This window comes from Pinus tabuliformis, chromosome 6 (assembly GCF_031772625.1).
Source record: "Pinus tabuliformis cultivar Carrire ecotype Pingquan chromosome 6, CPIR1, whole genome shotgun sequence".
In the NCBI taxonomy this organism is placed as follows: domain Eukaryota; kingdom Viridiplantae; phylum Streptophyta; class Pinopsida; order Pinales; family Pinaceae; genus Pinus; species Pinus tabuliformis.
This window is the reverse complement of record NC_142292.1, coordinates 1,058,929,590-1,059,001,678: the sequence shown is the minus strand read 5'-3', so window position 1 is coordinate 1,059,001,678 and position 72,089 is coordinate 1,058,929,590. Positions and strand designations below refer to the sequence as shown.

The window sequence follows — 72,089 nt, the reverse complement described above, 5'->3', positions numbered from 1 at the left end:
GTATGCAAGTTAAAGAAGTCTTTGTATGGGTTAAAACAGTCACCAAGGATGTGGTATCAGAAATTTGATACATTTATACAGGGACTTGGCTTCACCAGAAGCAAAGCAGATCACTGTGTGTATTTTAAAGTAATTGGTGACCGTGTTATTTATCTAGTCTTGTATGTGGATGATATGTTGCTGGTTGGAAATGACAAAGAAATTATCCAGGATTTGAAGACCCATTTGTCCTCCAAATTCGACATGAAAGATCTTGGTGCTGCAAACTATATTTTGGGCATGGAAATTAAAAGAGATCGGACAAAGAGGAAGCTCTGGTTAAACCAGAGGAAGTATTTCGAGACAATATTGCAGAGGTTTAATATGCAGGATAGTAAATCAGTGAAGGTTCCTATTCTTGTAAGTCTAAAGTTATCTGTTGAACAGTGTCCCAAGACACAAGAAGAGGAAGAGGACATGTCTCGTGTTCCATATGCAAGTGCAGTCGGTAGCCTGATGTATGCGATGGTATGTACTAGACTAGACATTGCACATGTAGTGGGAGTATTGAGCAGGTTTATGTCAAAACCGGGAAAGGAGCGCTGGACAACAGTGAAGCGGGTTTTCAAGTATTTGCGTGGCACTAGTGATTATGGTTTGTGCTACCAAGGAAGACCAGGGTTGGACAGATTTTTGGATATACGTGGCTTTGTTAATGCAGACTGGGCTGGAGATCTGGATCAGATAAGATCTACAAGTGGGTATGTGTTTAACCTATTTGGAGGTGCAGTCACTTGGATGAATAAGAAAAAATCTGTAGTGGCACTATCAACTACAGAGGCAGAATACATGGCAGCCACTCATGCAAGCAAGGAAGCAGTTTGGTTGCAGAGATTGTGTTCAAGTATGGAGTTAGTACAAGGAGCTATAAGGATAGATTGTGACAGCCAAAGTGAAATATTCTTGGCAAAGAACCGTGCTTACCATTCAAAGATAAAGCACATTGATTTTCAGTATCACTTTGTGAGGGATATGATAGAAGACAAAAAGGTGTTTCTGGTAAAGGTGGACACTTTGAAGAATACTGCAGATGCATTGACAAAATCTGTGAGCTCTGAGAATTTCTCTTGGTGTAGAGAAACAATGGGCGTTGCAAGGCTAGATAAATGACTAAGCTCTCTTGTGGCCCCCTATGGAAAGAAAACAACAAGTGGGAGAATGTTGGGTTGTGTTATATTCTTTCTATGACTAGCCCACGTAGTTAACTGGGGGTTAGGAGGGGGGCGGAGCCCTCTCTTCGTTGTACAGATTGTGTACTGGGGGGAGTCACAGGGGGTTTGAGAGGTGCAGGTAACCCCACTCTATGGGGTCCGACGGACCTACCTATGGTTTTGTGCATGATTTCCGCACATGGTTTTAGACGTGATAGTTTTTGGTCCATGGTATTGGATGCTTCGGCATGTATAAATATGTATTTTAACATTGAAAGGAACATAATGAAAAATCAAGTTGGTAGTCCTGGTTTTGGGATCTAGGGGAAAATCTTTGTGTATATGTGTTTTATGTGTTATGCTCTCACATTGTTTATTTTCTGTGTTTTAGAATTCGTATACAGGTAATTTTTGTACGGGGTTAAAACCTACAAGTATTTGCAACATTATGTAAACTAAAAGGAGATCTTATGTGCATGTGTAAAATGTTGATTACATCTTTTTATGGACCAAATATAAGAGAAACAAATGGGATTACATTGATGCATGAGAGGTTTTAAATATTTCTTATGGAAGAGTTTTAACCTTTTTTTTCATTGATAATTATAAATAAAAGTTGAATTAATAAATATTTTATGATTAAGAATTAAATGATAAATTGTGTAATGGTGATTACGAGACATTTATTTGACTTTCTAATAGACTTGATGATGCATTTTTCTTTCGTATTTAGATTTTGTAAACTAAATATAAATTTTATGTATTTATAAGTAAACTATTTAAAGTAGACATGTCTTTATCATTGTAAACATGATGTATTAGCTAGGAAAAATGTGGGAACAAGAATTTTAGTGACTATCTCGTGATAAATATGTGGAAACAATAAAAATTCTAGAGTTCTTCATTAAGAAATAATCAAATATATTATTTTTCAAAAAGTTAAATCCAACATAATATAATTTTTGTATTATTTAAGTCATATTTATTATTACAAAAAAAAAAAAAAATTAAACCACAATAGAAAATAAAGAACTAAATTAGCACCAAAATGCTATATCCTTATTACTGGAAAAAAGTTCAATTGTCTCTTTAAAGCAGAACTTCCAATACAACAAATCCCCAACTACAAGTAACTTCACAAGCCTTATTTTACATTTCTTACTTGTCATTAGAGAGAGAAATTTCAAATATAAATTGGTAAAAGTTGCTATAAATATTAAATTTAAATTTCTTGAAACTCTCATAACTTTAGTGATAAATTAAATTTTATTAAAACAGTGTTTTTTTTTGTAAGTCAATATTGTATTAATGTCAGAAAAAGTAGTACATAGAGTCCTTCCCAAAACAGGTAGTCTCACCCCAACTGGGTTTGTTGATAAAAAAATTCACCAAATGACAAAAATACAGAAAGGTAGCTAAGGACATCATCCATAAATGATTGGGCCAAAGGCACCAAAACACAACTAAAACGTAAAAAACACCAGAAATCATACTAGTCGTCTGACATAATGGATGCAGGGTTATACGGGGCCGTTCCAAGAGGTGGAGGAGGGTGGAAGTCACACTGAACGTGTCCTTCATAGTGCGCAATCCATGTCTCCAACTTTTCTAATTTATCCGTGAGTTGGTTTTCCCCCCACCAGACCACAACCAGTATTTCTGAAGTTGACTTTGAAATTAATGCAGTCACTCCAAAGAGGTGATCTGCACCGCATGCTCTTCACGTCGAAATCGTTCTGCAACATCCACCTTGTCCATCAAAATGGCAATGAGAGTGTGGTATTTCTCCAGGCAGTAGTGTTGGAGACCTTGCCCCTCTTGAGCCTCGGGTGTAGTCGGCCCATGCTTCGCCCTGCCACCATGGGTGTCGCCGCCCCTACGAGTCTGCCCATGGACATACGACCCTTCACCTCTGCTCACCCCCTACTTGCCACCTCTACGGCCTCCTCTCACACCTACATTTCCTTTCCATGCACACCCAACCATTTTTCCACCCCGAGAGGGTGTCACTGTGACCAGAGCCTGGTTTGTCACCACTTTAGAACCAAGGACAACAGGGGAGTAAGAGAAGTCCCTTTGCACTAACAGTTTCGTAGCTTCCCATGGCAGAGGTACTCCTTGAATATGCACCAAAAAACAAACTTTCCACCTAAACTAACACTCCCCGCAAACAAAAGACCCGAGAAACACCACCCACAATAACATGAATTCACCAAGATGGTTCCTTCTACCCATGAAGGACCACCCCCACCAAATAATCCTAACACCTCCACCTTCCAGAATACCACCAATGATGGAGCACCACCCAGGGATAGGTGAGTTGTTTCCATCCTGAGATGAGCACAAAATCGGCCACCACCTACTAAATTCAACAGCCAGAAACCATAAGCGAACCCATCAGGCCCCGTCGCACCAGATTTCACTATTAGAGTAGGGGCACTTGGGCTTCCTCCTTTGGCTACGGGGTTTCCTTACCAACGAGCTCCACCACCCTGTAAGAATGAGGTAGAACAGGTTACCTCCAAACCGCAAGGAGTTTTTCTTCTATGTCCAGTGTTTTGTTTCGTCACCAATAACCAGGTTTCCCAGCTACAAGGACCAAACGAGCCTACTACCCCTGTATATCTACACAACGAGCAACCACACTCGGTTTCCAATGAGCATCGACCTTTGGCGCTTCCTCCTCCTTCCCAGCAGCCACCACAACTCCCAACACCATATTTGAATGCAAAGACGAATGTCCGGTGCATTCATCGTGCAGTGCCTTAACACTCCACAGAGGTTGAATAATTGCTCACACGAATGGCTGACATTAAGATGATACCCCTCCTATTGCATGCGAAGATGTGAAGGGATCAGGAGGCACGTCCCTCCCATCGTATCCACTTGTTTTCACACATAGGAGGCAACCTCCACGTGCTACCCTGATCACACCCCCATCAGGGAATTAAAACATAAATTTTTAAGTTATATTAAATGTAAATTAATTATAACAAATTTTGAATTAAATTTTTTAAATTTAACAATAGATTGAATTTTATAAACTAGTATAGATCCATCTTAATAACGGATCTATCAAGAGCTAAGATGGATCGAATGTCATTATATGAAAATATCTTTTTAGAACCCAAAACTTGAAAAAATATGTACATATCAAAAGATTTGATCTCTTTTAGTGTTTCATAAATCTGTGATTATGATGGACCTATAGTAATTTTTTACCTCTACATATAGACCATGCGTAATTTTTTATTTGTTTAAATTGCATTTTTGATTAATTTATTATTATTAATATTTTATATTAAAAATTTGATGAGTTACACATTTTTGTCTTATTAAGAACTAACTAAATTATTTTAGCTTTATTATTTTTTCCTTAGTGAGTATTGAAATATTTTACAAATTAGGTTAGAATGAATATGTATGAACTATCTAAGCAATATAAAAATATTTACGATAATTTTACAATTATTGTTTCAACTATATTAAAATTTGTAATTTATAAAGTTATCTTTGCATTTTTTTTAAAGTAAGTATTTTTGCATGTAATTTCATATATGAAATTTTGATATAAGTTCACCAATACATAATATATAATAAATATCATTTCATAAAATTAAACATCGTGATGATAATAACCATCTAACAAACATAAACATCATCTAAAATACACATTCAAATTTGCTAACATCATCTAATTATATACACCACATATAAACATCATTAACTAGCACATAAATTTAATAATCTAACAGGGCATCATCATCGTGATCACGTCTAACAAAGCACAAACATTATAATCTAACATCATGTCATATTCCCACTTAGCAACATTGCTAAAGGAAATATCAATTTTTGATTAGTTTTGAATTAATTCGCATTAGCACTTAGGAAGTGTCGGTTTAGAGGCCCCACATGTATTTTTGATCAAATGTGAGCACAAACATTAGAGGATGGAGGAGAAAATTGAGCCACTAGTGGTATGTGGGAGCCACTCATAGAGAATTGCGGCCCACATGGGAAACACATTCTCATTGGAGCGAAGTTGGTGGGGCAAAAGTCGAGCTGGGCCCACATGGGAATTTTGGAGGCTCTTTGACAAAAAGAGCAAGAGGCACTCATTTTGGTCATCCGTGAATATTTGAGAAATTTTCTTTGACAGAGCATGCTTGAGCTAAAGCCAAGTCAACAAGTGTTGTTTAGCACACAAGTGTTTTTAAGTAGAAATCTCAACCCTTGCTTCAATGGACTTCAAGTGCCATCCCAACGAGGGAGTCTCATCTATTCCAATTCATACCAGTAGCAAGGAATGCAAGTTTGTGGAGAGGTACAACAACAACAAGGCAAGGATAGCGTAGTTCTTGGAGGAGGCACGCTTGAAGGTTGAGGAGTGAGGTGAGTTTTGGGCTGAAACTTGAGGAGGATTCCAGGAAATTTTGTTGGAGATTGTAGCTATTTTGGGGGTTTTTGGCAGCAAGTTTTACAAGAGGGTTGAATTACCTAGCAACAGAGCCATTGAGGGAATATAGGACCAAAATTCCAAGGTCAACCATTGGCCAATTCCTTCGTGGGTTATCTTGGGTATCTCATGGAGAGCCCGAGGTTGATTTCTCGGAATTTTATAAGCACCGGAGGAGGCCCTAACAATCATTCTACATAGATAACAACTCATTCTCTGGGCATTTGAGCATAGAGCCATAGAGAACCAGCTAGCACAATTGGAGGAGATCCCACACTCATCACTTGGGCTTAGTTAGCTTGCCTCGGGTAAGCTGAGGTGCCTAATTTCCAAGAACCTATTGTACTTCATTATTTATCAATAAAATGGCTCAGTAGAGAATTTTTTGGCTCTAAATTGGTGTTCTGATGTTTGAGTAATTTTATGTGTGTTTATGTCAATACATGCTTTGATTGTTTACTATGAAATTTCCTTAGGGATATTACAACGGTATCAGAGCTCATAGTCTTGGCTCAGCCTGTGGGGAACAACATCAGTCTATGACACCAGAGGACTAATAAAATGTAACCTATAGGAGAGAAAGGTACAAAAGCATAGAGAGGCAACTACAAATCACCCTAGATCCAGAGGTACTGAACTAGAGGTCGAAAGGCCAAACATGGGGGATAATGTGGGAGACACGGGGAGCAAACAAGAGGCATTTTCCCAATATCTTCTCAAGGCCGCACAAAATTTGTCCAGGGGTATTGAGGAGCTAAGACAACAAAACTGTAGGAAAAACAAGGGAAAAGAGATTCAAGGGGAATTCTATATTGGTGAGGGGCTCCAGTGCTTTGCATCACCAAGGGGGTCATGGCCCCAATACACCCCTGATTCCCAATAGACCACCCAGGTCCATCATTCCTACATTTATAACATCTGGGCTGGAGGGCCACAAGGGAAAGAGGAGATGCCCATGGGGGATTACTTTATAGAGTATCAATCATATGGGTTTGACTTTAGAGAGACCATTACCTTCAGGGAATTTTGTCAGCTAAAAGGTAATAACAAGGGGAAATGACAAGGTGGAGGAAGTTACACTCATGGCACCGATCTACAGTGCACCATGTGGAGATTGTTCCTCCCAACTTTCGATGGGGCTTCCAAGAGTTCAGCAAGAGCGTGGGTGGAGAAGCTAGATGTCTATTTCTAGCTCAATCAGATGATGGAAGGAGAGGTAATTAAAATTACCACTTTACATTTGGAGGGAGAATCCCATGACTGGTGGTTCCATGGGTTAACCACGATGAGGCATGTCAGAGTGGCAACCTATGACAAGTTCACTAGGAGGGTGTTGAAGCATTTCGAGAGGAGAGACCCAAAGGAGAATTTTGGGGATATGACAAAGCTCAAACAAACGTGAAGTGTTGAGACCTACATTTCTGCATTTTTGAGGTTGTAAGTGATGGTGTCTGATCTATCCAAGGCTGAGAGGTTATTCATGTTTATAGAGGGGCTAGTAGAGCCAGTTATGGGACTAGTGAGGTCTAAAAAGCCCACTACCTTGCAAGATGTAGTGGGGAGAGCCTGAGATTTGCAGGATGCCCTACCTAGGGCTAGAGCATTGTTTCCACATATAAAGGGATTCCAGCAAAAGGGAAGAGACCGAAGGCCTCCACCACCGAGAGCTAACCAAGGGCGACGGTAGCTAGATGAGGAGACCAGGAGGGACCTTCGGAGGAGGAAATTGTGTTTCACCTATTAGGAACCATGGGAACCAGGTCATAGATGTATAGCAAGCATTTCCCATTACATTAAGGTCTTTTCGGATAGTGACATAGAGGATGAGCTAGAGTTAGAAGTTGGTGGAGATGATAGCGCAAAACATGTGGAGAGGGGACCACCACCACCACCACCCGGGGGAGATTCTTTCGCAACAACAAGAGGGGTACTTGCATCTTTGTGAGAGGTGCCTAAGTTTTTGACCTTGAGAATCAAGGGAACGGTGCAGGGGTATCATGTTTCAATTTTGGCGGACAGTGGGGCTACCCACAACTTCATCGATGCACAAATGGTTCAGAGGAGGGGCATCACAACCGAGGAGTTCGAGGAATTTTTGGTTCTTGTGCCAAGAGATAGGACCATGTAGTGCACTCGCTATGTTCTCACCTTGACAATCGCCATGGGTAACTATTCAGTGACATGCCACTTTTTTGTGGTAGATGTACTTGACACCAACATGGTGATGGGTGTCTAATGGATCTATTCACTTAGCTGAGTCATTACAAATTGGAGAAAGCTGGAGATGGAGTTCACAGGGCCGGATGGAAAATTGGTTTTGCTGAGGGGTATGCACTCTTACCCTCAACATACTTTTTTTGCCCATAGGATGGAGGCTAATCTGAGGCATGGCGATATTGAGTGGGTTATGGAGTTGAGGATTTCTGAGGTTAAGGATCAGCCCAAGCCACCACAGCCAGACATACAGGCTATTTTGTACAAGTACCCGATGGTGTTTGGAGACATACTTCCCGGGCAACCTCGTGATCAAGGTTTTGAGCATACCATTGAGTTGGAGCCATGGGTAGAGGCAGTGATCACTACACCATACAAACATCCCAAGGCATACATGGATGATACTGAGAGGACCATCCATGAGTTGTTGGCACTTGGGCACATCAGGCCTAGCTCCAACCCTTTTGCTTCATCAATTTGTGTGGTGAAGAAGAAGGATGGGTCCTTACGCATGTGCATAGATTACCAGGCCCTCAACAAGAAGACTATGAAGTACCGCTACCCCATCCCACATGGAGTTGATAGATGAGCTGAGGGGGCCGAGTTCTTCTCGAAGATTGAATTGCACTCGGGGTACCACCAGATCAGGGTGAGGGACCAGGATGTCCCTAAGACGACTTTCAGGTGACACTATGGGCACTTTGAGTTCTTGCTTATTCCCTTCAGGCTTACCAATGCACCAACCACCTTCTAGTCATGCATGAACCATGTATTTTGTGGGCAGCTGAGGAAGTTCGTGTTGGTGTTATTCGATGGCATATCGATCTACAACTGGACCTGGGAGGAGCACTTGCAGCATGTTGATACGATGTTGCTTATTCTGGAGGAGCAGTAGTTCTATGCTAAGTTTTCCAAGTACGAGTTTGACTTGACATATATTCTCCATCTAGGGCACATTAAATGGGAGGATGGCGTGAGAGTTCATGAGGAGAAGATCAGGGCCATCCGAAATTAGCCAGAGCCCCAGAATGTGACATAGTTGAGGGGTTTTGTGGGAATTTGCACCTACTATCGAAAGTTTGTGAAGGGCTTCTCACAACTAGCAGCTCCTCTCACCGATTTGATGAATAAGGGGAGTTTGAGTGGATAGATGGGGCCAAGAGGATTTTGAGCACCTCAAACAGGTCATGAGCAGTTTCCCGGTGTTGGCACTCCCAGATTTCACACAACCCTTTATGCTTGAGTGTGATGCATCATGGGAGGGTGTCAAATTTGTTTTGATGCAAGGGGGATACCCAATAGCTCTCGAGAAACGAAAGATACTGCCCCACGAGAAAATGTACTCCATATATGATAAGGAGATGCTAACCATCATGCATGCGCTAGCCAAGTTCAGGAAATATTTGGTGGAAAACAGGTTCAGGGTCAAGACAGACCACAACAGTCTCAAATTATTCTTGGAGCAGAAGTAGTTGTAGGATAGATAGTAGAAGTGGGTGTCCAAACTCCATGCATATGACTTCGATGTTGAGTATATCAAAGGGAAGCACAAAGTGGTAGCTGATGCATTGTCCAGGAGGCCAATTACACTTTCATTTATGAGCATCGCATTAGATTGGCGGGCACAGTTTCTGGTAGAGTATTCCAAGGATCATTTTGCATGTGAGGTCCTTGATGATGCAGTGGTGGATAACTAGTATCGGGTGATGAACGAGGTGATCTACTTCCAAAACCAGATTTATTTAATACCTAACTCCCAGTTGAGGGAGAGATCCTGTAGACAGGCCATGACTCTCCATTATCAGGGCATCACGAGTTTACCAAGACTTATAGGACCATTAGAGATATTTTTACATGGAAGGGCCTCATGGATGATATTTTGAGGCATGTTCGAGAGTGTGACACAAGCCAAAGGAACAAGGGTGAGAAGGCACACCATGGTTGGCTACTACAACCTCTTCTTATTCCTGAGGGGAAGTGGGAGAGTGTGTCAATGTAATTTATCATCAAGTTGCCAACAACATAGGGAAAGGATTGCATATACATGGTGGTGGACTGATTGACAAAGTTTGCACACTTTTTTGCCATTTCAGTGCAGTCCTCGGCCTCACAGGTGGCTGAATTATTTTTCAGGGGCGTATTTCGACTTCATGGTCTTCCAAAGACCATAGTCAGGGATCAGGACAATAGGTTCATGGGAGGATTTTCGTAGGAGTTGTTTCGACTAGTGGGCACAAATCTCACTCTGACACTAGTTATCATCACCAAACGGATGGGCGGACGAATATTTTTAACAAATGGTTGTAGTTTTACTTGTGTAACTATGTGATGGGACAACAACGTGCATGGATATGATGGCTACACTTAGGCGAGTACTGCTATAACACCACGTACCACATGTCCATATGTATTCCCCCATTCAGAGCCTTGTACGGTTAAGATGCATTATCTTTTGCTGACATGATGTTTAGAGATAGAAAGGCCCTCCAAGGCCAAGGATTGGATACAAGAGAGCCAAGATATATTGAGGGCTCTCAAGGATAACTTCCAGATTGCGCAGAACCAACAGAAACTCTATGCAGACAGGGGCCGCGCAGAGAGGCAGTTTGAGGTAGGGGACTTAGTCTTCTTGAGGCTCCAGTGATATAGGAATTCATCACTCAAGAAGAAGGGGGTGTAGAAGCTCAAGCCTCACTTCTATGGGCCGTACAGAGTCATTAGGAGGGTAGGGGAGGTAGAATATGAGCTGGAACTACCCGTGGGGATCCAAGTACATAAACATTTTCATGTGTCTTTCCTAAAAAGGGCACTAGGACAATAGGTTACAACGACTACAAAGGTACCACCTATGGATGATGAGGGGCACCTATTTCTGGAGCTAAAGGCTATTTTGGACACCCGTGAGAGGCACTTGTGGAACAAGTGGTGAGCCTTGGTATTGCACCAAGAGTGTTGCAACTCCCAAAGGCTCCTCAACTCTATTTATCAACCCGGGTTTCATACAAACTTCGAGGTAATATTACTATATACACAGTAGATGGAATTCTACTCATGCCACCCTCAACTAGGTCATTTGATCATTAGGGATCTGAGACCATTCTTCTACTGAACTAGGGGAGCTTAACTACTGAAAGCATAATTAAAAAGATAGTCCTGGTGCAAAAAAAGTAAATTATTTTCAAATCTAACTTGTAAATGTTGTCAACTTGTAAATGCTACTGAATCAATCCATGATAGAACACAAGAATTATGCTACATGCAGAAAGGAAACTACACTAATTGCAATCAACCACTAGCTATCAAATTCACTTGAAAACATAAGATTATTCTACCAACTCACAACTCAATAATTCATTCATCATTTATCTATTTCACACTTGTAAATTAAGTAATGCCCTAATTTCCAAATCTGTGATGAAGAAACTAATGCTATTTTCTCTTGCAGTAAAGGAAAATTAATGGAGGGAATGACCTAGGTGGTACCTTTGATCATGGAGTCCAATTTGGGGGGTTAACCTACTCCTAAACTAAGCTACACTTGCATTACAGGTCAAAACAAGGGCAAAACAGGTTGTTACAGACATGCTACAGGAAGTCTTGAAATGATACAGGAAGGGTGTCGAGAGGGTTTGGAAGGTAAGAATGATGGATTCAAGGGATGGCAAGATGGATGAAGATTGTGGTGGATGGGTGGAAGGTGACCAACACCCCTAGCCAAGCTCAACACTTCAAGAAGGCTAGTTTTGGACTAGGAGGTTGCTCATAGTGACCTAAAAACAGAGATCAAGAACATCAATTGGCATTCATCAAAGAGAGTGGAGAAGTCTTGGATGGAGATGGTGAATAGATCCCTTTCCTTCAGGTCCAACCGTCCTCTAACATCACATGCACATTTTCTTCTTTTCATTTACAAAATTTTACAACCAATGGTGGAAAAGATTAGTTGAATTTGGAAACTATCTACTGGTGCTAAGAACTCTGATCTATGCAATGAATTAACTTCTAAGCTAAAAAATCATGTGTAAAGAAAGATAACAAGCGTAGACTTTTCCAAGAAACCATAAGCAGGAAATCAAATAATGTTTTTGGGTTGTGATGGTGGAGTCCTCTAATCACGCTCCCATGGGAGAGATGAGATAGAGGCCACAATCACAAAATTTTTGAGGAACTATATTCTACCAAGATGTAGAAATTAATAAAACATTATAAGCTAAAATAAATATCAATACATAAGAGGGAACTAAGATATTGAGGTTGGGCCCAAACCCAAGAGCTTCAGCCCTCTGGACTAACTCAATGATGGATCAACAAGAAACTTCTCATTATCATTACAAAAATGTCAAATACATCACATAATAATAAAAAATAACAGCCACAAGTGCTTGAGCTCAATAGCCTCTTAGCAACAACCAAACTTTGAATCCCAATGAGTTCCTTGACATGTTTATTTATAAAAAAGAGTAACTACCAACAAATCCCTAGAAAATAAAGATGTTTGCCTCCCAAACTCGAGAAAGGTGGATCAATATCTTCCTTCAACTGCATTGGCTTGGTTGCCAATGACCTCGTCCTACTTGGTTGCCAATGACATCGAGTTGATGAGAGATAAAGTGGTGATATTTGAATGACTGAAGGAGTTAAGGAGGTGGACAATCTCCTAGAATCTCTTTGTGGTGTCTACTTTGAGCTCCTGCATTCAAATTATCTCAAAATTGCTTCAATTCCTACATTTAAAACATATTAGGCCACATGACATAGAAACACATCTTTTACCCCTCACACTAAGCATAATATAACAAAATTTGTAAATAAATGTGAGAAATAGATAATTTTAAATTTGGAAGATGGAATTGTGACCCTTATGATATACCTATTGATGAGCCTCATCATCACCCCCTACTGAAATTGTTTCTCATCCTCTGAGAAACTCAATCATCTATGTCCATGTCTTTCATGGCCCTAGTGGCCTCTCTGACATCCCAAGGTTCTGTAGATGGCGTGTCTTCTTGAGGATATAATCATGCATGCTTCTCTATGTCTATCCATTGCTTCCTTTCCTCTTCTTCATTCCTTACTTCATGTACACCCAACAACAAAGGTGGATTGAGCTTGAGTCCAATCCAGTTGACTTTTAATCTTTGCATGAGCCTTTTGTACATGGGTGTCCTTTCCAATGCATTCCTCAACTTTTTAGGAGAGTGTTACTCCCTGATCTGGAGACTGTGGGGTAAGGCATTCCATCTTCTCTCGCATGCTTGCTAGATTTTTGTCCCTAACAGCCTGAGTGTGTCTTCAAAATGTGAGATGGCCTGTTCTTCGGTGGCAAAGTATCTAGTTTATAGATCAACATCATTGGAGATGATGTTGTGATTACTAATTACAACCATTGCGCTTATCTACTCTACCATGATATATAATGTTTCTTTTTCTTCCCTTGCCATTAATTTCTTTACCTCCTCAACTCTGGCCTCCTCATGAGTCATCCAATATGCAAGGGTCATCAGTTGCAGGTCCACCAACTTTGCATTGGGATCCCAAACATTCATATCATTCAAAGTTAGGTTATGCATGTAGAACTCAACCAATTTGGCTCTGTCTTCTATGCTACTTTGGTCACACAATTCAATGAATTGTTTGTAGTCCTCAAATGGCATGGATCCATGTTGTGCTAAGGTATTGATTTGGAATTGCATCCACTACTATTTGAGAAAGAGTGCATAAGACTTGCATGGTTGTCTTCACTATAGTGCCTCCATGGAGAGGCTTGCCATTATGGTCATTTCGGTTTCCTTCTCTTGTAATTTCTTCCTCAACCATCTATTTCTTTCCTGCAGCTATTCTCTCATCATGGACTCTTTCTCCCTTAACTCAATTAACTACTTGCCCATTTCAAGGAGCTTCTCATCCATGAGGCCCATGTCTTCCACCTTTTGGGATTTAGCAATCTGCATCCATATGTGGGTTCTTCCTCTTTCTTCTTCAAGTTCAAAGAAAAGTGGGATTGCAAATTTTTGGGGAATAACTCTCCCTCCTTCAATAAATTTATAATAGGAGCTCAAACTAGGTTGTGGACTAAGCTCCTGTAGCTCTGGGAATTCCTTCTCAAATGTTTTTGGGGAATCTGCCCCCTCCTGTAACTGTTGTGTTTCCTTCTTCCCCTTATGTTGCTCATTCTTCTCTTCCTATAGCACATTTTGTTCTTCCTGTAGCACCTTTTGTTCTTCTTGTAGCACACTCTATTTTTCCTATAGCTTCCTTTTTTCTTTATGTTGGAGTGTGGTAGGTGCCTTGGGCTATCTAAAGGATGTTGATCTAGTGGTGGGCCTCCTTATATATGCTATAGGAGTCTTTGATATGGTTTTTGGGGAGGTGACCTCCTCTACTTTCCTTTCAACGGGCCCTACCTTCTCTTTTTTACGTGGGGACTCTTCAATTGTGATAAGGTCCTTTATGGGGGTTTAAGGTCTTCATTGCTTAATCCTAGTGCTTTTCCTGGTTTTAAAGTAGAGGGGAGTTTTCCTTTGCCTTTTATTTTTGGGTTTGACTTGTGTGCTCAAGGTAGCTAAGGTGGCGGCTACCTCTTTTTCACTTGGTCCTGGAGAAAAACTTGTTTTCTCTGGGGATAACCCTTCTTCTCTAGATGCAGTTATTTTCCCAGGGCTTGGTTTTTCCTATTGCTCCTCTCCTTCTTCTTCATATTTCTCTTTCTCTACTTCTACCTCTGGGTCTTCCTTTGTTTTCTTTGCCTCTGTTGCTCTTTCCTCTTCTGCCTCTACCTCTGTCTCTCTTCCCACTTCTGCCTCTACCTCTGTCTCTCTTTCCTCTTCTTCCTCTACCTCTATCTGTCTTTCCTCTTCTGCCTTTGCCTCTGTCTCTCTTTCCTCTTCTTCCTCTGCCTCTTCTTCTTCTTCTTCTTTCCCCTCTCTTCCTCCAACATTAGAGGTTGTGGTCTCATCTGGCGTGAGGGTTTGAGTGTCAATGAAGTTCTCTCTATCCATATCCATGAATTTGGACCAAAGGACTGGGATCCTTAGTTTATTTAAAGTATCTACCACTATCAATTTGATGAGGCCATGATGGCCTAGGTGTTGGTGCTTGCCCTCTCTCACCTTTAGGCTTCTCTTGATCTACATGGTATCCATTTACAAAGCAAAGGTATGCAACATTTCACTTTTAAAGTCCTCCAACATGTTTCCAATTTCATTCTTGATGGATGTTGTGGAGGGAGAGTAATTGCCCAAAGCTTGATTAGCCCTACCCTTCTTCCTAGCAGCCCTATAATGGTTTTTGAACATTGTTTTGATGTCTTCATAGGGTAACTAATAGATGTATCCCCCACACAACATGTTGGTGGTTTCTAGCATGTCCCCTCTGATTCCTCAAAGAAGGACTAACTTGAGTGATTTAGGATCAAGGGTGCATCTGGCCCTCCTATAACTGAGCTGGAATCTTTCCTTATAGTCTTCTAGGGATTCACGAGATCCAAGAGTCATTCTAAACATTTCCTCTTTGGTTCCTTTGGACCTAAAATACCCCCTTTACTTGTTGTTAAAGGCTTGCCTCATCTGAGCCTAGGTAGTGATGATATCCCTAGGTAGACCCATAAACCAGCGCAAGGTTGCATCCTTAAGGGTAGATGGGAATAGCTTCAGCTTCTGGTCATCAGAAGTATAGTCATAAGTTCTACAGACAACGACAAACTCAAACATAAAAGTATTATGGTCCTCAGAGGTTAATCCATGGAAGTGAGGAAGGGAAGTAGGGCTTGTATTCTTCATTCTATCACCTCCATTAGTTTCTCTGATAGAGAAAACCTCCTCATTCGTGTTTTAAGCCATGGTGTGGGTATGTGGAATGGGTTCTTCTTCTTCCCCAATAGGTTCTTCAAAGATATCAAGTTGTTCACCTAAGGGGTCTTCTAACTCCCATGTATCTAGAGAGGGAAGTTGACAGTCACCGAAGAAGAGTGAAGGTTGATTGTTTGATTGTGTGGGGTGGTTGGAAAGAATTTTCCTAGAGTGTCTCTACTCCTACGAGGCATGAAAGAAATTTTTATTTTATTTTATATGATTTTTTAAAAACTGAATGAAAAAAAAGAAATAAAAGCATAAATAACATCTACCTAGACACTTCCCCGACAATGACGCGAAAAAGTGGTGAGCCCTAGTATTTCACCAAGAGTGTTGCAACTCCTAGAGGCTCCTCAACTCTATTTATCAACCCGGGGTTCATAAAAAATTTGAGGCGATAGTTCGATATACACAGTAGATGGAATTATACTCATTCCACCCTCAACTAGGTCATTTGATCATTAGTTATCCAAGACCATTCTTCTACTGAACTAGGGGAGATTAACTATTGAAAGCATAATTCAAAATCTAGTCCTAGTGCAGCAAAAGTAAATGCTTTTCAACTCTAACTTGTAAATGTTTTCAACTTGTAAATTATATTGAATCAATCCATGAAAGAATACAAGAATTATCCTACCTACAGAAAGGAAACTACACTAATTGCAATCAACCATATAGCTATCAAATTCACTTGAAAAAAGAAGATTATTCTACCAACTCACAACTCAAGAATTCATGCATCACTTATCTATTTCACACTTACAAATTAAGTAATGCCCTAATTTCCAAATATGTGATGAAGAAACTAATGCTATTTTCTCTTGCAGTAAAGGAAAAGGAATGGAGGGAATGGCCTAGGTGGTACCTCTGATCATGGAGTCCAAGTTGGGGGGTTAACCTACTCCTAAACTAAGATACACTAGCATTACATGTCAAAACAAGGGAAAAATAGGTTGCGACGGGTGTGCTACAGGAAGTTGCTACATGATTCCTATATTGCTACAGGAACTACTGAAATGCTATAGGAAGGGTGTTGAGAGGGTTTGGAAGGTAATAATGATGGATTCAAGGGAGAACAAGATGGATGAAGGTTGTGGTGGACGGGTGAAAGGTGACCAACACCCCTAGCCAAGCTCAACACTTCAGGAAGGCCAGTTTTAGACTAGGAGGATGCTCATGTTGACCTAAAAACAAAGATCAAGAACATTGGTTGGCATTCATCAAAAGGGAGTGGAGATGTCCTATATGGATATCGTGAAGAGATCTCTTACCTGTAGGTCCAATAATCATGCAACATCACATGCACCTGTTCTTTTCATTTACAAAATATTACAACCAATGGTGGAAAAGATGAGTTGAATTTGGAAACTATCTACCTGATGCTAAGAACTATGATCTACGCAATGGATTAACTTCTAAGCTACAACAATCATATGTAAAGCAAGATAACAAATGTAGACTTTTGAATGCACGAGTTTGGGAATATGGCACGGTCGCTCTACTCTGAAACCCTGGCTGAGAAGGGTTAGGGAACTCCCTTTCCTTTTGCTGCAGAACAAATTTTGTTTCTCTTGCTTTCTACCGCACCGAGAACACTGCTACAGTTGACAGCCTTCCATTGTGGCCTTACTTCCTGCGCTGTCATCCTGCTACCCTATATTCTCATGTTGTCGTTGTTGGTTGTCTATAGAGTGTCAGCGATGGATGTCGATGTGGTTGACTATTCGGAGGATCCAAACCCCGAAGGGTCCATCTAGACTAGCCCTAAGTCTACGTCGGTGAGGACGAATAACGAAACACCGGGCACGGTTTCTCCATCGCTGTAGGATTACTCTCACAACCATTACAACCTCGGACCCTCCTCACACCCTATTCTGTCCACCAATTTCTCCATAGGTTCGTCGAGACTCGACTACCCTCCCCTCTCGCCGGCAACCCTAAACTACCTTGTCTCTTGCATTCCCTCATCCCCTACCTTTCACTCCGTGCCTTCGGACATTCCCCATCTGACTACCCCCTCCTCTAACCCTAATGCGGCCAGACAGACCTCTGTTTTTTCTACTTCCTCTCAAGCGGTTGCCCATCATCTTCCATCTCATTCCTTGGCTACTCCAATCCTCTCATCATCTCCATCTGGGTGTTTCGATTCTCCATAAGTCAATCCCCAAACCGGCACCCCCTTATCTTGGCGACATACTTTGGGTTCACAAGACCCTCTACAGGAACATCCTACAGCTCCATGGACTGGGTAAAAACAAAAGTGTGTTAAGGAATCTCACAAGCAATTGGAGCTCAACTTTAGGGTGGATGTGCATATGGCGGAGGTGGTGCACACAGCTAATTTGGTGTTGGTTGGTAAGGTTCGAGCGCGTGACTAAGCCGCCAACAGACTTCGCCAATGGGTCATGGATATTTGGGGGCATATCCTTACGGAGCTCCCATCTATAACCACCTTGGCTCGAGGATGGTTCGCGGTGAATTTTACAAGGGAGGATCAGACAACATGGGTTTTTTCGCGATTTGGCATATTGAGATGGCACCAGTCCTGCTAAAGAGATGGAACCCTCTATTTTATCTTGAGCACGAACAGGTGGGAGCAGGACCAATTTGGGTCAGGTTACCAGGTCTACCCCTTCACTTTTTCTCTGAAGATGTTTTTACATGCATCGGAAATGCACTTAGAACATATCTGGAATATGATAAGTCCTATGAATCTTCAGGCAACAACTCTATGGCGCACATTCTGGTTTATTTGGATATTAGGGAAGGGTTGGAGGCTCAGATCACTGCACTGGAGAATATTCACATGAATTTAGCTCCTAGATTATGAAGGCATTCCCTTTCGATTCAGAAGGTGTCATAAGGTGGGGCATCTATTCAAAGATTTCCCATTGGTTAAACCTGTCGGATCCTCTTCCAAAGCTCCGAATGCAGCGATCATGGGAGAACCTAAAATGCATAAGTGTCGATTTCACGATCTCAGGGGCCGAGTCTCACTGGCTGCGAAGAAGCTCAAATCCTTGTTTCGAATGCTCCCAAACCTCCTTCGCCACCCATGACGAGATCCAGGGCTGTTGTCGCGGCTACTCCATCATTGGGTACTTCTTCTCCCCTCTGCTCTGCATCTCCTTTTATTTACATTGTTTCTGTTATACATCATCGTGTTGCATTTACATCCATTCCTGACATTTGATCATCCCCATGGTCATGCCCGTTGGACTAGAATCCTCAGATTATCGCCACCACTCTTCCTTCCATTCCTGATCTACCCTCCGCCCTCCCCCCGGAGGTTCCTACCTCTCCATGCCTCTCACACTCTTACAATCTCCGATCACGAGCATCTCTCCCACCCGATCTATCTGGGATCGGGCTGATCTCCCCTCCTAAATCCTCCAAGTCCACCAGAGGTAGACATTCCTTCATCTCCAAGGTGATCAAACAAGTTTGGGTGGAAGTTGTTATGGGTAGGCAAACCACACTCGACAAGGTTCTTAGATCATCGAACACCCTTAATCGGTTTCTATCATGACATGGTTATCCTTCAATTGCAAGGGCCTAACAAGCCCTGCCAAAAAATATGCCCTTAGGCAGTTGTTGGAATCTGAGACCATTGACATCCTTTATCTGCAAGAAACTCTGGCCAATTCAGACCAGATCATCCCTGTTCTACAATCCCTGAAGCCAGGCTGGACCTTCCATGCTCATGATGCCATCAGAAAATTTGGTGGTATTGCTTTAGGTATTAATTCGTGCACCATTGAGATTATATCCACATGGGGAGGAGCTGGATTTATTGGAATGGACATCTTATCCTCTGAATTAGGATTGGAGGTCAAAATTTTAAATATATATGCCCCCTACCTCAATCGAGCTGATTTCTGGTCTCATCTACTTAATTTATCCCTTGTCAATTATAACAATCTTATCATAGGAGGATATTTGAATTACTCCATTGGATTCAGGGAATCTTGGGTAGTAATTCTCATATTGATCCACTTTTGGACACCATGACTCAACTAATGGAGTAGCAACATCTGATCGATGTCCCTATGCACAAACTGTTGCCCACTTGGCATAACAGAAGGACTGGAGATGCTTCTTTAGCCAGACGATTGGATCATTTTCTCATTAAATAACATTTGATTTAGGCCCTTCCTAATTATCGTCAATGGGTTGGTATGGGAGGAATCTCAGACCACTCCCCTATCTACCTTGAGCTCTCTGGGCCCTTCCCTAAGCCTAGGGCTCCATTCAAATTCATCTCCACTTGGTTACTGGATCCGGACTACATCAAGCTGATCACGGATTTCTGGCACTCCCACCCTCCTTCTAGGGGGAATTCTATAGCTGAGGGCTTCTATCAGAATTTACTCGAGATCAAAAGCCTCACTATCAAATGGGCCAAGGAAAAAAGAGACAGTGACAAAGCAACCCTCACTACCATTGAACATCAGATGAAGGACCTACTGGATGAGCATGGCAGGGGATTTATATCGGAGGCTGCAAAATCTCACCTCAATGGATTAGAGTCACACAGAGCCAAGATTCTAAAAGACCGTGAGGAAACTTGGTGTCTCAAGAGTAGGGCTATTTGGTTAAAGGATAGAGACGATAATACCAAATTTTTCCACAATTTTGCCAAAGGACGGAGGGCCAGCAATATTATTTGGAACATGCCCACTAACGATGGAAAGTCTGCCGCCTCCTTTAACCAACTATCCCACCTAGGGAATTCACACTTTAGGAAGATTTTCAAGTCCCCCCCTCGGGCTTCCTTAGCTGAAATTATTCGCATAGCGGGGTTATTCCCCCAATATGTGGATCAAGAAGACTCAGAGGATCTTGTCAAGATTGTTTCCATGGGCGAATTAGAGGGAAACATAAAATGGTTTAAGAAAGATAAGAGCCCTGGGCTAGACAGGTGGACAATTGAATTATGTATTTCCTTTTTTGATATCATTGGACAGGATCTAATCAACCTAGTGGAGGAATGTAGAATTTCAGGTCGCATGTACGAGGCCATCAACTCCACCTTCATTGCCCTTATTCCCAAGGTGGACTTGCCCAACTGTTTTGATGACTTTAGACCCATCTCTCTCTGCAACTACCTATACAAAATCATTTCTAATATTATCACTAACCCTCTCAAGCCCATCATGTCTAATCATATTCTTCCTGAGCAATTTGCCTTCATACACAATCGTCAAATTCATGAGGCTCTAGGCACTACTCAAGAGGCCCTCCACTCTATCAAGTTGAAGAAGCTCAAAGGAGCCAATCTAAAGATTGACTTATCTAAGGCATTTGATAGGGTTAGTTGGCTATACATCAGAATGCTCCTCACTCACTTGGGTTTCCCATCTTCATTTATCACCTGGACCATGAGTTGCATCACAACTGCATCTTTCAGCGTTCTCATAAATGGCTCTGCCTCCTATTTATTTCATGTAGAACTGATCCGGATTTAAACAAGAACGCAACAAATTACAAAAATAACCATAAATACGGATATGCAATGTAAATAATAGTTAATTCCATTAATGTAAAATACTGAAATATGCTTACAAACAGCAATGGAAATAAACCAGCTAGGGCGATGGTAGCTTATCTCTAAGAAGAGATGTGGCAGCTACATGCCTCTGAACTCCATTACAATGAAGCTCGAAGGCCTATTTATTGTTGAGAAACAATGGAAAACCCTTCACATCCCAAAACCTAACCCTAGAAGATGAAACACCAAATAGTGGGCCCCATTTTGGGTAAGTTGGTACATCAACTTCCCGGGGTCATAACTTTGGCACCCGATCTTCGTTTGACACGTACAATAGCTCGTTAGAAAGATCTATTCGAGCACTACAACTTTGGGAAGAGCAACATCAATCCATAGACCCATGTTGCTCCCAGATTTTCCAAAAAACGTCGTTTAGGGCCTCAAAATGGCTCCGGAAGTTCAAGACCCGAAAAACTACTAAAAATAGTAAATTGTGCTACAATTAAGGAAACTGAAAGACACAGTTGTGGGGGTCCAAATGGGATAGGTGGGTGGCCACCAACATCCACTTGGATCATTCCTCCACCCTTAGGAAGCAATGGTCCCCATTGCGTTGAGTTCCTCCATCTGCTGAACTTGTTCCCGGGTGAGCTGTTCTGCAATCACGAATGTGTCTAGTAATGGTGGGAAGCATGGTCGAGGGCAGTACACATTGAACACTTGGTGCAGGCGAAGGAATGGAGGAATGTTGTGCTCCAAAGCATTATTTTCCACAACCTTGGTAATGGTGTAAGGACCATGTCGGCATGGTCGGAGCTACTGATGGGCTCTTGTAAGGCGTTCTTTCTGCAGATGCAACCAAACTTTGTTGCCCACCTGAAGTTTATGTGGTACCCCGGTGGGTGAGGAGAAGTTGTTCCTGTGTTCTGTCATGAGTGTATCCCTTTGTTGGTGCTTCTGCGTGGAGGAACCCTTCGCGGGGGTCATGGATGTAGCAACGATCTTCCCCTTACTTTGGGAGCAAACCAAACAGAAAATAAATTTCCTAATCTGGGAGATGAGTTCGCTGCCTTTCTTGGCAGTGATCAAAGAGGTGGCAGTAGGTGGGGCTACCTTCAGTATCCTGTATAATGAATTACACAAAGAAATAATGATAGCACGAGGCCTTGACTCATACATAGCATGTCGCCTCCATAAGTATGGCTGGCCTAATAGTACATCACAAACATCCAGAGGTGTAACATCACATAATACCTCGTCTGTGAAGGGCTTGATGCTATAGGGAACGCGGCACTGCTGGCGAACTTTGAGATCTCGTCCTTCATGAAGCCACCCGATACTGTACGACTGCGGGTGTTGTGTAGTTGGTAGGCCCAACCACTTCACGACCTCTGCTGAAATGAGGTTCTTTTGGCTGCCACTGTCGACAATGAATTGCAGTGGCGAACCCTTCACCCACATTTGTGAGTGGAAAAGATGCTCCCCCTCCTCTCGGTCTTCGAGCTCATTCTTCTGGATCTTGGCGGTGGCAACAGTGACGTTGGGCTCCGCATCAATGATCTCCTTACCTTTGCCATTCCCCTTGTCGGGTTCTGACTCAGGGTCGGAACATGCATCTGATTCTAAAGATTTCAACTCGGCCACCAACGACTGCTTGGTCCGACACTCACTTGTGTTATGAGTGGGACTCTTGTGGAACTCACACCACTTTCCTGTGTCCTTCTTCGACTTCGTGGTGTTGTTCTTTTCTTGCGGCTTCAATGGGTTGTCTTGGGTCACCCCGCCTTGGCTTTGTCCTTTGGTCTTCAGATTTGCAGATCCAAAGTCTCGCTTCTTCTGTTTGAACTTTTGCTCAATTTTGACAGCGTATCGGTACGTCGTGCCGAGCGAGGAGATGTTCAGGAACTCCATCTCTTCCTGGATGTATCTGTGTAGGCAGCCGCGGTATTTGAGTACCAAATGCAACTCAAAGTCCTTGATACCCAACTGTGTGTGAAGGGTATGAAAAATGTTTGTGAACTTTGGCACATCTTGGTCCCTTCCCTGCCGCAGTGTGGTCCATTTGATGTATTTTTCCTCATAGCTTTTGACAGGGTAGTACTGCTCCTTGGCGGCATCCCAAAATGAATCCCAAGTGGGTGCGGCTGAAAATAGTGAGCCCATACTGTCATTCTTCTGCTCACAATAGGTTTCCCACCAATCCTTGACGTGGGGGGCTGCTTTTAGAAGAGTGAAAACAATCTTTTCCCGACTCGAAAATTCATGAATAGAAAAATACCATCTAGCAGATTTAACCATTTATCTACGGCATCTGCATCTATCTGACCCTCGAAGATGGGGATTTCAAAATTAACTTGTACCTTAAACGGTGTGGCATTTCCAGAGTAGCTGTTGGGAGCTGATGCGTCGCCTATGGGTAGCCGCTGAAGGATCTACGCAAAGCTATCCATCATCGCGTTCCTTTGCCGCTCGAGGGCTTCTTCGAGCAATATTTTGATAGGATCTCCTGCCCCCTCATCTTTCTTTTCATCCGCCATGGGAGGCCGTCGGGATTTGCGAGGCTGGTCTTGCAAAGGTTCGACCAGTTCAATCCCTAACTCCTTATATCTCGACCTCGTTGGGGAGATGGATAGAAAAACAGAGAAAAAGCAGACCGCTCTGATACCATTGATCCAGATTTAAATAGGAATGCAAAAAATTATAGAAATAACCATAAATACAGATATGCAGTGGAAATAATACTTCATTTCATTAATGTAAAATACTGAAATACGGTTACATACAGTAATGGAAATAAACCAGCTAGGGCGATGGTAGCTCATCTCTGAAAAGAGATGTGGCGGCTACATGCCTCTGAACTCCGTTACAATACGCTCGAAGGCCTATTTATTGTTGAGAAACAATGGAAAATCCTTCACATCCCAATACCTAACCCTAGAAGATGAAACGCCAAATTGTGGGCCCCATTTTGGGTAAGTTGGTACATCAACTTCCTAGGGCCGTAACTTTGGCACCTGATCTTTGTTTGACGCGTACAATAGCTCGTTAGAAAGATCTATCCGAGCACTACAACTTTAGAAAGAGAAAAATTGGTCCATGGACCCATGTTGCTCCCAAATTTCCCAAAAAACATCGTTTAGGGATCAAAACAGCTCTGGAAGTTCAAGACCCGAAAAAACTACTAAAAATAGTAAATTGTGCTACAATTAAGGAAATTGAAAAACTGAAAGAGACAGTTGTGGGGGTCCAAATGGGATAGGTGGGTGGCCACCAACATCCACCTGGATCAAGAACGTGGGCTAAGGTGAGGATTCCCTCTGTCCCCTCTCCTTTTTCTACTTGTTATGGAAGGGCTTAGTTGACTCATACACCAGGCCAGAAGGGAGGGAAGGATTCTAGGTCTTAAGATCACTGATCAATGTATCATTACCCACCTCCTCTTTGTGGATGATGTGATTATATTTTTGAATGGAGGTATCCAAGACTCCATTGCTTTCCATGATATCTTGTTACTTTTTACAGTTGCTACAGCTATGGATCCCAACAGGATGAAATCCACTATCACTTTCTCTACTTTATCAATTTAGGAAATTCAGACAACCTCTCAAAATTTTCCTTACCAGTGGCTACAATTGGAGGCTAGACTTAAATATCTAGGCTTTCGGATTAAACCCCTTGGGTACAAGATCACTGATTGGACATGGATGGTAGCCAAGATAGAAAGGAGGTTGCACAATTGGAACCATAGATTCCTATCAAGGGCAAGGAGACTGGTACTCATCAAATCGGTTCTGGAGGCAACGTCAGTGTACTGGATGTCATTAGCATGGATCCCTAAGGGCATCCTAGCTCAGATTCAAAAATTATGTTGCAGATTCCTTTGGAATGGACATAAGGAAGGGAAACCTTTTGCATGGGTGGGATGGACCCAAATTGCACTACCAAAGAAGTGGGGGGGTTGGGGATTAAAAGATCTATCAGCTTTTGCCCATGCACTTGCTGCTAAAATGGGTTGGCTTATTCTCACATCTAACAGTCTATGGACAGAGGTAGTGCATTACAAATACATCTAGCCATTACAAATCATGGACTGGATCCGGCTTCCCACTTGGCATAAATCGGGCATTTCATCAATTTGGAGAGTTGTTCTCCATGCTCTACCCATTGTCAGAAATGGTTTAATTTGGCGCATCAGTGATGGTCATTTGGTAAGGATTGGCATTGATCCATGGACTGGCAGTGGCAATTTGTATCAGCTCCCCCATGATCTCATTCAACACCTCAAACAAAATGAGATACACAGGCTTGCAGACATAGAGAACTCCACCATCTTCGCACAAGCATGGAAATCAGCTGGGGATTTAGGCATCCCAGCTCTATGGCATCAGGCATGGGATGAATACTTAAAGGCTCTGTTAGAATCCCATGTTCGCATCAAAGAAGGGGCAGATGAACTTATTTGGGCACATGATGGGCATGGAATATATACTCCAAAATATGGTTACCCTATCATTCAAGCTGCACTTACACCACCTGTACTCACTGATTGGTGGCATCATATATGGAAGCTCAAAGCCCCACCTCGTACCAGACTACTCATGTGGAACATATTGAAGAAAAAAACACCTACTGGTACCAATCTCATGCACAGGTCATATCATGGTCCCTCCAGATGTGTATTATGCAAATAGGCAAAAGAATCAAATGACCATCTATTCCTCCAATGCGGCTCGGTTATTGAATTATGGACTCAGGTCCTCTCATCCCTATCTATAAATGCTCGATGGGCCAGGAACAACATTGTGGATGCTTGGAACCAATGGAGATCGGGGACCTCAAACAAAAAGCATCATTGTATTCCTTTGATTATTTGCTGGTCTATCTGGCTGAACCGGAATGGATTTATTTTCAGAGACAAGGCTATAAACTGGCCCATTTCCATCTGCATACCATGACATTCCGGATGAAGATAACACACCCCCTGTCCGAACAGTGACTGCCGAAGTCATAAATCACAGTATATCATGGGCCTATTTTGATGGAGTTGCTCAGGAACAGGGATGTGGAGGGGGAATTTTGCTACACAAATCCGAAAATCACACCTTCCGCATACAAATGGGTCTAGGGTTAGGCACAAATAATTTCGTTGAACTAATCACTCTCCGTCACCTGCTCCACTTTGCACTTGCACATGACTGCAAACATCTACAAATATTTGGGGATTCAAAAATCATCATAAACTGGTTCAATAATGCATCCATTTGTCATATGCATTCACTCAGAAATATATTGGATGAGGCATTGCTTTTCAAATCACAATTTGAATATATTTCTTGTCAACATATTTACAGGGAGCACAATCAGGCTGTTGACCAACTATCCAAGGAGGTGATGGTCTATCCCAGGGGCATCTGGCTCATAAAGGAATAACAGGGGGATGAACACTTCCAGTACTACCATCAACCGTACATAGATCAACACTATGAGAGGGCCAACATGCCGTAATTTTGTAGTAAAATTTTGACACAATTTTTTGATATAGACCTATCATGTATATATTATTACATCACTAATTACAGACCACCCAATAAGGGTTATTTGTACACAACTTATTTTGATGGCCACTGGCCCAAGATTTGCATATGCCACTCAGGATTCTAGAACATGTAATTTTATTTACTAATAGAAAATTGCGATTTTTCCCCGGGGAAAAAAAACAAATGTAGACTTTTCCAAAAAATCACATAAATAGTCAATGTTAAATTTTCTTAGGGAAACATTGTTATTTTCCATGATAGTTGCATTTCATCATTAATACATTAAGTTCACCCCATATCATCATTACATTATTCATATCTACACCATTATACATCAACATATGCAATTACATAGAAAGAAACAATATCACCATCATCATTAATGTAGCGGAACATAAAAGGAACAGTAGAAGAAAGTATGCACACATATAGAGACACCAAGATTGGTCTGAGACCAGGGCAAAACCCACTATGGGGAAAACCCTTGCAAATCTTCTTCTTCTTAGATCGTCATCAAATGATGCAGCAAATAGATTACAATGATCCATAACTTTATCTATACAGAAAAACAATAATGATATCTATGAAACAAATCTAATCATGATAGGAATCAGAACCCTCATATTTATGTCAACTGATGTATATTGTTGTCACTATGTCAAACACTGTTGAGAACTACTGTCACTGTGTCGAACACTGCTAAGAACTATTGTCACTGTCAATGAGCCAAATACATATGTTTGCAGTGGATACTAACAAATCAGATCATAGATTCGTATAAAAGTAGAGAGAAAATCAGATCTACCATATCACTAAAGTCAACTAAATCCAAGATGTCAAATCTTCGATCTGAACTCTGGTCGCCCTCATCACAATTGTCTGTGTGGGACCGAAACTCCTTGGTCGCTCTCTCGATCATTGTATGCGAGTGACTGTGAATGCAGGTTCGCTCTTAGTAGGACTTTATGCATGCGACTATGGAACAATGTAGCTAAAACCTAGAGTCACTCCCTTACTGTTGTTGTGCGAGTGACCGAGATGTCCTGGTCGCTCTCAGGACCACTCTGTGCGAGCGACCCGGGACCACTACCTCCATATTTATCTTTGAACCCATAGTCACTCCCATAAGCCTCTGTGCCAATGACTATAGGTCTTTGGTCACTGTCATAGGCTTGTGTGCCAACGACCAGGGACCAGAATACCATGTTCTATGCCAGCAACCGTGATCTAGAAGACCTTAACCCAGAGCGAACCTTTCACCTATGATTTCAGACCCTTGAGCGAACTCCTTCCATCGAACCTGTGCAAACCAAGAAAAAAGAGGAGAAGATGTTTCCAAATGATCTTGACGTATCTTATATTTATAGTTTTTCTTGAGGTTCACTTGGATTTAAGGCTGACCCAAGAAGTTACTCATGGGGTTAGGGCCAACCCAATCCATAATACATGTATGAATAAATTAATTCATAACTCAACTTTTTCTTAGCCAAACTGGGTGATATTTAGGTCGATTTTGGTCCTCTCAAAAAGAGGAATCTAATGCAATCATTATATTGGTCATTTGATCTGTCCAAGGTGGAATTTTATTTCATTTTCAAAAATTAACACTCCCTCTCAACTAGGGAGAATTCCACCTATCCATTGAACAATATATCATCATGGATCATATATGTCATGTAGTCATCATGCCATGTCCATTTCAAGTGTCTCATCATAAAAAATCGTCATTGTACATCTCAATCTATCCTTTTCTTATTCTTTCTTATCTCTTCATTGTTCTTGCTCATATGCTAAACATTCTCGGACCTAGAAGAAGAAGAATTTTCTACCAAAGGGGAGCTCAAGATACCTCCTTTTATCCATCACGATGCTATCTGGAATCTTTGCTACCGGGTTGCTACTCAGAATATCATCATTGATTGTCATCAGAGAGCATATCATCAAGGATCACATCTCAACCTAGAACCACGTCAGGGAGAAATAACTTCCACCCATACCGAGCAATAGGATAACTCATCACACAAGGGAGTACACCCTTGACCCTAGAACTTCATCAGGGAGATTACCCTCAACCCAAAATCATATCGTGTTATCTCAACCCATCCTATTTCCTATTGATCTTCCCATCAATGACCTAGAATATTCATGTGGTAGAACACCTGCATCATAATTGACTTGGGTTGTACACCCCAAGTACACTCTCAACTTGTTGGCCAAAACGAGGAGTGATATTCCCATCAAGATGGCTTGCTTGAGGGTATGATGGCAACTGGGTTATACTCTGCAAAGACCAAGAGGGGAGCAACATTATTTGACCCTATAAAGATAGGGGAGCAAAATTATTCTACCCTAGGTAACAGATAGGGTAACGCCCTATTGTCCAAAGTTCCCTCAACCCCGGGAGCCCTCTATCTCAATTCCTCACCCTGGGAGGTCGAGTAGGGTAGGAAGAGTTTTCTCAGTGTCCTCGATCAACGCTGCTCTCATCATCAACTTGTATCAATAGTAGTTGTTTCCTGTTCATATAGAACATCAAATCAAATATCGTGTCAAATCATATATAATCATATGAATCACAAAAGGATACCATAATCATCCTCCCTCTCAAGGAGGTGTCAACCACAATCCTGAGCTTGTTTCGAACAACTGAACTATCTCAATATATGAGAGTATCTCAATCCAAACTATAAATATGGGACTTACTGCCAATCACATCATCACAATGTATCCATGTCATATTCAAATCATGCTCAAAAAAATCTCTAAGGAGCTTCTATATCCTGCCTCACAGTTAGCCATGCTAGCAACATCATGATAAACCTCGATCATGCTATGGAATTTTCATCCAAGATATCATGGAAGATCAAATATTAAAGCAACATCCAAATGTGCTTATCAACAATAATCTCAAATATCAGCAATACATTTATGCAGATACATATCATAGGAGAAATACCTCATTCTCAAAATAGAATACCTCATTCAAATATTTCAAAGCATGCTCGGTGGAAACTCTATGTGAGTGAAGCAACTCACTTATGAATTCATTAAGGTTCTATGCACATAGTACATATACAGATGGATGTTCAAAACGTAACATCAATGCTTCAATCGTCGGATGCCATGTCAAGTTCAACAACATCTTGAACTTCAAATCAGAGTATCCAAGGATTTTGAAAATCATTTTCCAATAGCTTTGCAATATGAAATTTCTTTCCCAAATTTTGGAAATGCCATGATACATCATTTCGGAATTCATAAGACATCTCCCTCTGATTTAGATCATTAGAGGCTTATCACCTGTCACAAGTAGATCATCAAGATATAAAACCAAAACCATAATCAATATCAAAGCCATACCTTGGAACTCATCATCTTGTCTTCATCAGATAATTGTCACATCTCGACATATCTGGATTGCAATGCTCTAAGCATAATGCCTTGCTAATCCAACATAATCATCCTTACATAACTCAATGTTGTACCATCAATGACAAAGTCAACTCATCAAAGTTTAGAATCCAGATCACGACCATTATCAAAGTCATCATTATCATAGTATTAATACTTTCAACCAGGAGACAGGTGGAGCTCATATCAAATCATGACTTCATCATGCCAACAAGTCATGCATTATCAATCCGAACTTGATTAAGTCATTCTCATAATCATAATACAAGTAATCCCATCACTAGGTGAAAATGCATACATCAAGGATAAGTCATGCAAGTTCCATTTTTCATACCAAATCACAACTACAATTACTTCAACCATTGTGCTAAGAACAAGAAGGCCAATTTCCACATAAGTCATCATGCCCACATAATATCGACATCAAGGCAAATCAACAATCGTCAAATAATATCACTAGACATCAGGTCAAGTCCAAATGTTATCATAGAGAGATCTATTGTCAAAGCACATCTCAATCATCAATTCAAAGTTATTGTCAAGCATCATGACAAAACACTTTTCATATATACCAGTCATTCCAAATCATCCTAACCTCTTGTAGCACAAACATAGTGACATATCTATATGTATGTCCCATTCAGCTGCAAACACACGTTCAATATGCATGTTCATGTTATGGAAAACATTCAAGCTTTTCCTGCTAGTAGATCTTGTTGTTATTTGCAATACATATGTGGTGCTGACATCTTTCAGATGACCATCTGATTTCATACACAATACTTCATTATATGATCAACAATTTAACTCAACAAATTCAGAAACCAGTTAACAGTGGCATAAAATGTCAAGGACATCACGATTCAAAGTTCAGACAGCTTCAGAAAGCTTCAGATTATGGTCAACAACAGTCAAACCTCTGGTCGCTCTCTTCATGTTAGCATGGGAGCAACTTTAGCTACCTAGACGATGTCTAGGCCTTAGCATGAGTGCTTCCAGGGACAAAATATCCTAGATCTGTGACTGCGTCTAGAGCTGAAACCCTAATTTCTGTACGGGCTTCAAATTTAAGACTCTGTTGCAGATCAATGCACATAAATCATACTTCAACAACATAAAATACAAATAGTAATAAGGGTAATAATCTTGAGAAGAGATTCTCCCTCTGACTGGGGATCTACATCATTCATCTTCATTCATGTAATTAACATGTCTCTACTAGAGTCTTGCAACATCAGATCTGTTAGATCATAAACATATGGTTGTCAGCATCATGACATCAATATTTCATCAAAAGATAGATCTCAAAGTTTATGAACACAATAGAATTTTCTGTCAAGTCACTCCATCAAGTTATTTCATCCATTTTAACCATATGCCATCAAGACAAGACCACAGGTATTAAGAGATTTGGAATATCAATCTTACACTTATACCTCTTCACATCAAGGTTATCATTCTCTTCATGAATAATGAGATCAAATCAGGTTATTCAATAAAGCTTTATCAAAACAACAAGAGTGTCAATCACCCTTTCCATATGCTTTCATCATGCTTATTGCAAGATTTACCAGTAGAATCATGTATAGGATTCAATGAACTATCCTTCTATATGAAATCCATCATGACAAGTATCTAGAGCCAAGGTGCTATACTTCTTTATAGATAGACCATAGATGTTAGAAAAACATCAAGCGTATCAATGTATCAACATTAGATAGCCTCATGGAATTCAAGAAGGTCAAAATGTTCAACATCAAGTGCATAATTTCATCATAGGAAACATATATCCAAGTCACTTTCATATGAATGTATGAGCCATTAAATAAAGATGCATTCTCATCATACCTTCGGGCTTACTGAGCCAATGGCTTAAACACAACATACCACGCATACCTTATGGTATTCATACCTGAGATCCTACTCATTAGTGATAGGCCACTTGAAGCACTTTGTCATATTTTCATCAAGTACCTCTTTATCTCTTTCCATATATGCATCTCAAAATGATCCTCAAGAAGGATCTACACATCTCATCTCATCAAGGAGGTTAGAAACATCCATATACTCAAATACATATGCAGGAAGTACAAGCAATAAGCATAATCATCGTATCTATAAGTCTAATAAGTAAGAAGCATCATAAGTAAAGAAATACTTATCTTCAATGAGAGGTGATCCCCTCCCTCTTGAACCAATATTCAAGAGACATCAATGTCCATGGTCCATATACCAATGTTGCCTTCAAGTATCTGGTGAGCTCCAGTATTGTAGCAATAATGCTACAACTCCTGGGGCTTCCTGTCTCTTAATTTTATCAACCCGGTAGTTCGTACAAACTTGGAAGCGGCGGTGCTGTATGCACAAGTACTAGCTCTTGTCGCAGCTGTCACTTGGTCAGCTGGCACAAGTCCGCTAGGGCTCAAGCCAACTTCTATAGGCTCTCAAAAGAAGCTTGCTAATTGATGGATGAAAGCTAATCTCAAAGGAAAGCTACTTTACTTGACAAAAATGAACTGAAAGCAAATCAAAGCATGTAAACCTAGGAAACCCTAATTTAACTAGTCTGACCTCTACAATGCAAGGAATGTAAATGCAACTTCTACCAATCCTGTCATTACCTCTAATAAATGAAAATGCATGGATCTAAACTACTTGCATCATGAAAATTATGTTTTTGTATTTTTCCTTTAAGTGTGTGGAATGATTGTGATCTTGTGCTAACTAGGGTTTGGGTGTGCAGATGGGATGGAGAAGGAAGGAAAGTGTGGGACAGGTTAGGGAGGCTAGGAGAGGTCCCTAGGGATCCTTAGCACCCATCCACAAAGGTTCCTCGCATTCAGATGCTCAGCAACCGAGAGAGTGGCCTTCTACAGGATGGCTGTGGAGGATCCTACAGGATACTCTGTTTTCTACAGGATGTCTACAAATGGCTACAGGATGACCTACCGTGAGTGTTTGGCGTGATGGAGGAGTGATGAAATGGAAGAGGGAGATGTGTAAGGTAGGAATAAGGTTGGTGATGGCTCAGAAGCTGGAAAATCAGATGAGGGAAGAGTGTATGCAATGGTTTGATGATTGGAAGGATGGAACCAACGAAAGTTGGAGGAGATGGAGCTATGTGGGAAATGAGAGAGTTGGAGGGTAAATGAGTGAGACAGAGGTTAAATAGAACCTGAGGAGGTGATGAAGATGATAGAGATGCCCTGCACAATGCTCATTTAAACGAATCAATGAATTCTTGCAAACAAACCAAGTCCTAGCTAACTTAATCTAATTGTCAATGAAATAAATGAACAGCAGCTTTGTTTGGAAAGAGAACCATGTACTTCACGTGAGAAAGAGCATTCCAAAAGATCTAAATGCATAACAAACTCCTACCAATCGATTCTAAGCATAAAAAGCTACGTTACCCATCAAAACCAACTACCATAACAAAGCAAGATCTAAAGAGCAGATTTTTATTTCAAGAACGCAGCAAACACATAAAGATACACAAGGGAGGTATTGGGCGCTTGAGATGGGCCCAACCCCAAGAGCTACAGCCTCCCATGAAAGATTTAGAGCTGGTGCAAAGCTGGATCCATCTTTATTAATCAAGAAATGAAAAGTACATCAAAACTGTCCATAAGGAGAACTTGAGAATGAGCTGAAAGCAAAGCTAATCCATGGCCTAAAAATCGAACTACAAGCTAGCTAACTAATGGCTAAAACAAAATGACTAACTAGCTACAAAAATGACTACCAACTAGCTACCAAAAATGACCAACCACTAGCTAACCAAAATGAGGCCCCAAGCCCTCTTATTTATACAATTTGAGGACCCAACAGTCCTCCTAAAAGTTAGGGACTTGGCTGCCCAAGACTTGGAGTTAACAGCAGTCCAACTTGACTTGCTTGGCTGCCCTTGTGCTCATTGATTTGGTGGCCTTTGAACTCCGAGCTGATGGTGGAGAATTCGAGGTAAGGGCCCATAAATGAGGGGGACACCTTCCTACAAATCCTCTAGCTTGTTCTCCCACGAATTTGGCTGCCAAGTGCTCATTAAGACCTTCAATTTTGTCTCCAAGTTGACCAAAAAGGCTACACAAAGCACCCATTAGACTTGTTGGCATAATGACTAACCAAATTCACTCTATTAACATAAAAATAATCAAAAACATGCAATAAACAAATGAGAATGGTGGATTAAGTCAAATTAGGAAGTTGAATGAGCCCAAATAATTGTACATTGTTGGGGCTCATCATCACCCCCCTACTGAAAGTGTTGCTCATCCTCTGAGCAACCAAATCTCTCCCCTTGTCTTTGATGGCCCTGGTGACGTCCTTGGCTAGCATCTTGGCCGATTTCTCCTTTGGCTTCCCTCTTTTCACTTTCCTGTAGAAACTGTTCTGTCTTCCTGTAGAAACTGTTCTGTCTTCCTGTAGAAACAGTCTGCTAGCTTCCTGTAGAAACAGTCTGCTAGCTTCAATGAACTGCCCGAGAATAGATATTGCATGCCGAAGCTGGATGGGAATCACTGTTTTTCCATTGGTTAATCCTTGATTCACGTTTCTGTTCCTGACATGACAATACTTTTCGACTGCGGCAGCTTTCTTTGCTTCATAAAATGCTTACTGCAATAGCAAATATAATAACAGATTTGTATCCCACAGCCAACCCAAATATAACATTAGTTGCTGCTTCCAGTCCTGCATGAATCGCTTGGACAGGGCTGTAAGCATTACTAGTGCAGTAAACCAATAACAGGGCCAGACCACAAACCAATAGCACCACAGAAGAAAAGCTCCCAGTTCTTTACAACCTTCTGGGCACCAAAATTGAAGATAGTGAAGGATGAAGGCAATGCAACTAGGCTTACAGCAGCAATGCCAATAGTCATCACTACTATGGAGATAATACGTTGCTTTTTCAATGCAGGCTCAATTTCCTTCACAGCCTTGATCTCAAATATGTTAGTTGCAAACAGAGTTGTGATTAAGCAGGCAATGATACCCATTGAACTAATAAGCAAGGGATAACACATGGCAGTAAGATCATGAGAGTTTTCAAATGATGATATGGATGCAACAACCAGAGCTGCACAGGAAGATTCAGTCATAGGACCCAAATAGATCTGATCCCATACCAGCGATATCTCCAACATTGTCACCAACATTATCAGCAATGACAGCTGGGTTGCGTGGATCGTCTTCAGGAATGTTCCTCTCAACCTTGCCAACAAGATCAGCACCTACATCTGCTGCTTTGGTGCAAATACCACCACCTACGCTGCCAAACAGAGCCATGGAAGAACCGCCAAGACCACATTTGAAGATGTTGAAATAAGTTTTGCTAACCATTTCATATATTTTTCTTCAAGATGTTCTGCTAATTTTCGTTTAACTCCATCTTGAGACAAGACAAACAATAGTTCCACAGCATGAGCTCGCATTTCAGAGTACGTAACTTTGCAAAAAGGGAAGCAATACCTGAATTTGAATACACTTCGAGTGAATCACGTTGCAAGTGCAAGTTGACCAACAACTGAGCGCTTAGATTTCTGCGTGATTTTTGGAGTGAGGTGGCAGAGACATGTGTTGGCCATGCAAACGGTTATCTCCACTGCAGTGTTTAACTATGAACTATAGTCCTCTGCCTGTAATCACTTACCATCAAGCACGCTGAAGTTTACTGTTCACCACTGCCCGTTTTCAATTTTCTTCCTGAGTTGGCTGAGCACACGTGGCGTATCCACCCACCGAGCGCTGTTGAACTAGATGAGGGTGTCCAGTTGGCTGGCCACCGATTCTCTTAACCACAACCATCTCATTCGTTCATGCAATGCTTCGAATTACATTCATGCAACAGAGGAACAAGGTTAAGTCACGTACCTCGAAGTTGAATGGCTGCCGTGAGCTGTTGTGGGCTGTCATTGCTGCATGCGTTTGATTTTATGGTTGCATGAGGCTGGGCTGCTAATCTTTGATTGTGTTTTTCATGTGCAGGTGTCCTCTTGCCGGATCCAAGCTCCAGACGATTGTTTCCACGTTCAAGTCTGCACATCCAAGCTGCTGTTGCTGCATCTTCACCAAACCAGAACTTGTTTTCGACATTTCTCCCAAACGCCAAAGCAGATCGAGCTGAAACTTGCTGAGCATGTTACCACCATCATTATGCATCTCCCATAGCAAATTCGTGATCAATGGATGCACGGATTTCGAGAAAATTGGAAAATGGCTGAAGATTTCAGAGCTCGATTTCTCGGAAACCGTGCATCGGAATTGGCTGAAACTTCTTGGGTAGGCTACTATCACCCACGTGCATCTCCCCATGAAACAGGTTTTGAAACGGATGCACGGTTATGGAGAAAATGCAAAAATGGCTGATGGTGATGGAGGCTGATTTCTTGGAAACCGTGCACCGGAATTGCATGAAACTGCTCAGGCATGTTGTCATCGACCTTGTACAATCCCCCATAAAACGGTTTGTCAAATGGATGCATGGTTCTCAAGTTATGGCAAAAACAAATTCTGCTCTATGTGTTTTTGGCTTCAAGGCATTTTGCATGTGTTTGCATGGTATGACAAAATGAATTTTTGTTGTGATGCAGGTATGGAGATGATGGAGGAGGAGTTGGAAGATGGCATGAGGGCTTCTGAACCCTTGAGGAAGCTACCATGCTCGCCAAACCACTTTTTGAAATGCATGCCTAGTTTCCCACAATTTCTACAGGAAGATCCTGTAGAAGCACAATGAGAAGCACAAGGAGGAAAAAAAATGATGGATGAAGGCAAGGGATGGATACACAAGTGCTTGCAAGCCTAACCAATAGACTCCCACCATCAGATTCACTTTTGAAATTGGATTTGGCTCGTCCAAAGGTTCTACAGGATGTTTCCTGTAGAAATTCAGAGCTTTCCTGTAGAAGACACAGTTTTGAGGAAATAAGCATAATGACATGAAAAAATGATGGAAAAGGGGTGAGGAGTGGAAACATAGATGAGTGTAGGCCTCATGGACATATTCCAAGCCTTCAGGTCCTCTTTGGAGATCAATTTGGCTTTTTTGTAAGCTTCCTGTAGAAGATACGAAACTTCCTGTAGAAGGCACAAAAACTCCTTTGTCTTTGATTTGAGTGCTCCTCCTATCATGCAACGTCCTCCTTTAACCTGCAATGTCATTGCTGCAACATGAAATGGAGATTAGCTTTATTTTTCTTTTTCTTTTTCTCTTTTTTTTTTTTTTTTTGAAAAACAACTAGGGCGCCTCATGGAGGTTTTCACCCTAATTGCCTGCCTTGGGCGCCTCCAAGGGAGGTTTTCACCCAAAGATCTTTTTCTCTTTTTTTTTTCTTTTCTTTCCAACCCATTGACCGCCTCATGGAGGTTTTCAATCAATGAGCCAATCTAAGGCGCCTCCGAGGGGGTTTTCACCTTAGATTTTTATTTTTCTCTTATTTTCATTTTTTTCATTTCTTTTTTTTTTTTTTTTTTTTCTTTTTTTTCTACCCTACCCTACTTGAAAAACAAAATTCCTTTCAAGTATAAGAATACTTCCAATGGAGCCATGTGCACATCGAGATTAGAGAAAAAATGATGTGGAGGCTCGAAATGCATGCTCTGACAGGTATCCAGATCTCAGAGACCAAATGATCTGACTTTGAAGGGATCAAACATAGTTGAGGAAGAGAGTGCTGCTGCAACTTAGTGACCTTCTGAAACCATATCTCAATATAGCTTTGATATCCTTGGTCATCTTGCTGATCTGGATCATTCTTCATGTCACCTTCCATCATGACCTTCTGATCTTCCTCTTTTTGTTGATCTTCCTCTTGAGTACATGGAAGATTTGATGGTAACCATGAGGGATCTCTCTCGATCTCTGATTTAGATCTCTTTTCTTCATCAAGTGCAGCCCATGGTTCTTTGATCTCCTCTTTGGAATCTTCTTTTACTTTTGGTCCTTCAATGTTGTCAATAGATTCTCTCTTTTGCAACACTCTTCCTGAGCTTTGGTGAACATCATTGAGCTCAAAAGGAGTCATTTGCACATGTTGTGCCTCAGCTTTGCAATTAGGTTGAGCTGCTCCATTGCATGGTTTTGGAAATGGAGGTACGGGTAGATGAGTGGAGGTGTGAGTTTGAGATGGAGATGGATGGCATTGTGGTTGGGTAGGCATTTGGGGTTGCCTTGGTGGAGGAGGAGGCGATGGTTGTGGATGAGCAGGTGGTGGAGGAAAATGAGCTGGATGAGAGTTGTACTGGGGCCTCCACTCCTGATAAGGTGCATTCCACTGAGGCTGTGGCTGAGCATAAGAGTGAAACGAATGAGCAACTGGTTGGGCATAATATGGATCTGTGAAGGAATAAGGAGGATATGACCAAGGAGGAGGTGTAGACCAGGAAGGATGAGCAGGGGGATCCCAAGAAGGCATGAAAGTGGCTTGATAAGGGTCATAATAGGTCTCGAGTATCCCTTGCAGTTCCTGCTGGTAAGATCTAGGTCCATGTGGCCTCCTTTGGTTCATATAATAGAGTGATTCAGTGGCTCCTTTGGCTCTCTGATATGTAGCTTTGATTCTGGGCAAGGAAGGGCACTGATCTGTAGGATGGTATTCTTCACAGATGAAACACACTTCTAGAGAGTGCATTGGACATTCGTTCCTAGGATGCTTTCTAGTGCACCTAGGACAAAAAATGGCCAAAGCCCTCTTGGCTTCCTCTTGCTTCTTTTGGATCCGCAAGGTATCCAGTTGCATGGCAAGGAACTGCCTCATATCACTCTTGAAATCTTCGATCTGATTTTCAAATTCATCTTTGGACAAGATGTTGCTCCCAACATCTCTACTTGTAGCCATTTGCTCCAGAGGAATGTTTCTTTCTTTTTCTCCCCTAGAGGTTCTTCAGATATGTCTTGATGTCCACCCAGGGATTCTTTCATCACAGCCATCGAAGAAGAACGTTGGCTGTGTGAAGCAGTGGGGGGGTTGTGCAATCATTTTTCTAACTTATCTCTACTCCTACAAAGCATGAAATGAAATGCTAATCTACGCTTGCAAAATTGAAATTGCGGAATTGAAAGGCTAATCTAGGAAAGCAGGAAATGCTAATCTATGAAAGCAGGAAATACTAATCTAGAAAAGCAAGAAAGGCTAATCTACTTTTGCATAAATGAAATTGCATAATGGAAATGAAATAAACTACTTAGAAGAAGGTTGTAGTAGAAAATAGAAGAATAGCAACAATCACCAAAACTCTGCCGCTTCCCCGGCAACGGCGCCAAAAAGATGGTGAGCTCCAGTATTGTAGTAATAATGCTACAACTCCTGGGGCTTCCTATCCCTTAATTTTATCAACCCGGTAGTTCGTACAAACTTGGAAGCGGCGGTGCTGTATGCACAAGTACTAGCTCTTGTCGCAGCTGTCACTTGGTCAGCGGGCACAAGTCCGCTAGGGCTCAAGCCAACTTCTATAGGCTCTCAGAAGAAGCTTGCTAATTGATGGACGAAAGCTAATCTCAAAGGAAAGCTACTTTACTTGACAAAAATGAACTGAAAGCAAATCAAAGCATGTAAACCTAGGAAACCCTAATTTAACTAGTCTGACCTCTACAATGCAAGGAATGTAAATGCAACTTCTACCAATGCTGTCATTACCTCTAATAAATGAAAATGCATGGATCTAAACTACTTGCATCATGAAAATTATGTTTTTGTATTTTTCCTTTAAGTGTGTGGAATGATTGTGATCTTGTGCTAACTAGGATTTGGGTGTGCAGATGGGATGGAGAAGGAAGGAAAGTGTGGGACAGGTTAGGGAGGCTAGGAGAGGTCCCTAGGGATCCTTAGCACCCATCCACAAAGGTTCCTCGCATTCAGATGCTCAGCAACCGAGAGAGTGGCCTCCTACAGGATGGCTGTGGAGGATCCTACAGGATACTCTGTTTTCTACAGGATGTCTACAAATGGCTACAGGATGACCTACCGTGAGTGTTTGGCGTGATGGAGGAGTGATGAAATGGTAGAGGGAGATGTGTAAGGTAGGAATAAGGCTGGTGATGGCTCAGAAGCTGGAAAATCAGATGAGGGAAGAGTGTATGCAATGGTTTGATGATTGGAAGGATGGAACCAACGAAAGTTGGAGGAGATGGAGCTATGTGGGAAATGAGAGAGTTGGAGGGTAAATGAGTGAGACAGAGGTTAAATAGAACTTGAGGAGGTGATGAAGATGATAGAGATGCCCTGCACAATGCTCATTTAAACGAATCAATGAATTCTTGCAAACAAACCAAGTCCTAGCTAACTTAATCTAATTGTCAATGAAATAAATGAACAGCAGCTTTGTTTGGAAAGAGAACCATGTACTTCACGTGAGAAAGAGCATTCCAAAAGATCTAAATGCATAACAAACTCCTACCAATCGATTCTAAGCATAAAAAGCTACGTTACCCATCAAAACCAACTACCATAACAAAGCAAGTTCTAAAGAGCAGATTTTTATTTCAAGAACGCAGCAAACACATAAAGATACACAAGGGAGGTATTGGGCGCTTGAGATGGGCCCAACCCCAAGAGCTACAGCCTCCCATGAAAGATTTAGAGCTGGTGCAAAGCTGGATCCATCTTTATTAATCAAGAAATGAAAAGTACATCAAAACTGTCCATAAGGAGAGCTTGAGAATGAGCTGAAAGCAAAGCTAATCCATGGCCTAAAAATCGAACTACAAGCTAGCTAACTAATGGCTAAAACAAAATGACTAACTAGCTACAAAAATGACTACCAACTAGCTACCAAAAATGACCAACCACTAGCTAACCAAAATGAGGCCCCAAGCCCTCTTATTTATACAATTTGAGGACCCAACAGTCCTCCTAAAAGTTAGGGACTTGGCTGCCCAAGACTTGGAGTTAACAGCAGTCCAACTTGACTTGCTTGGCTGCCCTTGTGCTCATTGATTTGGTGGCCTTTGAACTCCGAGCTGATGGTGGAGAATTCGAGGTAAGGGCCCATAAATGAGGGGGACACCTTCCTACAAATCCTCTAGCTTGTTCTCCCACGAATTTGGCTGCCAAGTGCTCATTAAGACCTTCAATTTTGTCTCCAAGTTGACCAAAAAGGCTACACAAAGCACCCATTAGACTTGTTGGCATAATGACTAACCAAATTCACTCTATTAACATAAAAATAATCAAAAACATGCAATAAACAAATGAGAATGGTGGATTAAGTCAAATTAGGAAGTTGAATGAGCCCAAATAATTGTACATTGTTGGGGCTCATCAGTATCCAACCAGGTCTGCTAAGGATTATCCCATCTAGGGCTTCATTAAATCTCCCACAAGTGCTAGAGCATCTTCTCATTGACCATACTAGGTTCCACATCTCATATAGTTTCCATAAACCAAGGTTTTATCTTCAAACCTAACCTCATGGAATCCATCAAACCCTAATAATCAAGTTACCTAGGATTGTCTTCAAACCCTAGAATTCTTTTAGGTCTCCACCATCCTCTTCTTGCGTCCATCAATGGAGTCTTCATCGGGGTGATCTCCATGGATTTTCTTCAGCTCAACTCTGATACCATGTTAAATTTTCTTAGGGCGACATTGTTCTTTGCTATGATAGTTTCATTTCATCATTAATACATTAATTTCACCCCATATAATCATTTCATTATTCAGATCTACACCATTATACATCATCATATGCAATTACATAGAAAGAAACAACATCACCATCATCATCAATGCAATGGAACATAAAAGGAATAGTAGAAGAAAGTATGCACACATATAGAGACACCAGGATTGGTCTGAGACCAGGGAAAAACCCACTATGGGGAAAACCCTTTCAAATATTCTTCTTCTTAGATCTTCATCGAATGATGCAGCAAAAGAGAGTACAATGATCCATAACTTTATCTATGCAACAAAACAATAATGATATCTATGAAACAGATCTAATCATGCTAGGAATCAGAATCCTCATACTGATGGTTGTAATGTGCTATCACAAACTGATGTCAACTGATGTATATTGTTATCATTGTGTTGAACACTGCTGAGAACTATTGTCACTATGCTGAACACTGCTAAAAACTGTTGTCACTGTCAATGAGCCAAATACATATGTTTGAAGTGGATACTAACAAATAAAATATACAGATCTATAGATCTGTATAATATTAGAGAGAAACTCAAATATACTAGATCACTGAAGTCAATTGAATCCAAGATGTCAAATCTTCAATCTGAACTTTGGTCGCCCTCATCATGACTGTTTGTGTGCGACCGAAACTCCTTGGTCGCTCTCTCAATCACTGTATGCGAGTGACTGTGACTGTAGGGTCACTCTCAGGAAGCCTTTATGTATGCGACTGTCGAGCTAGACCCACATGGGAATTTTGGAGGATTTTTGACATAAAGAGCAAGAGGCACTCATTTTGGTCATTCATGAATTGCTGAGAAATTGTCTTTGACAGAGCACGCTTGAGATGAAGCCAAGTCTGCAAGTGTTGTTTAGCACACGAGTCTTTCCAAGCAGAAATATCAACCCTTTCTTTAGTGGAATTCGAGTGCCAGCCCAAGGAGGGAGTCCCATTTATTCCAATTCGTACTAATAGCAGGGAGTGTCAGTTGTAGAGAGGTTCAACAGCAGCAGCGTAGGGATTATGTATTTCTTGGAGGAGGCACACTTGGAAGTTGAGGAGTGAAGTGAGTTTTGGGTTGAAACTTGAGGAGGAGTTCCAGGAAGTATTTTGGTGGAGATTGTAGCTATTTTGGGGGATTTTGGCAACAAGTTTTATAGGCAGGTCAAATAACCCAGCAACAGAGCGATTGAGAAAACATAGGGCCAAAATTTCAAGGTAAACCATTGGCCAACTCCCCCGTGAGTTATTCTGGGAACTTTGGTGGAGAGCCCAGAGTTAATTTCCCAAAATTTGAGAACCAGAGGAGGCCCTAGTAGCCATTTTATACAGCCAGTAGCTCATTTTCTGGGCATTTCAACGCAGAGCCAAGGTGAACTAGCTATCACACTTGGAGGAGATCTCACACTCATCACTTGGGCTTAGATAGCTTTCCTTGGGCAAGCCCAGGTGCATAATTTCCAAGCACCTATTATACTTCAAGATTTATCAATAAAATGGCTCAACAATGCAGCTTTTGGCTCTAAATTGGTGTTCTCACATTTGAGGAATTTCCTATGTGATTATGTCTATGCATGCTTTCATTATTTACTATAAAATTTCCCTAGGGATATTACACATCATCACCCCACACATCCTAAAATATAAATCTCATGTCAAATAATTGTTATTACGTACACATCTATCTTCAAGCACATTAAATGAACATATCTAACATGAGCTAACAATATACACATCAACACCAACATATAAATTAAATACATCAACATGAAAAAAAAAACGCAATATCTATATATATACACAAACAAGTCAAATAACTGTTATAAAATATTTGATACAACAGAAATTGTAGTGGAAGCCTGGTCTATAACAGAAGATGATGGATGGTCAAGTACTGCCTCAATAGTCAAACAACGAGGTGGAGGAGAAGGTGGCTAGTCTGCTCTCTCAAGAGAAACATGAGGCACCACTGCTAGCACTGGGTGGTCATGAGGTGAATGATGAGGAGGTGGAGTACTACCAAAAGGATCACCGACACCCTAACCATGATTCGATGGGGTAGTACTACTACAAGCACCATCACCACCCTCATCATCATGATGCAATGGAGCAGCACTAGGTGAATACTCATGTGACATATCTACTGCATGCCCATCCTTCCAAGCTAATAGTAGCTTAGTAGATCTCACGATATAATGCATAAGATTCATCATATCGCATGGGAAGTCTCTAAACAGCTCCAGGAGCCTAGGATCTTCCTTGATGTCTTGAGCCCTCGTAGGGCAGACTCCCTCCTCAACCAAAACTATGGAGAGTCGCTCACAATACTCCATCCTAAATCTAACAACGGCCCTACATGCTTGCATGCTCGCGCCCTTCTGCATCTGAGGATATGTCTCACCCTTCAGGGCCTCGCTAATCTGTGCATCTCCCTCTAGTGGGGGAGGAGGCATGTCCCTAACGAAACTGTTGGTGTCTACAAAATATATAGTACATATCAATAATTAGACAATTTCATTAAATAATTTAATATAAAAAAGTTAAAGAACGTGTTAGAATAAATTTTATTGTAATTAATTAAGACAATAAAATGAAACTAAATTAATTTAAAGAAAACACTAATATTATCTCTATCATCTGCAGGGTCATCTGGTGTGAAGCGAATGTTGGGACACTATCTCAAATCCATCCCCACATATAGACACAACACCAAGACAAACATGTGGTCATCCTCATTGGCTAGTATCCCTAGTGCCTCAACAAAAATCTTGGCTAGACACTTTGGCAGACCCCTCTTGGGCATCATCTCGCCCCACATGTGCATCTGCACCTCAATCATCGGCATAGGAGGGAGACGGTCAAAATTAGGCCTTGTCTATGGAAACCTCTCAAAAAATAAACAAAAAAACTATGAAGCAAAAGGGAAGTTCGTTGTCCCATGTATCATAGCATGACATCTATATAAAGCCCGAAAAAAATTCCACAAAAAATGGTAGACCATCTAATACATCATGGCCTTTGCACCAAAGAATCAACATAAAACAAAATAAGGAAACTAATGTGTTTCCCATCACTAGTATAGTGTGAAATGGTACTCACTAATAGTGAGAGGCACCTAACCTCCTATGCACCAAAAGAAGCAATTTGTAGTTGTCCACCAGACACCTGAAAATATGTTGCACGCACTACATCATCCCTAACATATCTCTGAGAGTAGACAAATAGACTCTCTGCTGCAACACCATGGGGGACATAAGTGAACTGGATAAAATCCTCCCCTCTCCTAGATAGGGCAGTGATAAAATATATGTCCTCCTTAGACGGCCTATACCACGAGTCAGGACTGACATAGAAAGACTATTGGTGTACATTCCACCAACAGATCAGTTGTTCCAACAAGCCAGAGTATGCCTTCAAGGATGTAGCCTCCTCATAGTACTTAAGGAGGCCTACATTCCTCAAGAGAACTCGGGTTTTTGTTGTAATAGGGCAAGGGTATACATCTCTCTCCCTCTCTTGTGCCCCCCACGGTTAGACCATATTGTATTGGTCCACCATTTTCTCCTATTCTTGTTGTTTCTCCCTCTGTTGACGTATCTGCTACATGATTGACATATAAAATACATTAGCCTTATACATAAAACACAAAAAAAAAGTATTAAATGAAATATGTATTTATAAATAGGAACATATAACTTTCAACTAAACAAAAAAACCATCCTCGTGCGCAAAAAAAACATAAATGCACCAAAACCGGTGTGCCACCAAACAAGAAAGCATCGGCCATGGTGAACACATCCAGATGATGCACCGCTTTTGGTTAGTATACACACATACAAATTGATTAGTTTTATTTTCAACGTGGTGTGTCGAGACAATCTTGTGAACTAGTGCATACGTATAACCTTTTCGCACCGAAATGGGATGTTCAAGTTATCGAACGCACCGAGCTATTTTTTTTAATATTATGTGTGCAGTGCATTTGGGAAACATAAACGCACCATGAGTTACTCTTACAATACACATCAATGTAAAAATTATAGCTTTTATCTGCGATTTTTAATTTACTAAACGCATCAACAACACTACGGTGCGTTAAAGTCACGCACCGTATTGCCGTGCAACCTGTAAATTTATAGGGTGCACCACTACCGATGTGAGCCAAACCTGTCGAATGCACAACACAAGAAAAAAAAATTCAAAAAAAAGGTATTTTGGACACAATTTTCAATTTTAATCCAATTATTTTTATTTTCAACGCGATGTGTCGAGACAACATTTCACACCGGTGCGTACGTATAACCTTTTTTTCACCGAAAAAGGACGTTCATGTTATCGAACACATCGAGCTATATTTTTTTAATATTATACATGTGGTGCATTTGGTAAATATAAATGCCCCGAGAGTCAATTTTACAGTACGTGTTGTGGCTCCTAAGGACAACCCCTGGGCTGAGGAGAGACCAGTGCCTATGACATCTTGATGAGTGTCTTAAAGATTTTCTGGGAATTCATATCACACTTAATATTTAATATATTTGAGAGAAAATTGATTCAGAACCTTCCTTAAGAGGGGAAATGCAAAGTAAAATGTAAACTATTACTCATAGAAGCATTAATATTAGATTCACGGCAGCCAACATCACATAAACTTGTAGCTTATCAGTCGTTATAGTAGATTTGGTAGAAGACTTGAGCAAGAGATAAAATCAATACACTAGGCTTAAATCTAAGAATATGGTGCATCAAAGTTAAACATGAAATGGATGAGACAAAGATTTTAATGGAAGGTTAGGATACATGGAGCACATTTTAAGGGTTAGATTTCATATCAGTTTAGGCACCTTTAATCATCATTTGGCTTAGATGAATCCATAAATTCATGAAAACATATCCAACAACTACCATTACATGCAACCTAAGAAGAATAGTGATAACATATGGAATAAACATAGAAAATAACACATAATACAGATTCAGATGAGCCACAATCACCAAAATTTGTATTAATCTTCCATAGAGCATACATTTCATTAACAGTTTATAAGAGTTCTCTCTTGGAAACAAAAAATTTGAACCCTTAGTTTTGTATCATTAAATTGTTTTATAGGGCCTTAAAGGGGGAGCCCATTACAAAATATTCCTTCTTGATTTATTACAGTGAATCATCATAGAAAAATATCGGCGTGCTTCGTGGTACAGTTGTACAAACCGAACTCTCACTGTCTGTCTGGAAAAAAAATATTTACATAAAACATGAAATTAAAGTGTCATGGTCAACACAATCTGCAATATCTTCAGTCATGATAGGTAGGTTGTAGAGGCAATGTTGATTGTTCAATGATTTGGAACATAGGAGGATTGATAAACTACTCACATATTGGCTACAACGCTGGAGCTAGATGAGGAGCCCGAAGGAACCACTGATATGTGATTTTGAGATTGGTCAGACCTATGTAATTCAGTCTAGGACAAAACAAGGTCTTTACCATCCCCAACAGTTGAAAATCACTCTTCAAATAATTAAATACAAACTTACCCTTCAAAGTGGCAGTCTTCTCATGGGAATAATATACCTTGCTTTTGGCCTCCACTAGTCTTTGACTGTATTGTTCCCACTGGATCAATACTCCCGCAAAGTCCCAACAGCTGGGCAACACTGCTCTTCCAATCCTCTCAAACTAAGCATTAAAATCAACAATGTCCTTTGGTACCACCTCTATGCACTCCTCAATTTTGACTCTAGATTCATCCTTCTGGACAACCTTAGAGATCTACATGATAGCAGTTATTTTGTCCACCACATCTATGGGCCTCAAGTCACTGAGTGGCCTTTCATTCACAAACTAAATGAACTTTTTGGAGATCTGGGATTTCTTTTCTCCATCCTCTTTGGCTGATAGGATGAAGATTTCATAATCTTTGATTACAATTATTTGTTCATCCATCGAGGTCATGTACTTCCATTTGTTTCTTATCTCTTCAATGATCTCATCCCAGACCAGTTGATTGGCTTGTAGCAGATAAATGTTTCCTTTAAACTTTCCCTTCAGCTCAGAGACCTCCTGGATTGTTGCCTGTAGGTTCTCACTGATGATGTTTGCATTTGTCTTGGTTGTATCCAGTTGCTTCTCTTTCTGCACTAGGCTTCTTTTGGTAGCCTCCAAATCATTGTGCACCCTTTTAAGCCCCCCTTTTGAAAGCTGGAGTTCAGTAAGGGTCTTAGTGAGATGTGTAGTGGGGTTTTGAGGATATTCAAGTAGAATTACTGCACAAATATGCATGTCTATTCTCATTTGAAGCTCTCCTTCCTGCTACTTGAGGGCTACTATTTCATTATTCCTTTCAATGAGATCTTTGGCTAGGATTTCCTTCTCTTCTTCCACCTGTGCAAGTTCTTTAGATTGCACATGCTCACTACCTGACATCTTCAGTTTATGCCTTAACTCCTGGGTTTTTGTTTGGTAAATCTGAAGGAGGGCTTCGAAGGTAGTTTTGTCTTCTGGATTTAAACGTAGCTTCACGATCAACTCTTTGAAGTTCCCGTTTTTCATGTGGAGAGCCTTGGAGTTGGATCTCTCCTACTTTAACCTGGTTGCAGCTTTTTCTAGCAGATTCTTCGCCTTGCTAATAGTCATTGCATTCCTATTGAGTTTATTGTATAGCATCTCTCCAACTTGCCTAAGGAAATTTATCTTATCTGGTAGGTGAACACTTGTCAAATCCAGAGAAACATCCAAGGCTTTGAACTGAGAACTTGAAGGCAAAGACTATGCTAGTGGATGTTGCAGTGAGCACTTCATTTGATTTCTTTCCAAGTCCATAACGACCAACAGTCTAGTCTAATATGGAACAAAATGAGAAGTCATTTGCTATTGCATCTCTTCCCTCACCTTCTTGTTTCTTTCTTTGATGGCCTTTCAAGTAGGCCAACTTGACTCAGTAACACCTGCACTTCCCTTTGCACCTAAAATAGCTACCTCTGAAGAGGATGAGGTAGCAATCTGTAATGGATACTCCAAGGTCACTTGGAAATCCGGTTGGTCTAGCCTTGTTTCCACTAACCTGGTCTCAAGTTCTTCTTCTTCTACCTGTTGGGTCTTTTCCCTTTTAACCGTGTGTACATCCTCCATCCTTGTATCTCCAGTTTGGTCCATGGTCCTCTTCTCTACTTTTTCCTTGGTTATTGGAGTCTCGATCTCCATCTCTGTGTTCATAGCCCATGAATCAAAGTTAGCTTTCCATTCTATCTGAGGCATAGATTCATGCTCATAAGTTGAATCCTTTATCTTCTCTCTTATTTTGGAAATGACACCATGAGGGTCATAATGCCACACATCCCCTAGGTCAAAATTCATATTTTTGAGTAATTCTTCAATTGCCTTGAAGGCCTTCCTAGAATTGACACTAAAAGGCCCCACAAGCCTTCCCAATTTAAACATGTATCCCTTCTTTGTAGGGACAAAATGGACTTGGTCCACATTAAGGCTTTTTCTGATGAATTCCAGAGAAAAAATCCTCATGGGCATGGACACAGGTAAGTGGTAAGGAGGGAGCTCACACCCATAGACCCTGATTTCTAGGTAATTACCAAAAAGGTACCAGTCCTCTACCCTGGTGTCCTTGCTAAGCTAGAGAATCTCTTTTTGTTGAGGGAGAATTCTTGGGTGGGGGGGGGGAGACACCATGGATAATCTTATATGCAATGGCCATATAAGAGGATATAAACTAGGAATAACCATCAAAATATGGCCTCTTCCTAACAATAACATCCAGTCGAACACAAATTTCCTCTGTTTGTTACCGACCACCAAACTGAGACCCAGGCACTCGAATGCATCCACATAAGTGTACAAAAACAAATACAATAGAAATGAATAATATTTGAAAAAGGATGTGGTAGGAAAATGGTGCATCTAAAATCTTATGGCCCCAGATAGGTAAGCAAGACTGTCAAGTTAATGTCCAGGCTACATCATCTTCCTTAGGAAACCCAAAGTGGCCTTAGTAGCAATATTTGCATCATCATCCCCAAATAGGTGAGAAATTAGGGATATAATTGGTTGAAGAGACTCTACAAAGAGGTTTATGGGGAAATTGTCATCGATAAGCAAAGATTGTAGGCCCAGGGCCAGTACCATTTGTAGGAAGGATTGTTGCTCATCAACTTCAAGGGTGGAGTAATGATATACCAATGTAGTTTATGTGAAATGTTTAGGTTTAGGAGAGGAAGGGTAAAGCAAGGCTTTTTGAATCAACTCTGGGGTTACTTCAAGTATTTTGGCCCTAGTAGAAGAGACAAAGCATATTTTCTATTCTATGTAGGTTGCAGTCAAATAGGAGATAAACTTAGGGAAATGGTGCACATAAGGTGAAATTTGGTAGTATACACCTGAGTCAACCACCCAGAATGGGTCTTCTCCCCTAACGTGGTTACCATACAGGTTGAAATGAAGGTCGATAAGGTGGTAGGAACAAGAGGGCTCATCAATGTGTGCCTCCATGTCCATGAGAGGGGCGAAACTCGAAGAGGGTTTGGTCTTTCTGGCTGTTGGGGTCTCGGGAGATTCCTTCTTCCTATTCTATGAATATTCGAGTGATTTATAGGTGGAGGGTACCAACTGGTTACCTGGTTGTCATGGAGAGGGTTGAAAATGATGTTGTGAGGAGGCTCTTGGCCAACTGAGAGCTCGAACGAAGTTCTAGATAGACGACTAGAGGGAGAGCCTGCACAGGGAACTAGTATGAATGTTTGAAAATGTGAGGCAGGAAGGGCTTTTATAGGTGGAGAGGGGGCAATGGTTAGCTGACGTGGGATGACGTGACGAGAGGGACACGTGGCTGGATGAGCTAGGGTGATGACAGGGGGCAGGTGGACGGGAGCGAGGGAGAACAAGTTATTGTTTACCATTTCAAACTCGTGCTCAATTGAATTGGCACTAGTGGGTTCGCCCACGTGGCGCATGGTCCCCACCATCCTCCAGTGGTTTGGATAATGGGAAGTCGAATCTAGGTCGTTGGATTTTTTACACAGTAATTTGTCACCATCCCTGTTACCCCTTCTCCTGCACATTGGAGGACTTATTCCGGGACCTGTGAGAAGTGACATAACCTGAAAACACTTGCATTGTATCCCCTTGAGTATGTACTTCATATGCCCCCAAGAAACCTTCTGCAAAATACCCATAAAAATAGCCCTTTCTCCATTGGCGCGGTTCCACTGTGTATCACTCGTGCCAATGGGGGGAATCCTCCAAAGAGGGCGCGCCAGCTGGCGCTCTGTCTCAGAGTCGCACTCGTGCCAGCCCAGTTGGGTAAAGTTTTTAACAAAACAGCTTACGAAGGTCCTTCCTAACCCACTCATGAACTGAATCTATATTGAGTTGGGTCAGTTTGGCTTCGAATCTCCATAGAAGGGAAGTAGTTCTCCACCTCTCATGGAAGCTTCTTAGTGATAAAGCCAATCCCATGAATCTTGTGGATGACCCTAACTCCTTCTCCTCTATCTATAAAAGCTTGTCCTTTTGCCTTTGACAAGTTAGAGTCTCCAAGTTCCAAATTCTAAGTCCCAAAGTCTGAGAATTGCTAAGCTCATGCTACAAGGAGCCTTATTCATTCCCATGAGGCTAAATCTTAAGTGAGGAGATTCTTGTCCAAGTAACCAAGGAGAGAGAGGCTTGTTCCCCATTCCCAACAAGCTTTGTAAGGCATGTGCTGCTGATCACCCAGCCAAAGGAGGATTTGACGTCAGAACTATGGTTGTATTCTTCTTTGTTTATCAATAATAGACGACTATCATTATGGTTCCACTCTTATTGTCTTTTGTAATGATGATTGAGTTATATCTTTCTGACTGATATATAGTTGCATCTATTGGATTTTATGCTTGTATTTGTGTCGTTCTTTGCATGTGCAGGTGTCTGTTCACGAGGATCGTGGGGATTGTGACCGACCGGAGCAAAGGAACGGGAGCGACGACTGTTCTACAAATATTAGCGTTGGAATCCATGTAGGCCCTCATCATCGGTCTTTGATTTGCAATTAGGAACCTGCGTGTTAGCGTTGTTTGATTGTTGCTAGACCCCATTTGGGCTAGTAGGGATCGCCTTTGTCCGCAGAGGGGATTTACCTCCACAACAATTTGGCGACTCCGCTGGGGAGTTGGCTTTTTGCCTTGTTTCTTGGTTGTTTCTTGGTTTCTCCTACTTGATTAGCTTTCTAGGTTGAGTCCCTGTGTTGCTTCTTGCCCCTTGGTGTACCTGGGCCCTGTTGACTTAGCTTTGGCTCATTTGTTTTTTATTTTTCCATAGCAAACTTGGTTGGCGCTCTTTTATAGCGTTATAGTCGCGCCAGTTGGCGCATGTTGCACATTGACAAACCGCGCCAATACCAGAAAGGCGCTTGTTTCGGCCTAACAGTCGCGCCAGGCCTAGGAACTTTTGAAGTTTTCTTGGCGGTGAGTCCTCTGAGCTTAGTTTTTATTCTGGGTACCTTTTTTAGACTACTTGAGTGTGTCGGAGTGTGATTTGACTGGCTTTGATCGTTACCCTTTGGCTGTTTGTTTTTTTCCATCGATTTCACATTTCTAGCCCTAGGGCATCTAGTGGCTTTGTGTGTCGAGCCTTCCTTAGGAGTTTTGGTCTTCTATTAGTCCAGTCAACTTTTTGATTGCTCCCTTGCACTTTTTGGTGGTTGTAAATCATTTTATTGCGTTATTTGGGTGACTTGCTTCGCTTTCACTTGAATTCCGCTTCGTCTCACTTTGAGCCTAGATTACACATCTCATTGGTCTCTTTGGGACTTTTCTTGTTCTTTGGAGGTTTGCTTGGTGATTTAGGGAACTGAATGTGCTTGTATTGAATAGAATTTGTTTGTTGTCATTTCTCAAAGTTTGTTTAATGCACTTTGCCATCAACAAAAGAAAAAATCTCTTTTGCTTTGTATTGGTTAATGAGAATTAGAACTTTTCATTTTGATTAGTGATTAGTGATCTTAAAGAAAAGTTTGTTAATTTCCATTAGCTGCATTAGGGAATTTCTTTGTTGTTTTGTGATCATTTCGTTTGCGTGAAAGCCCTCAAACCCTCTCGTAATTAGCATTCATCGAATGAAATGACATATTTTGGCAAATAGTTTGCATTTAGGAATTTTTGAGAGATTACATACGGTAAGGCCTGAAAACTGAAACCTAATACAAGATCAATTTTAAAACGAACTGAATGAACCTAACAACGCATTGGAACATAATGCACACTGTTTAGAGGTCTAGGCTAGAGACATGCTCCAGAGTCGTTAAACCTAGTCACTTTTGTTTCACTCAAGGTTGGGTGATTCCTCCTTCCATGACTTAATAGTGGTCTAGCACGGATTTGAGCTCCCACGTACCGTCGAGTATATGGGGAGACCCCACTAGGTTATCATCCTTTATCCATAGGAAGCCGTGTCTGCTGCCTTACAAGCCGTAACGCACCGAACACAGCATTCAGGAAGATTGACTGTCGTACAGAAAGTCCTTGGTTTTCATATGATTGCCAAGGTGTATATGCAGTTTTACAGATTGTCTGGTAAACCCTTTGCCTAGTTCTCCAAAGTAGTCACTTTTGATCCTTTTCGGACTCCCTAAAAGAAAAGGCTCATCTGAGCACTTGTCACTTCAGGCTCACTAAATATTCGAAGGCGACTAGAGTCATCTTTTTGTCCTTTTCTCGACTCTTTAAACATGAAAAGGTCAAGTTATGTCCTTGCGTCCTAAAATTTATTCGACTACGTTCACATCTACCCGGTTAGATCTTGTTTGTGTTAGTTTGAGTAGGGTTCTTTCTCATTTGTGATGGAAACTTTTCCGGAGTTTACCAACCCAGGCATCCCCTCTGATGGGAATCCTGGTCATTTCCCTCCTTTAGGAAATGTTGGTGCTCCTTACATGGCAGCGTTGTCCCTTCTTGGGTTAACTGTTGGGTTGCCTGTTTGGTCGTTTTCAACCTCTCTGGTCCCTACCGTCTCAACTGCTGGTCAATCAGTTGCTCCACCCGAACAACATCATGTTGATTCTAAGGTGGACCTCTCCCCTTCTTCGCCTGTTTCTCCGTCCTCATCTTCTACTTCGCCTGGTGAAAGTCTGGATTCAAGTAACCAGGTGGCTAAGAAGAAGAAGAAGAAGACGAAGAAGAAGAAGTCTCCTAAGCGAGAGGTTAAAAGTACAACTCAAGTCGAGCCACCTTCTGCTCCTCCGCGGAAGGTCAAATTTCCTTGTAGATTGTGCAAGGATGACCACCTTCTTCGTGATTGTCCTGGCATTCCCAGGATCCTTGAAGTATGGTCTCGCGATCCGGCTCGTCCCTCATCGTCCTCTGAAGTTCATGGCGATGCCACCCTATCAACTGACAACATTTAGAAGAAAGGGAAGATTCGAATCCCCTATAGACTATGTGAGGGCAATCATCCCCTTCACCTTTGTCCGCTCATGGATAAAGCTTCCGCTGTTTTGGAAAGTCTTACAGCTTCTCCACCCCAACTTCCTGTTGGTTATCAGAGGCTCTCTTCAGACCCTCTCCCTGTTGACAAAGAGATTGACTTAGATTCTTCTCTTGTCCAGGCTCCTCTTCCCGAACCAGGCTGTGCCAAGCCTGTTCCAGACCAACCATTGGTCGAAAAGAGTGTCGAATCGAGCTCACCACCCGTCGATCACTCTGTTTCAGAAGAGCATCATGCCCATGTTCTTCTCGTCTCCTCAGATTCCCCTGAGTCCAGAAATGACTCTCCTATCCCAGCTGCTCCCGAAAGTCCTTCTTCGATTCCTATAGAGCATGGGGGCAATCATACGATTCCCCCACCAAGTAGTTTGGTCGTCTCCTTCGACTAGAATCACCTCACTGCTTTCCGCCTTCCATCCCATGTGCCTTTCCAGATTACAGTACTTGCCTATGATAAGGCAGTACCTGGAACTATTTTAGATGAAGGTGCGTCTGTCAGTCTTATATCGTCCACTACTTGGAAAGCTTTAGGTTCCCCACAGCTTGGGCCGGTCACACAGAATCTGTTAGCATTTGACGGGGGAACCAGTCAACCTCTAGGGGTCCTCCCAAAATTTCCTATTACTTTGGGAGGCAAAACCATCTATATGGACGTGCTGGTTGTCCAAGGTGCTTTAGATTTCAGTCTTCTCCTTGGCCATGACTATGTTTATGCCATGGGGGCCCTTGTCTCTTCGCTTTTCCGTGTGGTTTTCTTTCCACACAACGGAAGAATCGTGACTATAGATCAATTATCATTCTTTAGTCCCCCGGTGCCTCCTGCGCAGCTGCCACCTCCTCCTGGTTTTTATCCACCGGTTGTGTCTGCCCCACCGCAAGTCAACTACATGGCTACCTACCCTGTGCCTGTATCCCATGATGATGCCGTCGTGCATAATGTCCTGGGGGCATTGGGTCCTGACTTCCAAGATGTTTTCCTTCCACCGGGAGTGTCGTTCTTGGAAGTGACGACTTCCTGTTCATTATGATGAAGTTCGTTCGGAGCATAGTTCCTGTCCTATGTCAAGCTCCTTAAAAAATGAAACTAAGTCTGTCGGAGCATAGTTCCTTTCCTATGTCAAGCTCCTGAAAAAATCAAACTAGGTCTGGTCGGAGCATAGTTCCTTTCCTGTGTCAAGCTCCTTAAAAAATGAAACTGGGTCTGGTGGAGCATAGTTCCTTCCCTGTATCAAGCTCCTTAACAAATGAAAGTAGGTGTCCTGAGGATAGTTTTGATCTTGTGACGACCTCGTTAAAAAATGAAACAAAGTGTCCCGAGGATAGTTTTTGATCGTGTCGACCTCGTTAAAAAATGAAACAAGGTGTTCGAGCATAGTTCCTGATCTTGTGTCAAGCTCGTTAAAAAATGAAACAAGGGTTATGAGGATAATTCTTTTACTGTGTCAACCTCATTAAAAAATGAAACAACTCCCTTTCCCGATTGAGTCTTTTGATTAAGATCTCGTAAAATACCAGTCGAGTCTTTCCAAGATCTCAAAAGTAAACCTTCATTCCATCCACTTTGTTAAATGTGATGAAGCTTGGGGGGCATGTACCTCGTTTTGCGTTATTATGCTGGGGGCATGCGAACTCATAACAAGCATAGTTTTTCGTTTCAAGCTTGTGTAAACATGAAACCGAATCCAAGCAAAGTTCTCCATGGTTCAAGCTTGTGTAAAAATGAACCCATACCCGATTTACATCTCGTGATTGTCGTTTATCCGCTAAATTCTGCTAGATGAGCCTTGGTTTTTTCATTCCATCGCCACCATCTCTTTGGTTGATCATGCTTTCACTTGGTTGTTTTTCCTTTCCCGAGGAACCACATCGATGAGTGGTTTTATTAGCCATCCTCTTGACCATTACATGTTTTGAGCAGTTCCACCATTGCCGGAACCAGTTTCTACCCTTTATACCACTCGTGCCTCTAGGATGAGTCACCTTTGAGCTCTTTTCTGACTCGTAAAATATGAAAAGATTGCCAAGTATTTTTTCCCTTTTTGACTCGTTAAAGAGAATAAAAATGGAGGTCTGCTTTTAGCTCTTTTCTAACCGTTTAAAGATGAAAATATCGCCGAGTTATTCCTCTTGACTCGCTAAACGTAATAAGAGGCAGTCCGCTTTAAGCTCTTTTCCGACCGTTTAAACGCGAAAATATTGTCGAGTTTTTGTCATTTCAAGCTCGTTACCGGTTGCGAAACGACGTGCTTCCGACCACTTTTTTACTTTTCAGGTCGAAGTCACTACACACGAAAAGTACTCCTCGATCGTAATGGTCGGATGGTTCTTTCGAGTATTTTTTTATACTTTTTCGGGCTCGAGAGACACAACTTTACGAAAAAGGACACCCATGGAGTTTCCTTTTCCGTTGTCTTTTCAAACTCTCTAAACATGAAAAGACGCCAAGTTCTTCCTTTGTCAGACTCGTTAAAACTTAATGACATCGGATTCCGTCGAAATGACACCTTTCAAGCATATGTTGTCTTTGTCAAGCTTGTTGATAAAAATAACTGGGGTACTCGCCAGAAATGGTGGGGAAAATGGAACCACAATCGTTGTCGTGTCAGCAGTATGTCGCCCTTGAACATGGCACTTGTCTGCATTCGTGTCTGGGTGGGGACATCTCATCTTGTTTTTACACTTGCCTTCGTGGGTTTGGGTTATCCTATTTGACCTCTCATCTGCTCATTGCCTTGCCACCATGACCCTTGATCGTTTGATGTCAAATACTGCCAAGTCCACTGTCGTGCCGCCAATATGTTCAAGAGAAGTTGACCTCTGCAGAATACTCAACCTCCCTCTGATACCTCACACAAAAAATCTTATCCTTCTCTGTCTCGTGACGATGATGTGGGAAACATTATGGCCCACCTTCGATCAAGGTCACTTCCTGTCGACTTCAGCTCATTATCCAGGAATTTGACCTAGAGACTCCCTTCAGGTGCCTTGGAGCCTGCATGCCTCAATGGAAGGTTCTTCGTGTTCAACGCGAGGTTTTCATCATTGGCCTCCGATCGAATGATTCTACGGGCGTTCGACGCCAGCTCACTGATTTGCACGCCGTAGATTGTACCTATAGTACCTTGAGGACCATTGTCATTATTGGTGGTACCTCTCACGTCTGTTAACAGTTTTCATCATTGACTAGTAATCAGACGATGTTCTTGCATGTTCGACTTCGACTCCCATATTCGCATGCTTGAACTTGTACTTTGTTCGGATCGAGATGGAGCGCAAGACCCTGGATTTTGTCTGTTGAGATCCAGGTTGCGATTTTGTGGATTGTTATGATCATTACGTGACTCATTCACTGGATGGCTGCGACCATGCCTGAGTCTACTTATCTATCCTTACTGGATGGCTACGCCCATACCTTGGATCTGGATTTTTGTGTACTCTGCTATGGATGGTTGCGCCCATACCACATACGTCATGTACTTGAGATATCAGTTGTACTTCTCCATGCAGGTTCTCCGACGGCAGTGTTTTCAGTTGGCCATTTTCTTGTAAAGCATTTCACCCCTCTCTCTCTCTCGGGCCTCATGCTTTAGGGGGCATCTATTACACAGTAATTTGTCACCATCCCTGTTACCCCTTCTCCCGCACATTGGAGGACTTATTCCGAGACCTGTGAGAAGTGACATAACCTGAAAACACTTGCATTGTATCCCCTTGAGTATGTACTTCATATGCCCCGAAGACACATTCTGCAAAATACCCATAAAAATAGCCCTTTCTCCATTGGCGCGGTTCCACTGTGTATCACTCGCGCCAATGGGGGAAATCCTCCAAAGAGGGCGCGCCAGCTGGCGCTCTGTCTCAGATTCGCACTCGCGCCAGCCCAGTTGGGTAAAGTTTTTAACAAAACAGCTTATGAAGGTTCTTCCTAACCCACTCATGAACTGAATCTATATTGAGTTGGGTCAGTTTGGCTTCGAATCTCCATAGAAGGGAAGTAGTTCTCCACCTCTCATGGAAGCTTCTTAGTGATAAAGCCAATCCCATGAATCTTGTGGATGACCCTAACTCCTTCTCCTCTATCTATAAAAGCTTTTCCTTTTGCCTTTGACAAGTTAGAGTCTCCAAGTTCCAAATTCTAAGTCCCAAAGTCTGAGAATTGCTAAGCTCATGCTACAAGGAGCCTTATTCATTCCCATGAGGCTAAATCTTAAGTGAGGAGATTCTTGTCCAAGTAACCAAGGAGAGAGAGGCTTGTTCCCCATTCCCAACAAGCTTTGCAAGGCATGTGCTGCTGATCACCCAGCCAAAGGAGGATTTGACGTCAGAACTATGGTTGTATTCTTCTTTGTTTATCAATAATAGACGACTATCGTTATGGTTCCACTCTTATTGTCTTTTGTAATGATGATTGAGTTATATATTTTCTGATTGATACATAGTTGCATCTATTGGATTTTATGCTTGTATTTGTGTCGTTCTTTGCATGTGCAGGTGTCCGTTCACGAGGATCGTGGAGATTGTGACCGACCGGAGCAAAGGAACAGGAGCGATGACTCCTCTACAAATATTAGCATTGGAATCCAGGTAGGCCCTCATCATCGGTCTTTGATTTTCAATTAGGAACCTGTGTGTTAGCATTGTTTGATTGTTGCTAGACCCCATTTGGGCTAGTAGGGATCGCCTCTGTCCGCAGAGGGGATTTACCTCCACAAGAGGATTGGTAGGCCCGCTAGTTTGACTTTTCAACTCTAGGGGGGGCGCTTGCTTGCTTGTCCGCATATGTTACCGCCCCGCCCCCCCAAAATGCTTTCGGGGTGTGGTCAGACGGGGATGAACGATGATCCACCTCAAAACCGCTCGACCTTTCACCAATATTGTGCGCTCGTGCAAAAAATTCTCTTTGCCTTGTTGCACTTACCCTATGGCTGTCCCGTGAGCAAAATTTTTAACTTCAAACCTTCTGATATGGCTCTAGGGCCTGGAAGTTTCCATCCCTAGCTGATTTAAAGTGCATTTTTAGTTAGGAGCCTTAGCTCTGATTTTTCAGCTTTCTTGGAAAATCGATGAAGGGCAACAACATTCGCTCCAACTAGGGGCAGATTAGTGCCTTACTCCTTGGGCATGGTGTCATTTCATTTAAACTATAATAAAACAAAAACAATAATAGAAACTCAAAACAATGATGTCTATTTACAAATGACTCGTCGGTATTTAATGTGAGTAGGAGTGAACTCTTTCAGTGTTGGAAGTAAAGCTTGAGAAACTTCCCTTTCACAAGCAGCTCAAGCACTTCACCTTTCAAATTTTCCACTAGGAAGGTATTGTCCCTTTTTCCTTAGCAATCCTTAAGGTCCGAACGATAGAGGATTCCATGCTTCCCTTTATCTTCCCTCCTGACATCCCATCTTAGTACTAAATCTCCTAGATGCACATACATGTCTTTTGCCTTTCTTTCAAACAAGGACTTCATTTTTTCCTGGTAACTGATTAAATTTTGATTCACTTGTTCTCTGCTCTCTTTAAGTTCCACCAACTGATTTATCCTTCTGGTCAAAGCATTTGGCTCTTCCTCAATATCTTGCAGGATTCCAACTACTGACATATGTAACTTTATGGGGAATATTGCAGCCTTTCCATGAACCAACTCAAAAGGGGATTTCCCAGTGGATCTCTTGGTGGTAACCATGTTGGCCCATAAAGAAAACTTTAGCTATGAGTCCCAATTCCTCTGATTTTCTGATATTGTTTTCTTTGGAATCCTTACCAGGGTTTTATTTGAGGATTCGGCCAATCCATTTCCTTATGGGTAATAGGTGGTGGACTGACCTACTACAATGTTGTATTTTTGGCAAAAAATAATGAATTTGGCTTACTTGAACACCTGAGCATTGTTAGTGACAACTTTGTTGGTGCAACCAAAGTTGGCAAGGATTTTTTCCTCCATGAACTTAATAACTATAACATCAGTTGTATTCCTGGTTGGGGTTGATTCCACCCACTTAGTGAAGTAATCAGTAGCTTTGAGTATCCACTTGTGTTGACCGTTGGAGGGTGGGTGTATTTCCATAATGAAGTCTAACCCCTACTATCTGAAAGGTTCTTCAACAAAAACAAGGATTAGAGGAAAAGGTGCTAATTTTTGTTTTTCAACAAACATTTGGCACTTCTCCCAGGCCCGAACATAAGTATGCACCTCAGCAAATAGTTGTTGGAAATAATACTGAGAGGGGGGGTGAATCAGTATTATCTAGCAATTTAATAAATCTTCCTTATTTGATCTTTGAATTATTTTAGCATGTCAGTACCATAAAATAATGAGCATGAAAAACAGATAGTCACACCAAAGAACACAAGATGTAAGGTGGAAACCCAATGTGGGTGAAAACCACCTGCTGCAATATGTCTCTATCTTCTTTCAATTTAGAAACTTCTTTTACAATGATTTTGTACTGGTGCAGTCCTTTACCAGTACGCAGGCTGCAACCTGCAGAGAGCTACAACTCTCTCTCTCTCTCGTTTTCCAGTTTACTCCTGGAAGGGAGCTACAACCCCCTACTTCTTTTCATAAAGCATCAGATGATCAACAAGTACATAACAGATATAGATCACTACAGATATCAGATCAGCAACAACAGAACTAACCCAAAACACCTTATCAATAGAGAAATTCAATCAACAGAACATCTTAAAACAGAGACGCAGTTTTTCTTTCTGTGGCCTGCGACCAGACGCCGTTAACCTTATGCTACTATGCGTCCACACGCAGATATCCTTCTGCTCCGCTGCGTGCCCACGCACTGTTCCTTTGACTGCTCTGCGTTCTGTTGCTTCAGGGACGCACCCAAAGATACTATCGCGCCGCGTCTTTCGCTACAGAGACGCACCTGAAAACACTATCGCGCCGCGTCCTTCTGCTTCAGAGACGCACCTGAACCTTGATCGCCCTGCGTCCCCACGCAGGTCTCTCTCTACTGTGCTGCGTCTCGGCGCACTTGCCCTTTACAGTACCTGTGTCCCGGCGCACTTTCCCTTCACTGAACCTGCGACCCTTTAGATATAAATGATATGAAAGCTTCAGGACAAACCCAAACAGTCAGATCTACAGATCTGATCATGCGCCATAGAGATCACAGTCCATTAGAAGATTCGCCCTCTTAGATCTGGACTAGATCTCACCAAATAAGATATTCAACCCAAGACAATTGCACAATCCAAATGAACTCCTTTGCTTTATATAGGCAAGCTCCTCCCCAAAACATGGAACAATACCACGAGCCGACACCATAGAAACACAAAACCGTCGGCTAGATACCACACAAGAAACCCCCACGTGCTTTTCTCTGCCTTGAAATGTGTGCACTGGGTAGACGCACCCCCTGAACGGCTGGCCGGTGTCCCTGGACGCGGGTTCTGCATGGTATACCTGCGGGGACGCACTTTCTGAACCGATTGCCTTCGTCCTTCTTAATTTTCAACAAACTGAGAGCCTTACCACTGGAGTTGCCATCAAGTACAACATCTGTAACATACAGTCATACCAGAAAACATAATGCCAACAGTCTCCCCCTTTGGACTTGATGGCAACCTCAACCTTACAAGCTTCAGCTTCATTCTCCCCCTTTGACATCAAGGGCAAAGGGTATGCTCCCCCTTAGCTCATGCTCCTCCAGATCTGCAACAAATAACCAGAAATCCACCATGAAAGAGATAGAGACATATTGCAGCTATTTCCAAGATCTCCTTCTCCATAATGCCAACAATGCATTATGTGCTCCCCCTGAGCCTTGTACCACCAATAAGAAGATGTTCAACAATAAGATGATGCATCAACAACCCCCAGCTTTTGCCTGAGGTATTCAAATGTGTCCCTGGGCAATGGTTTGGTGAGAATATCAGCAACTTGTTCCTTGGAAGGAACATACACCAACTTGACTTTCTGTTCAAGCACTTGTTCCCGGAGAAAATGGTACTTGATTGGTATGTGCTTGGTTTTTGAATGCATAACAGGGTTCTTTGAGATGCTGATTGCACTTGTATTATCACATAAGATGGGGATTGGTGAAGTACAAGTGATTTGAAAATCCTGCAAAGTCTGCATCATCCAAAGGAGTTGGGTGCAACAAGATGCAGCAGCAACATATTCTGTTTCAGCTGTAGATAAGGCAATGGAACTTTGTTTCTTGCTGAACCAAGATACCAGTCTGGAACCCATAAAGAACGCACCACCACTTGTGCTTTTCCTGTCATCCACGCTTCCGGCCCAATCTGCATCTGTATAAGCATGAAGAGTAAGATCTGTATCTCTAGGATACCATAAGCCATAATTTTGAGTCCCTTGAAGATATTTGAAAATTCTCTTTACTGCCTGAAGATGAGTCTCCTTCATATTTGCCTGAAATCTTCCAACTATTCCAACTGCATGCATGATGTCTGGTCAGGTACCTGTCAAATATAGTAAACTTCCAATCATAGATCTGTAGGTTGGTTGATGTACTGCTGCAGATTCATCATTTGCACTGAGACTACATCCTGTGACCATGGGTGTACATACTGGTTTTGCATCTTCCATGCCATATTTCTTCAAAATCTGCTTGAGATACTTGGTTTGAGATAAAAAGATTCCTCCTTCCTTTTGTTGGATTTGCAAACCAAGGAAATATGTCAGTTCTCCTAGCAAGGACATTTCAAATTCTTTCTGCATGACCGAGGCAAAGCTTTGACTCATAGCTTCTTCATTTCTGCCAAAAATAATGTCATCTACATACACAACAAGTATTAGCAATTTGTCATTTTCAACTTTTATATACAGATTGCTATCTGCTGAACCTTTTGAGAAACCTTGTTGATGAAGATATTTGTCCAACCGGTAGTACCAAGCCCTTGGAGCTTGTTTGAGACCATAGAGAGCCTTTTTCAATCGTCATACAAGATTTGGATCATTTCCAAGAATGAACCCATCTGGCTGTTCAATGTACACTTCTTCTTCCAAGTCTCCATTCAGAAAGGTTGATTTCACGTCCATTTGAAATACTTTGAAGTTTTGAAAACTTGAGAGAGCAAGGAACATTCGGATGGCCTCAAGTCTTGCAACAGGAGCAAAAGTTTCTTCAAAGTCTATTCCTTCTTGCTGCGCATACCCTTTACAAACAAGTCTGGCTTTGTTTCTAATTACTTCTCCATTTTCATTCAATTTATTTTTGAAGACCCATTTTGTTCCGATAACATTCTTATCCTTTGGTCTAGGAACCAGCTCCCAAGTGTTGTTCTTTTCGATTTGCTCAAGTTCTTCATCCATTGCTTTCACCCAACATTCATCTTTGCATGCTTCTTTCACATTTTGTGGTTCAGTAGAGGAGAGTAATGCCAAATAGCTTGAGGCTTCTGCAACTGTTCTTCTTGTTTGTACACCTGCTTCTTTCTGCCCCACAATCTGAGATTCTGGATGATTCTTCTGAACATATCTGGATGGAGTTTTCTCTTCTATTCTTGTCTGCTCCTCTGGTTCTTCTTGAGGTTCTCCTTGGGGTTCTTCTTCTTCATTATTCTATCTTTGAGGGTAGCCTTCATCTTCTTCTATATCTTCATGATGTACTTGCCTAGGAATATATCCCTTCTCATCAGACACTACATCAATGCTGTCAACAATTCTGCCAAGTCTTTTATTGTAGCATTTGTATGCTTTGCTATGTGGAGAATAGCCAAGAAGAATGCCTTCATCTGCTCTAGGTTCAAGTTTGCCAAGCTGCTCATCAGTATTCTTGATATAGCATTTGCTCCCAAAGATTTTGAAGTGCTTTACCGAAGGAGTCCTGCCACTCCAAAGCTCATGAGGAGTTTGAGTGTTGTTCACCCGGACATTTGTTTTGTTGAGAATAACAACCGCAGCATGTGCAGCTTCACCCCAGAAAGTTGCGGGAGTTCCTGATTCATCAAGCATAGCACGAGCCATTTGTTGGATTGTTCTGTTCATTCTTTCAACAACTCCATTTTGCTGAGGAGTTCTAGCTGTAGAGAATTCTCTCCTTATCCCATGTTCATCACAGAAATAGAAAAATTCATTTGAAGTAAATTCCCCACCTCTGTCGGATCTGAGGCACTTAATTTTGTGACCTGATTCATTTTCAACCAAGGCTTTGAAGGATTTGAATTTTTCGAATGCTTCATCTTTGTGCTTCATAAGTCCTAACCAGACAAACCTGGAGAAATCGTCAATAAATAATATCAAGTATTCCTCTCCTCTAGGTGTTCTTTTCCTGAATGGACCACATGTATCTGTATGTACTAGCTCAAGAGGCATGCTAGCTGATCCTTCTTTCTCTGGAAAGTTAGTCCTGGTTTGTTTTCCAAACTGACATGATCTGCATATGGTGTTGTCAGGAATTTTGATATCTGGAAGATCGCGAACTGCCTGATATTTGCATGCTTTCCTTATTTGTGAGAAGCTTAGATGTCCCAACCTTCGATGCCATAACCAGTGCTCTTCATCCTTGCTTAGATAGCATTGTTGTTATCCTTCTTCAAATATGTACAGATTATTTGGAGTTCTTTTGCCTTTGAGTACTGTTTTACCTGTATCAAGATCACGAACAAGACATCCATTCGATCTGAAAATAACCTCGGTTCTTTGATCACACATCTGGCTGACACTTAGAAGATTATGCTTCAATCCATCAACATACAAAACATTTCCAGCTTTGACCTTTCCTTTTAACTGAGCAATGCCTTTTCCTTTTATAGTTGCAGGAGTATCGTTTCCAAAAGAGACTTTCTTTCCTTTTTCTAGAACAGAATAAGATTCAAGTTTTTCTTTATCACCTGTCATATGCTTCGAACATCCACTGTCAATGTACCATAGATTTTCCTATCCCTCTGCATAAAATGCTATTCCACATCTTTCTGTTTGAGGTTCCTTTACCATGTTTTGGTGCTTGAGGCTTGCTCCCTTTTCTGCTGAAACCTGCTCCTGCATTCAGATTCTTCATGACCAAAGTTATTGCAAATAGAACATTCGACTTCATTTTCAAGAACCGAAAAGTTGTTATAGGTCCTTTTTGTCATCCCTGTCATACTTCTTTGTTTTTGAGCTTCCCTAGTCATGATTGTTTTATATGCAACACATTGAGATGCTTTGTGACCAAAATTATGGCAAGAAAAGCATTGTCCATTGAAGAAGCTTCTGCGGTTATTGAATCTACCTGCCAACTGATTGTAATTTCTATTTTCATCTATTCTTGAACCAAACTGAGAAGATTTTACCTGTGGCTGGTTGTAGCTTTTGTTCACCCTTAAGATGGATTGCCCCTGATAGTTTCTGTTTGTATTTTGTCCCTGCTTTACCTGATTATCTTCATTGTTCTTCTGCTCATTTCTTCTTGCCACATCAAGATAACTTTTTGAGGTGGATGCTTGAGAGGTTTCTCCATTGTAACCCAAACCTGTCTTGTTTAGAGCTGACCGCTGCACATTGATAATCTCATCCAAAGTTTCAGATCCTTTGACAAACTTAAGATTAATAGCTTTTGTTTTCTCAATTTCTTTTCTGAGACCAACAATTTCACCTTCTAGTTTTTCAAGATGTTTTTCTTTTTCATCAATTTGAAATTGTAGAGTATCAATGATCACATTCTTTTCTTCTATACATCTCTTGAGTCTAGTAATTTCATCATAGAGGTTATTCACATCTACAGCATCCTCATAATCATCATCTTCAAATGCCATTAACAACTTATATTTATTACCTTGTTCATCTTCATCATTGTTTGATAAACCATCACTATCTTCATGGGTGTAGTAGCTTTTCTTATTTGCACTTTGTTTCTTGTTCCATCTAGCAGGTTCCTTTCCTTTATCCTTATAAGGACATTTTGCAGCATAATGACCTACTCTTCCACAAGCAAAGCATTTGAAAGGTAGCTTACCTCTGAACCTTACAGAACCCCTTTGAAGATTTCTGACAAAATTTGATTCTTCTTCCTCTTCTTCTGGAACATGGCTTGCTTCATAGTAATCTTCTTTGCCTGATGCCTTAAAAGCAGCTTCCCTTCTGTCTGATGGACCTCCCTTTCTCATTTCATAAGAAGTTAGAATTCCATGTAGCTGAGACATAGTGAGAACACGGAGATTTTCCTTTTCTTCTATTGCAGATACTTTAGATTCAAACTTGGGGGATAATGATCTTAGAATCTTTTGAACTACTATAGCCTCTTTTATTTCTTCACCCAAATTTTTCATACAATTAATAATCTCATCTACCCGAAGAAAATAATTAGCCACACTTTCATCATTATACATCTTGAGAGTCTCATATTGAATCCTGAGAGTTTGAAGTTTAGCTTGTTTTACCTGTTCATCTCCTTCATAGCTCGTGACCATTTTGTCCCATATCTCTTTTGCTGATTTGAAGTGCATTACCTTCATGAATTCTGTTTGGGATATACTTCCTAATAGAGTACTAACTGCTTTTGCATTTGTTTCATACTTCTTTTTCTCAGCTGGATCTATAGGAGTAGCTGAAGGAAAAGCATAGCCTGTTTCTACAATGTCCCAAACTTCTGTACCAAGAGATTGAAGATATGCAGTAACTCTTACCTTCCAATAATTGAAGTTTGTCCCATCAAAAATCGGTGGCCTGATTGATGCTTCTCTCTCGTAGTTGCTCATGATGAACGATCTACCTTCAAGCGATCAAGCTTCTCTGAAGGACCCGCTCTGATACCAATTGTTGGAAATAATACTGAGAGGGGGGGTGAATCAGTATTATCTAGCAATTTAATAAATCTTCCTTATTTGATCTTTGAATTATTTTAGCATGTCAGTACCATAAAATAATGAGCATGAAAAACAGATAATCACACCAAAGAACACAAGATGTAAGGTGGAAACCCAATGTGGGTGAAAACCACCTGCTGCAATATGTCTCTATCTTCTTGTCGTGGCGGAAAAAGTCGTTTGTGCGGACACAACTGACCTCCCTAGGAGTCTAAACTCTCTAGCGAAAAACAAGACAAAATGGAGTGATCTTTCTCTAAATATACCTTTTAAAACATGAAAACTACAAGTGTTTAGGCTTACCTTATTCCAAAACGTTGTTGTTGTAGTCCGTCCTTGCTGATCCGGATGAGCTCCTCCTTCATGTCAATTCCTGCAACCACAAACAATCAAACAATTACCAAGCACTTGCATTTCATATAATAAAACATATATTCAACATGCAGACCAAGGAACACATGAAATAACTCATTAACACAAGCTATTGAGAAAAATAAACCAGTTTGTATTAATAACGAAACAAAGAAACTCTTACAACCTGGCCTTGGTGTTGTGCAAGTTCCTCCCAGGGTCCATCAAGGGTTTTCCTCTACTTTGACAAAGCTCACCCACTTCCAAGTAGAATCAAGCAAAGACAATCTCTCCTCACAAGGTTCTAAATGGGAGTCCTAATTCCTGCAGCATTTACCCAAAGAAAATGTATAGCTCCAACCTCTCCTCCCTCTGGCTCAATGTCTTTATTTATAGTGCTGTAAAGAGGTTATTCAGGTCCACCATCAATGGGATAATCCCCCTCTTTGGGTGGGATAGCTCCCTTATTGATGGGATAAGTTCCTCCTTAATAGGGATACATGAACCAACTGGAGGCGCATCCATTTCATCAAACCGACCTCTAGAAAGTTCTAGAAGTAACCACAAGTAACTTTTTTAAGATGAAACTCGCGCATTTTGCCTTTTACAGAAGGACGCACCTGTCCCTTAACATACAGAGCGCCCAAGGACGCAGCTTTTGTGAACATTGTGAGCGTCCCCGCAGGTAAGGCTAGAGAGAACCTGCGACCCCAGAGATAAACACATTTTTTACAAGACTTTCTCTCTTCTTTGAGTTTGAGATGGATAGCAGAGGCATAAGACTTGCCTAAGAGGGTAGCATGACTGTTGATTTGAGCCATACTAACTGTAAGTAGTCATGGTGACATTTTTTAGTGTAACAGATTGCCCCCTAAAGTGCGAAGCCTGGAATAGATTAGGGTTTTGTAATTCTAGGAAGGGTGAAGCGCTTTATCATTTCAAGGATTGTCTTGTGGATGACCTGGTTGGAACCTGCAATTTTCAACACAAAATACATGTATAAGATTATATCATCACTGAGGTAGGCATTCCCATACTCAGATTCAAAACTTTAACTAATGGACTGACCTCCCTAGGAGTCTAAACTCTCTAGCGACAAACAAGACAAAATGGAGTGATCTTTCTCTAAATATACCTTTTAAAACATGAAAACTACAAGTGTTTGGGCTTACCTTATTCCAAAACGCTGTTGTTGTAGTCCGTCCTTGCCGATCCGGATGAGCTCCTCCTTCATGTCAATTCCTGCAACCACAAACAATCAAACAATTACCAAGCACTTGCATTTCATATAATAAAACATATATTCAACATGCAGACCAAGGAACACATGAAATAACTCATTAACACAAGCTATTGAGAAAAATAAACCAGTTTGTATTAATAACGAAACAAAGAAACTCTTACAACCTGGCCTTGGTGTTGTGCAAGTTCCTCCCAGGGTCCATCAAGGGTTTTCCTCTACTTTGACAAAGCTCACCCACTTCCAAGTAGAATCAAGCAAAGACAATCTCTCCTCACAAGGTTCTAAATGGGAGTCCTAATTCCTGCAGCATTTACCCAAAGAAAATGTATAGCTCCAACCTCTCCTCCCTCTGGCTCAATGTCTTTATTTATAGTGCTGTAAAGAGGTTATTCAGGTCCACCATCAATGGGATAATCCCCCTCTTTGGGTGGGATAGCTCCCTTATTGATGGGATAAGTTCCTCCTTAATAGGGATACATGAACCAACTGGAGGCGCATCCATTTCATCAAACCGACCTCTAGAAAGTTCTAGAAGTAACCACAAGTAACTTTTTTAAGATGAAACTCGCGCATTTTGCCTTTTACAGAAGGACGCACCTGTCCCTTAACATACAGAGCGCCCAAGGACGCAGCTTTTGTGAACATTGTGAGCGTCCCCGCAGGTAAGGCTAGAGAGAACCTGCGACCCCAGAGATAAACACATTTTGACAAGACTTTCTCTCTTCTTTGAGTTTGAGATAGATAGCAGAGGCATAAGACTTGCCTAAGAGGGTAGCATGACTGTTGATTTGAGCCATACTAACTGTAAGTAGTCATGGTGACATTTTTTAGTGTAACACTTCTTTCAATTTAGAAACTTCTTTTACAATGATTTTGTACTGGTGCAGTCCTTTACCAGTACGCAGGTTGCAACCTGCAGAGAGCTACAACTCTCTCTCTCTCTCGTTTTCCAGTTTACTCCTGGAAGGGAGCTACAACCCCCTACTTCTTTTCATAAAGCATCAGATGATCAACAAGTACATAACAGATATAGATCACTACAGATATCAGATCAGCAACAACAGAACTAACCCAGAACACCTTATCAATAGAGAAATTCAATCAACAGAACATCTTAAAACAGAGACGCAGTTTTTCTTTCTGTGGACTGCGACCAGACGCCGTTAACCTTATGCTACTCTGCGTCCACACGCAGATATCCTTCTGCTCCGTTGCGTGCCCACGCACTGTTCCTTTGACTGCTCTGCGTTCTGTTGCTTCAGGGACGCACCCAAAGATACTATCGCGCCGCGTCTTTCGCTACAGAGACGCACCTGAAAACACTATCGCGCCGCGTCCTTCTGCTTCAGAGACGCACCTGAACCTTGATCGCCCTGCGTCCCCACGCAGGTCTCTCTCTACTGTGCTGCGTCTCGGCGCACTTGCCCTTTACAGTACCTGCGTCCCGGCGCACTTTCCCTTCACTAAACCTGCGACCCTTTAGATATAAATGATATGAAGGCTTCAGGACAAACCCAAACAGTCAGATCTACAGATCTGATCATGCGCCATAGAGATCACAGTCCATTAGAAGATTCGCCCTCTTAGATCTGGACTAGATCTCACCAAATAAGATATTCAACCCAAGACAATTGCACAATCCAAATGAACTCCTTTGCTTTATATAGGCAAGCTCCTCCCCAAAACATGGAACAATACCACGAGCCGACACCATAGAAACACAAAACCGTCGGCTAGATACCACACAAGAAACCCCCACGTGCTTTTCTCTGCCTTGAAATGTGTGCACTGGGTAGACGCACCCCCTGAACGGCTGGCCGGCGTCCCTGGACACGGGTTCTGCATGGTATACCTGCGGGGACGCACTTTCTGAACCGATTGCCTGCGTCCTTCTTAATTTTCAACAAACTGAGAGCCTTACCACTGGATTTGCCATCAAGTACAACATCTGTAACATACAGTCATACCAGAAAACATAATGCCAACAATAGTTTGGGCAAGTAAAAGCCTACTTTGAGTATTTTGTGTGTTGTATCCCTCCAACTATAATTTCCTCCACAAACAAAACTATGAAATTCATCCATCACTTAGTGGATTTCTTCTTCAACCAAACATAAAAGAAATATCCCCACAGGGTCTTTCCATTACAATTGGCCATTTGAGATAACAAATTTATGGGCTTGCAGCCTCAGAGCCCTATATTTAACTTTATCAAAATTTACCGGGCACCTTAGAAAATGTAGATAATGAAAAATATTTTTATACCAGTGAGACACAATATAATTCATTTGGATTTTCTGGGTTGATGTTTCAATCTCTTGTTGTTGCTTCAAATTTCCAATTTCTTTATCTCCTCCACCCAATAAGTTTAATCCCAATGCTTATCAATTTTCTTCAGATAGAATTCTAGCTAGCTACCACCCCTTAACAAGCTTGGTAGGCTTGATATCCATGTCGTACTCCTGAATTTTAGCAATCCATTTGCCTCTTTTTCCCTCAATATCCCCTTGTACCAAAATTTCTTTCACATAAAGCGTAGGAGCATAAGCAATTATGTTTGATTGCAAGACCTAAATTATGAAGGCCTTCAGGACTTTGACCAAGGCATAGGCATGCTTCTCCAACATTTTATACTTTAGTTCAACATCTCGTAGCACCTGATTGGAAAATGTTATTTCTTGATCATGTCCTTCATTGATTTTTTGCAGTAAGACAACAACCATTGTATGAGGAGAAGCAAAAGAGAAAATGAAAAATGGTTTTAGATAGTCTGGGTCGACTAATATAGGAGCTTCTGCAAAATCCCCTTTAATTCTGGAGAATGATTCATGAGACTCTATAGTCCATTCAACTTCCTTATCCTTCTTCAACATCTATGTGATTTCTGTTGGCATTATGTTTCTGGTATGGCTATATGTTACAGATGTTGTACTTGATGGCAACTCCCGTGGCAAGGCTCTCAATTTGTTGAAAATTAAGAAGGACGCAGGAAAGCAGTTCAGAAGGTGCGTACCCACAGGTACACCATGTAGGGACTGCGTCCAGATACGCAGAGCAGCCGTTCAGGAGGTGCGTCCCCCTAGTGCACACATTTCAAGGCAGAGAAAAGCACACATGGGGTTTCTTATGTTTTACTCTTGGTATTTAGCCGACGGTATTGGGTTATTATGGTGTCGGCTCGTGGTATTGATCCATGTTTTAAGGAAGAGCTTTCCTATATAAAGCAAAGGAGATCATTTGGCTTGAGTATGTTTTGGGTTGAATATCTTATGTGGGCTAGATCTGGTCTAGATCTAAACAAGGTGAATCTACTGATGGACCAAGATCTCTTCGGCGCATGTTCAGATCTGTAGAGCTGACTGTCTGGGTTACTTCTGAAGTCTTGAAATCATCTATGCCCGGAGGTACGCAGGTGCAGTAAGGGTTCAGGTGCGTCGGTACGCAGGCGCAGAAGGGTTCAGGTGTGCCGGGACG

The 72,089-nt window shown here is 41.5% G+C and overlaps 1 protein-coding gene and 1 pseudogene across 1 annotated transcript; one reads left to right on the top strand and one right to left on the bottom strand.

Moving 5' to 3' along the window:
• Positions 1 to 25,289: 25,289 nt before the first annotated feature.
• On the top strand, positions 25,290 to 25,895 carry LOC149262601 (uncharacterized). The gene has a single exon (XM_089380839.1). The coding sequence runs from the start codon at positions 25,290 to 25,292 to the stop codon at positions 25,893 to 25,895; it is 606 nt and encodes a 201-aa protein (XP_089236965.1).
• Positions 25,896 to 34,879: 8,984 nt separating this feature from the next.
• LOC149262600 (pyrophosphate-energized vacuolar membrane proton pump 1 pseudogene) lies at positions 34,880 to 35,441 on the bottom strand (annotated as a pseudogene).
• Positions 35,442 to 72,089: the final 36,648 nt, after the last annotated feature.

Bases quoted from the DNA above. Each gene is read 5' to 3' on its own strand.
- LOC149262601 (XM_089380839.1), top strand. From the start codon at position 25,290: ATGGACTGGATCCGGCTTCCCACTTGGCATAAATCGGGCATTTCATCA.